We start from the raw sequence: 72,089 nt of genomic DNA, 5'->3' as shown, positions 1-72,089 counted from the left end.
ATGTTGATGGTAAATTATAAGTTACATCTTTGATCAATATACAGTAGATGTATTGCTAATCAAGAGAGACTGCCTCTACCCATGTTAGTTCTCCTTACTGACATATTGCAAGTCTCAGGCACTGGGAACACAAAATGACATTTATATTTTCTGGTACCCAATTTTCAATTTTTTCAACCATAAAAGGAAGATCATAATACAATCCCCATATTTTCCCACAAGGTTTAAAAAAGACTAAAAATGCAAGGCAGTGGCGGCAAAAAGAAAATTGAGGGATTTATAATAACAAGACAAACTGTCTAAGTCATGTTAAACACTCAGCTAATTTTTACAGTGTACACTAGTTTTAAGTCTGAGGATTTATTGGATGTCTTTGAATACGAGAGACAGATTCAACCTACACTAACTAAAGAAGGAAATCTACTGGCTTGTGAAATAGAATTTTTCATGCCAGTGTGAACTTCTTCAGGAAGGCTTGATCCTGGGACACTAACAATGTCAACAAATGCGCAATCCTTTAATGTCTCAGCTCTATTCGGTGTGTGTTAACCTCATTTCTGAAGGGGACTACTTTTTAATTATCCAAAAATTTTGTTTGTTTTGTTCATTTGTATCTCAAGCACCTGTGCTAAGCACATGGTAACTGTTGCATAAATATTTGAGTGAATAAATAAGTTAATGGATTAATGAAAGAGAGATAGCCATAGTAACTCCAGCTTCCCATCCTCCCATCTGTTTTTTTTATTTTTGTTATTTTCTTTTTATTTTTGGCCTTTGATCTCTTCCAAACTTTACTATATCAGAAAAAAGTTTGTCTATCTATATTATTAGTCCCAGTCAAAATCTAATTTATTTCTTTCACCCATCTTAGAATCAATAATGTGATATTCTGTTCAGGCAGAGGCAGAGGCCAATGCTAAAAGAGAACTGATCTACCTCATTTAAGGACTCAAGAACAAGTAGCAACCCAGATAAAAACTGAAATAAAGTTAAAAATTGTTACCTAAAGAATATGGTATAGTCATTAGGAACTCAAAAGGTGGCAGTCATGACTGTATATCTGTATTTTTAATATAAATATCCGAATAAATTCAGTCCTAATGTTTATTTTTTATTTTTTGGTCTTCTTTTTAATAAATACTTCATTTATTTATTTTAGAGAGGAGAAAGAGAGAAAAAGAAGGGAGGTGAAGCAGGAAGCATAAACTCCCATATGTGCCTTGACCAGTTAAGCTTAGGGTTTTGAACCAGCGACCTCAGCATTCCCGGTGAATGTTTTATCCACTGTGTCACCACAGGTCAGGCTCAGTTCTAATATTTGAATAATACCTATAGCATCAAGTATACCTCCCTCAATTAATAAAGGAAAGAATTGAGAACCAGCCCATAAAATCATTCAGGGTTAATGCTTTGCAAATGCTTTGGGTCTGGTTGATTGAGCCAAGAGATTTCACATTTGCAGTTGGCTGCCCAAAATGAATCAATAAATGCTTTTCTTCATGGAGGGGATCACACAGCACAGAGCATAAACCCAAAGCAAACTGAAAAAGTGATGACCTGTTAAGACATATTGGTTACCTTTGTATTAAAAAGTAACAACAAACTACAAAAATGACCCCACTCACTGAAGGTTTTTCTATTACAATTTCACCTCCAGTATTCTTCAATGGATTGGTAAAACGCTTTTTGAACTGGTTTCAAAGTACAAATCCATTGATTTACTCAGAGGCTTAGCTATCAATACAGAGTCTCCAGGATGTCTGATACACCAGTCACCTACAGGCAATGTTTTAAATGAAGAATATGTAAACTGTCTTTATATTTATTATAGACTTTCATCTATTAAGAATTATACTAAATAATGGCCTATGAAAATTGCCTCCTAATATTTCTATATAATATGCAGATGATGAGATTCAGTATGATATAAACAGTTCCATAATGTCTTTTCTAAATTGCTTTATAAACATTTTGTAGGTAGGCTCCTAAAACTTATCTTGAGGATAGCTCAAATAAACCATTTCCCCATTCTGTATGTATAGAAACTGAAATGTGAATGTTAATGATTCAACCTCTGAATACCAGAGCTATTTAGTTACATATAATACCTTCAATGTAGGTACTCAGTGAAGATCTCCTGCGTCTTCACTCTCCTGAAGGCAGTATGCATAGGGGCTAACACTTGTAAAGGGAACATGGCATATGGACTCTGGAACCAAACCCTCAGTTTACCACATACTAGCTATATGACCTTCATAAAGTTTTTAAACATCCTGTTTCAATCTCTCCCACTATAAGAGATAGATACGAACAGACCAACATACAAATTTTTAAGATACTAGCTGTGACTCGGTCCATGGTCCATATTTTTGTTTGAGATCCCAGCGAAATTCCGAGATAGGAGTCGTGATTCGGGAAGCTGCCACTAGTTGCCACATTGGCGCACGGGTCCAGTATTGGCAGTTTGATATACAAGTTGACTGACTTACGAGCTTGGTTACAGAATGAATTAAATTTGTATCTCAAGGTACCACTGTACTCTATAAATAATGGCTAGTATTATTACATAAGGTGTCATAACAACCCTTCATGACAGAGATTAATAGATGAACATACAAATTATCTGGACTACAAATGCCTGGCTCTTTTTCTGTTTAGCGTAGCTGTGTGAGGGATATCTGGCCTGTAATAACATTATTACGTCCCATGCCCATTCTTCCTTCTTGCTGGTTAGATATTAATGCCAATGTTAGCCTTGGGTGGTACTCGGGAGAAAATGGCAGAGTCTCTGATAGCCTGGGTTCCTGAATGTGTAGAGGACAGCTTCACAGCTAACCTGTCCACTTGCCCAGGACCCTTCCATGAGCCTAAAATCAATTCCTATGAAGTATAACCACTACTTTGGGGGTATTGTTTTACTATATCCTATGTTCTTCTAATTAATACAGGTGGCAAGAAAGAATAAAATCTTTAAGATACATTGTCTGGTTTAAGGAACTTTAAAATTTATGGAGAAGCAAAAAATACACACAAATTAAAAGCTCAATGTTGTGAAAAGTTTCTAAGGGAAAAGTATCTTGAATTATAGGAACTCAGGGATTTTCAGGAAGACCTGAGATAATGCTTGGTTATGAAACCTCTAAATGTTTTATGCAATTGTGCGTTTTGAACTGCAGCTTCAAAGAACAGTGAAATCATGACAAACACACATAGTTTCTCAGACATAGGGAACAGCATGAACAATGAAGCAAGGTGAGAAAATGCCAAATATTTTATAAGAACAGCAAAAACTAATTTTGCCTGGAGTGAAAGAATGAGGTAAGAAGGATAGAAAGGTAGGCTAGTATTAGAATTAAAACTAAAGTCTTTATTTCCATGTATAAATATTCAGGATTGATTTGATATGGAATTGAGAACACCTGAAGGTATTATAGTGATTATAGCTATAATTAAGGAAGATTTTATACCCTTTCATGATGTGACTCTTGATCCCTTTTCTGTTTTGTACTTCATATTCAAACCACTTGAACATTCCCAGCTTTCACTATTTCATATCTCTATACCCTTGTATACTCTGCTTCTTTAATTGCAGTCCCACATAGCTTGGATGTCATCTTCAGGAAAACTCACCTAACTTTCTCAAGTTTAAATATTTTATTTAGAGAATAGCATATAGTTATTGGGCACAGAATAGGTGCCCAATAACTATATGTTTAATAAATATATTTCAATAAATTGCCCCAGACTGTTTATCTATATTAGAACACAATTTATTCTTGGAATACTATTACAATCTCTCACCCAGATTTGTATAACTAGCATTTAGCATATTGTCTGGTACATGGTATACCCTTAATGATGTGTATTGAACTAAATTGATTGTGGTATGGCTCAATGTGTTGAGAAAACAGAATTTGGAAAACTTCAGAAATGTCACAAATTCTCACCCTTAAAGAAGCAACATAAGGTTTTTTAAACTCAGTGTTCTTGTTATTAGATCAACAAAAAAACAGCACATTACTGAATTAGAAGCTAAAACAATATAAATGAGTTTGGGATGCCACAGACTATTTCTTAAAGCATGATGTTCTTTGGAGTGATCCTTTTAAATAGTGGTGAGACTAAAGCTTAAGTTCTCAGCCAACTTAGTTGCATCACCTCAGGACAGAGATAACAAAAGTTTTATTATATAGGTAATTGTACACTAAATCTAAGGTTGATATAATTTTTAAATATAATATTACTATCAATTAAAATGACTGACTTAACGAAATTGTGCTACTGTAATGTTTTGAGGACTTAACAACCAGACTTAAAAGAAATTCTATGAGGAATGAAACCTAATTGATGGCCACTTAAATTTTAGCTATACATGGCAGTTTGGTCAGTTTTATTTTTAAGTATTTATGATAGTTTCTTTACTTTTTAAATTTTATTATTATTATTATTTAGTGAGAGAGAGAAATAGAGAGAGGGGAACAGATAGGTACAGACAGACAGGAAGGGAGAGAGATGAGAAGCATCATTTTTTCGTTGCGACACCTTAGTTGTTCATTGATTGCTTTCTCATATGTGCCTTGACTGAGGCGCTAAAGCAGAGTGAGTAACCCCTTCCTCAAGCCAGCAAGCTTGGGCTTAAGCCAGTGACCTTGGGCTTCAAGCCAGAGACCTTTGGGCTCAAGCCAGCAACCCTGCACTCAAGCTGGATGAGCCCATGCTTGGTCCTCAGCATCCCAAGTCCATGCTCTATCTACTGCAGCATGGCCTGGTCAGGCTTGTGTTAGTTTTTTACTTGATGAGTTGAAATTAATAAAATCATTAGAACTCAGTTGTATAAGTAATTGATTTTAATATTAATATACTAGCATATATAGAGAAACCACAGTATATACATGATGGAAAATCCTTTATTCTCAAGTGTTAGTGAAATTTAGATGCTCAAGCTATTAGGGAACTGTCAAACTCCTTTGCTACTTTGCTTAACTTGTGTTGATTATATCCTTATAATAGAAATGATGTGCCAATTTCAAAGACATCACAATTTATGTAATTAAAGAATACTCAGTCATTAAAATACTAAGACTTTATCATGTGTGCTTGTATGACTCTAACAATCTATGATACTATTGATCCTGCAGAGATTCCCTTAAATTCCATAGTTGTATATGATTTCCAGGGAATGGTTTCTATGTTGGGATCAAAGGGAATTTACAGATTTTTCTCAAAAGCTTCTACACAGAGTGTCATAGATGGTGTTTCTTCCATTTTTAAAGGTTATGCCATCTGTGATTACATCCTGCATTGAACTATTTAGTATTTCAAGTATCAATAAATAAAACTAAATAGAGGTGCTTACTTATTGTCTTACTTTTTCTGTTTTTATATTTTTTTTGTTTTATACACTCTTAATTTGGCTTAAATAAAAAATATAATAAAATGAAATAACTGATGTATATGCATAGACTCTATACCTTCTCTATCTTGAGAATCAGGTGAAGAGCATGAGCCCTGGAACCCACGGAACTGGCTGTAATCTCAGTTGTGTCATATGACCTTGAAAAAGTGACTAATCCTCTATGACTAGATTTCTTCATAGGCAAAATGAGAAAAATAGTAGTACTTGCTTCCTAGGATTGCCACAGAATTAAATGAGTAAATAATAAACAAAACTTTTAGAAAGAAATAACCATAAAAGTGTCAGCTTTTGGAATATACAGTGGTTTGTTTTTTTGTGTAAGACTACATTAGAATGAGTGGAAAGTTTGAATTAGAGAATAGTTTAATAAGAATATTTTCTTCCTCTCTCTCTTCTTTCTGTGAATAGAACCACCATCTATTTAGAAACCCAAACTTGGCCTTGTAGTTATCCTTAAAACTTTCTACTCCTCTCACATTAAAAATTTTTTAGGCCCTGGCCATTTGGCTCAGGAGTAGAGCATTACCCTGGCGTATGGAAGTCCCGGGTTTGATTCCCAGTCAGGGCACACAGGAGAAGCGCCTATCTACTTCTCCACCCTTCCCCCTCTCTTTTCTCTTTCTCTCTCTCTTCTCCTCCCACAGGGAAGGCTCCATTGAAGTAAAATTGGCCCGGGTACTGAGGATGGCTCCACAGCCTCCACCTCAGGCACTAGAATGGTTCCAATTGCAGCGGAGCAATGCCCCAGAGTGGCATGCTGGGTGATTCCAGTCTGGCACATGTGGAAGTCTGTCTGTCTGTTCTGCCTCCCCACTGCTTTTCACTTTGGAAAAAAAGAAAAAAAATGTTTTAAAAAACAAGTTATCTTCTTTGCTTTTGATCCATTCTTTCCAAAGTTCCTTAAACTTACACTAGCTTATCTACCATCATCCATGTTCGCATGTTTAAATAACTGCAACAGTCTTCTACCAGGATGCCCCACATCTAGATAAAGTATTACAACAAACAAACAAAACAAAAACACAACTAACATACTCCTCTCTGGGCAAGTGGTATGTTGAAAACAGCGCCTACTATTTCATGAGAACCAACAGTTAAATATTCAGGGAATTTTTTTAATAAACTGTCAAACCATAGGTAGCTTGAAACTGGCCACGGAACAAATATTTGTACTCTAGGAATTAACAAACACTTCAGTAGATTTAGGAACGCACAATAGGTCTCTACTAGGAAGCAAGAATAATACTTTTTGGTTGTTTCCATGTCCTGGCCACTGTGAACAATGCTGCAATAAACATGGGGCTGCATGTGTCTTTACGTATCAATGTTTCTGAGTTTTTGGGGTATATACCTAGTAGAGGACAATCTGACTTTGGGTGATGGGTATGCAACATAATTGAACGACAAGATAACCTGGACTTGTTATCTTTGAATATATGTAGCCTGATTTATTGATGTCACCCCATTAAAAAAATAAAATTTAAAAAAATAATAATACTTTTAATTCACAATTTTGATGTCACTCTCCTGCTTATAACTAATCAGTGGCCTTGCTCCTTTCCTGATCAACCCTGGTGATGTCAGTGGAGCAGCAGGACTTACTAACCAGCACACCTTTGCTGCTTTTCTACTTGGTAAACCCTCCTCCTTGTCAGCAGAAGTATTGCCCTTGTGCCTATCTCAGCTCAACAGAATTACCAACTTCAAAACCTTAGAAAGGCCTGTCACCTGCTTCCTTCCAGCACCCCAGGGGCCCCAGGGTGCTCTAGGGGAGTTCGAAAATTTGGCATCATATCTGTAGTTTAGTTCAATTACTTGGGACAAAGGAGCCATGGGCCATCATCTGTTATCAGGAACTAGGAAATAAAAATGCACCTCACATCCTGAAAAAAATGTAGGTTTTATTTCACAGAGTCATAAGCTAGCAATTGACTATTTGGAGTGTTTGGATATATGGAAGAAAATAAAGGAAGTCACAAGACAAAAGCTCTGGCAGCAGAATATAGCTCATTTTATTATCCTCACCATCACTACTAACAATAAAAATAATCAAATTATAAAAAATTACTGAAAGATATTTTTTAAAAGGCCTACACAGTATAATCTAAAAAGCGAAGAAAATTTAAGGTCATTCCACTCCCCATCAATGTTCTGGATAGGGATCTAATAATAGAAGTGAGATTTCTGCCAATGGCCTATCATTGACTCATTGGTGACTGGAAACAGACACATCAGCAGATGAACTGAAAATCACCACCAGCGCTTGACCATCTATATTAGGATCTTCGCATCAATGAAAAATATTCCTTGACTCTAACCCATTGTTGTCATGCATATGTTGACATCAACAAAGAGAATGGCAAGTATGGACTATATGGCCAGCCTACTAGCTCATGTGCACTGTTGCAGAGATAATGACTATTGAGAGTAGCAAACTTGACATTTGGTTCCTGTTCTTCACATGGAGCACCAATTGTTGTGGAGACAAAAACTATTCAGAGGCCAGACAAAATGCACAGAGGGGTCAAGAGGAGGCAACAGCCCCGGTCAGCAGGTTGAAGGACTGAAGCCCCACCCCCAGCCTTACTCAGATATCTATTAGCTCAAGGAAACAGCAAGAAGTTTTCAGGGGATGAAGTAAAGAACAGGGAACATGCTGATTCCTAATCTTTGTTCTGAGAACCTAAACATTTTCTGTTGCTAAATCTTATCCTGCAGTTTTGCTGTTTCCAGCACGCACTGTTTCCAGTAGGGGGTCAGAAAGGCCTATGCACTCTTGTTGGGCTCAGGGCTTTCACCCTAGGGCAACTCACTGTCTCTAATTGTTACTCTAACTCTTCCTGATTTCACAGCATATTCCCACAGTGCACAAGCTAAACTAAAACTCTCAAAAAGTTGATGCCCTGAAGTCAAATTACTTTTGACTACTTATTTGATGTACAGGCCATAAAGGGAAATGTGAGAGTTTGTAATGTCTTTTAAGTAATCACAGTTGAATAAATATCATATGCCGTAAAAAAGCATTAAAACATGGCCTACAACTGTTATTTGTGAATAAAACAAAACTATAAACTCCATAAGGGCAGAAACTTTGTTTTCGTAGCTACCAGTAGCCCCCAGGTTACAAATGAAATAGATTCTGTAGGTTCGTTCTTAAGATGAATTTGTATGTAAATTGGAATAGGTACATTTCTTTATTAAGTACAACTTAAATGTTTGTCTTAACACAGTATTTATTTTTACCTTTCAGTGCATATATGCATTTAAACATTTTTAAATACAACCTCAAAAAATCTTGGATGATGCAGAAGATGATGGACTTGTTGAAGAAGATGGGACTGGTTAGATTCTGCTGCTGGAGTCAATTTCTTGAACAGGGTATCAAGGGAGGTTTATATAGAACTTTCCTTTTTCTCATCATAAATGGCCCTGTAACATCTCAGGCCTTTGATAACTGTATGATAAACTTTGGTTAACCTCTCTGTATCAGGATCTTGCTCCTCTAATTTTTCCATTTCTGCTTCAATGAGACCAAGAGCACTGGATAACTCTTTTATAGAATTTTTTTTTCTTTCTGGAGTTTCTAGGTTTCTGCTTTCTTCCCTAAATGCTATACCTGCTGTTCTAGTTCCATAAGGTCTTCATTAGTTAGTTCTTTGCCATGAGAATCAACTCATTTTCACTGATATCCACTGCAGTTGATTACCAATAGCCCTATGGTACTCCATTCATAAGTACAAGTTATACATAAGTTAGAAGTTGTACTATATCCTCACCACCAAGAACAGTGCTTGGCATGTTCTATAGGCTCTATGTTTTAATAAATATTCAGCACTATTCATGTATTGTTAGAGGAGCACAGAGAAAGAAGTTAATAATTATATTCCAGAAGTGACAGACCCTGCTCTATCCCATGGGATACAAAGTAAATAAGCAGTTTTGCCTTCAAGCATTCTCTGTCTGGATGAGGCCCTAGAACACTGAGCAAGATCTTGGTTTTATTTTCTTCTGAACATGCAATGCAGAATTTGTCTATGTTTCGGATCAATGTTTCAACTAAAGAAAAAGATCAAACTGTATTCAAAGGCCATTGTTTGAAATAGAAAGATATAGACAGATGGTCTGGAATATATTTATAATCTAAAGAAATGTATCTTGGGTTTTAGAGGGATTTAGGCATTGAGTCACTATATCTCTAAGCCACAGACTAGAACTCTGGAGTCGAAGATGAAGTTCAGCATGAAACTCAATGCAGAAATGCAGAAATTGGAATCATTCTAACTTAATACATGATTTAGGCATCTTTGATGCCCATACAGACATAATTGGGAACATAAAAGATATATTGCTCCCTATACTTTTCCAGAAAAGTGGTTGGAAGAAGGTCAAGAGCAATATGGAGATAAAACATAATTGCATAAAATCTTATGGAAACATCATAGCCTATAGAAAGAGCCACCCCATAATAAAGCAACCAAACCAAACCCATTTTCCTGGTGATAACCCATTCTTTGAACCTGAGACTGTGACGTTGGAATGGGGAGGATGAAGCTTTTGAACACTGGCTCCACGTGCTGTTGGTTCTCTGGCCATGGGATCCTGTGTCCCCAGGCCATGTGAATTTAGGAGATAAGACTTCAACTTACAGCTCTATGTTAAATAAGTGATAAATGTTTTTTTATGTTGATTGTGCATATAATCTAGATCAATAATAAATATCATTTATTGAATCTGCCATTCTATTTTTTATGTTACCAGGTATGTAATAGTGAGTTAGACTCAGAGAGAATGGTTACTGAAGTAAAGCTCCTAACAGTGGAGCTTCATGTCATCTGCTGAAATGCCTGTCTCAACTGGCTCAATAAGACCTGCTAAACTTTGAGCTCCTGATCTCAGCCACTATGATTGACCATTTAATTTGCTCAAAATAATATAATGAATTATGTCAACATTTGCTATTGCAAAGATTGTAAAGCAAAATATTGGCTGAAAAATAAAGAAAAATGATTTAAAGGAAAAATTCTAAATAATTAGTAAATAATGAGCAAATTATAAGATAATTTATGAATAGTTGTAAATGAGCTTTATATATGCCAAAATCAATGTTAAAACACAAATTTTGTGATGAGAAATAATGATTTTTCCATCCAATTGTCAGTTTAGACATACTGTCAAGCTGACCAATATGTTTTTATTTTTTATCAACTATAGTTGAGATTTAATATTATTGGATATTAGTTTTAAGTGTGCAGCATAGTGGATAAGACCAACATACTTTTAAATGAATTATTTTTAGCCAAATCACCATGTACCAGTGAATGCAATTACAACATGTTAGGAATTACACCAAGAGCTGGGGAAGTGTAAGATGACACGGAAACACAAAACCTGATCTTCATGTATGAAAGCAGGCATCTCACAGTAAAACAAACAAACAAAACAAAACAAAACAGATAAGGTGGTACCAAGGACAAATAGGAGTCGACAAAGTAAAAATGAAGAAGATACTACACATGAAATACTCTAGAATAATAAAAGCAAGCACACTTATTTTTGTGCAGAGAGGACAAGAAATTCATTGTCTGGACACACCACAATACCTACCGTGTATTGGATAAGCTGTAAATTTATGTGAATTATTTTATTTTGCTTACCTGTATCTTGCATTATGAGTATGTGTTAATTCTTCACTGAAAGGAAAAAAAACATTCAAAGAAAATAATAATAATACTTAGTTTATAAATAATATTAGAGAACCCCTATTTACCAGTTTTTGCAAAACAGATAACTGATGTTGAACCAGATGATTCAGGCACATTTGTTAAATGCATTACATCTGACTCAGCCTATACTTTTCATTGCCCAGCAGACCATCAACATTTTGAGTAGAAGTGTCTAGTTCACCAGTATCTTATCAGCACCTAGCCCTACACCTGGGGCACACATTATATATTTGACAAATATCACTGAACTGAATAAACATATACTCTTTTTCTAACACATGTGCACTTAGTTTAGAATTCTGTTAATCTCCAAATCTATACATGTATCTCCTCTTCAATATTTCATGAGGATGTCTCACAGACACCTCAACACAAAATTTCAAAACATGTCCCTTTTCCATGCTCCATATATTATTAGTAAATGGCACCACCACAATTGATATTGTTAACTTTTTATTGCTGCAGATCTCTCCCTTCTCCATCTCTGACTCCCTTTGTTAATTACTAAGACCTATAGTTTCCCTTTCTAAATCCCTTGAAATCATTTCACCTCTACTATTTCTCATGCCATTCTCTAGGGGCTCATTCTTTATTAACAGGATTATAGCCATATCCTTCTAATTCCATGAACTTTCATCTATTGTTACTGCAGTGATCCTCGTACAATGTAAATTTAATTAGTTTTACCCTTTTTTATATCCTTTAATATCATTGGGATATCCTTTAGGATAAATTTTGGACTCTATTTTAAGGTACTCCTTCTAATATATATTTGAATTATGAATACCCAGCTTTATGGAGAATCTATGGCACCCAAAAGAATTTATAAATACTCCCAAACTTTTGCTATAAAATATGAGATATGTACTATATATACCATATATATATACACTACTAAAAATAAAATGTAGTGTAATTTTCTCATAATTATAACATTATTCACAGCTTTACTGCCTACTATAACGATTCGTAACAGCCATAAGATTTTCATACATTTTTTTCTCACCCTCTTTTTGTTGTCATTGTTTAATGCTGATTTTGACATTTCTAGACAGGCAGCATTTTGGCTAAGATAACATGACACTGACACCTCGTCATTCCGTGAAGCGCTATAAATTTTATATACTGAGGAAGGATTAATAATTCCTAGCATACATATTTTTTTTCCAGGTGTCTTGTCTCTTTTCTTTCACAAATTCTCAAAAAGTTTTTCTTCCTCATTAAGTATTTAAATTGCAGGGGAGAGTGAGTATTATTGCCTTGTTTGTTCTACATTTTACCTGCTCATATCTCTTAACTGCAAGCTCTCTGGGGCGGTAACCTGTTATTTGTCTAGGATTGGTCCATCATGTACATTTCCTGTCTGAAACAGTAACTAATAATAACTACCTTGTAGCTATAATGTAAAAAAGCAGCATGAACAGAGTTCCAAGGCAAATTATAATTTAGAATGTCATCTTGGGCACAGACACTTGCATCAAAGCAGTACAAGTTCCAATTGCCCTGTCCTCATCTAAAATAGTCAGCACCTCCATTTATTTCTTTACACTATAGTTTTTTTTTTCCCCTAGTACATACTAGAACCCTAGCTTCCACATGTGTAATTCACTGTTTGCTTACATGTATTTCATTACTGCCAGTTTATTTTCTAACAATAATCTTAAGTTTGTTTCTATCAATTCTCATTTATTAGTTTCATGTGATGTGGCTTCAATTTAGACAGAAATATAATTAACTTCTTTCAACTTCTGCTCACTTTCTTTCTTTGGATACTACATTATAGGGGCTTCTTTTTAATGCAATTAAAGTTTTCTATTGAGTGATCTTGTTTTCAAAGGCAACATTTTTATCTATCTTTTTTATATCATTATATTTATTCTTATGCTTTCTCTTGAACAATATAGAAACAGAGGGAAAATTCCATTGGAATGCATACAATTACAACCAAATGCCCTGTAAAATAAAGTTAATTCAGATCCCAGCTGATTATCCATAGAAACAAAATAAGTGAGGATTTTTACAAATAATTTTATCAGTAATTCTACAGAAGAGCTTTCCATATGTCTAACCATATACTTGCCGGTTGCAAAAAATAACCACAAATTTCTCTTTCCCCCTATGCATGTATTTTCACAATGTGACTTTGCCATTAACAGATGAGCTTTTCCATGTGTTGCGTCTGCATTCAGCCATATGACTCACTTTAACTAATTGCACATTAATAAGTGGGTATAGAATAGACTTGAAAATTACATTTACATTGTGGCTTGCTCCCTCTCACTGCTGGGAGACTTTCCATCACCATTTGAGAAGCCCAGACTAGATTAATGGAACACAAGGAAACACATGAAACAGAAATAAGCCCTACCAGTTTACCCTCATGTTGAGGAAACAAGTTTATAACATGCGTGTCTATGGAAGGCTGCGGTGCTAGCCCTCAGAGTGGCAGATTGTAAATTACGGATTGCCTGCCTCCATGGGGAGGGGAAATTGTTTGGTATTGTTTGCCAAAGAAGGGGAAATCCCCCACCCCAGCCTGTTTTGCTTGTGGGGGCCTGTGAATCTGGTGAAACCCAAGGGGGTTGGGGCTTGGGAGCCCTGAGGGAGTGAGAGGTGGTTTTCCCTGCCTGCTTGCTCATCTGCCATTGTGAGACTTGAATAAGTAGAATGGCCCACCATATTCTGGCTCCATAGTTCTTATACCATTTGCCCGAACTTAGAGAGAACCTACATAGCCATGACAATGGCCACTGGCCTGACACCTCCCTAGACTTGCCAACTGTGAATATGAAAGATAAAAATATTCTAGATCTGCCCTGGCCAGGTTGCTCAGTAAATAAATTGCTGACCCAGTGCTCCACAAGTTGTCAGTTTGATGCCCAGTCAGGGCACATAGGAGAAGCAATCAATAAGTACATAACTAAATGAAAAACTAAGTGAAAAAACTTGATACTTCTTTCTCTCTCTCTTCTTTCTTCTCTTCACTCCCCCCATCTCATCAATTAAAAAAAAGTTTAGTAGGTGACATCAGAGAAATGAGAGGTGCTCCTGATACCTCCTCTTGAAAATTCAACAAATTCAACAACAAAAGACAGAGAAAAAAATCTCAGGAGCACCTGAAATATTCACACACCAGACAAAGGTATGATTGGGTGAAAAGGTGGCTGAATATATACTCCACTCTGAAGGAAATAAGATGGAGAACAAGATTTTCCACTTTCCTCACTGATCTGAGGAAGGGTCACTTTTGTCTGAAGTTGAGCAAAGCAGAGGGTCTGGGGCAGAGGGAGGAAGATGGGTTACGGTGGATGATCAAGCAAAAGAAAAACCATGCTAGCTCTGCCTAAAATTGCGGACGCAGGGCGAGCACAGGTGGCAGGTTCCATCAAAGGTTTTTGGTACAGGGTGCCAGCGGGTTCCGGCATCAGCAGCTTTGTGTGCTCCCGGCTCCGCAATCACAGGCAGTGTGTGTGTGGCTCCATCTGGCACCACTAGTGTGAGCAGGCTGGAGGGCATAGCCCGAGATTATCAGTGATAGACATCTTCGTGGGCTATTGCCAGCATCTTTGTGCACTCCCAGCTCCACCACCAGCACAGGACATGCGCAAATGACGGGATCCCTGGGCCTAAGACTGAAAAGGTGGGGCACCTCCGTGGGCCTGCATTTCCAGCTTTGACTCAGATCACAGGCACTGTCTGTCTAAGTGGGTTGGTGCAAGCCTCTGTGTGCACAGCTGAAGTTGTGGGGGCTGGGCAGGCAAATGGCTTGCTGCAGGCTACCAAACAGCACAAGGAAGGAGCCTGTGGAGATTAGACGCACAGAGCACTGAGGCGAACTAGACATGCCTGGGGGCTTCTAGAAAGGCACTTGATCTGCAATCGGCTCCCAGCCTGAGACATGCTGAGACATGCTAGACCTGTCTGCCAGCCCTTAGAAAGGCACTAGATTGGCAATCAACTCCCAACCCTGCCTGCTTTCACTGGCATCTCTGGTTGGCATAGCCTTTCCAGGAACTGTATTTTGAGCAGTACTAGAGGAAGGTCCTGGCTGCTCTTAAAGCCACTTGCTCTGCAAGCATTGGCTGGGGTGAACCTCACAGCTAAGTCCCCAGGCTGCTAGCTCAGGTGGAAGAGACATAGGGAGAGGCACCTGGAAAACTGAATCTCCCATGGTCAGAGTCTCCAACAGCATACCTCTGCTCACGAACCCCACAGAGGAAAAAACTGTAGTACAGTGCCACCTGCTGAGAAAAAGGAAGAAGCCATGTCTCAAAACTAGGAAGAATTTTCATTTTTATAACTTTTTTTTCCATTTTGGTCAATATATCTTATTTCCTTTTTATTCTTTCCTTTTCCTGTTGAACTTCATTATACATAGTTGTTATATTTTTCATTCTTAATTTTAATGAAAATTTTATATCAAAATCCTTTACTTTTTTCTTTTCTTTTTCCTATATCTTTTTTCTCATTTGATCATCATTTACCAACAAATTCTTATTATTTTGGATTCATATTTTTCTTTGTGGCATTTTGTGTGTTTTTTAATTCATTTTTTATCTCTTTTGTCATTTTTACTCATTTCCTGCTCTTTGTTCTCTGTAGCTTTTGTTCCACTTATCATTAGAGAATTTTCATTTTTTCACTGTATCTTTTCTATTTTTATTTTAGTATTTAATTATATCTTATTAGTGTTATTAACAATACCACTCTTAAATGCCACTAAGGGAAAATAAATCAAATATTATGGATACAAAAGACAGAGATGTAGCTCAGATAGGTGAAAAACTTCTAAAAAAGAATACCAATTGCTTGGAAACCATTGAGTTAAATGACAGACAATTAGAATTTGAAGTCCTAAAAATACTCAGAAAAATACAAGAAAGTATTTAAAGGCAATTTAGAGAGCTTGAAAAACAATTTAATGAACACGAAGAATATTTCACCAAGGAAATGGAAACTATAAAAAGGAACAAAACATATATAAAAAAAAACTCAATATATGAACTGAAAAATGAGGTAACAAGCTTAGCTAATAGAAATGGGCCAGATACCAAAAAAAAAAAAAAATCACAAGTAAAAGCTTCAACAAGATCACAATAAAAAAAATTAATCTGTGACAACAAAAACAAAAGAAGGGGAGAGAACAAAGATTAATAGTAGCAAAAGAGGATGGAGTGCAGAAGCACTCATTAGATAACTTAGTACAATGAATATGATATATATCCTTTTTACTACTTGATGATAACAACCCCTGAAAAAATCACTACAGACACAAATGGTTAAAAAACAGAAGAAACAGAGAAAAGTATAGAATACAACCAAACAAAAACAAATGACAGAAAAACAAAAGAGAAGAACCAAACAAGATACAGAGCTATCATAAACCAATATATAAAATGGCAATAGGAAACCCTCAAGTGTCAATAATTACATTACATGTAAATGCTTTGAAATCACCAATAAAAAGATACAGTTGCAGAGTGGATCGAAGAAAAAAATCCAACTGTATGCTGCCTTCAAGAAACACATCTAAACTACAAGTCTAAAAACAAATTCAAAGTAAAAAATTGGAAAACGATTCTCCAAGCAAATAATATCCAAAGAAAAGCAGGTGTAGCCATATTCATATCTAATAATGCTGACTACAAGACAGCAAAGGTAATCAGAAACAAAAACGATCATTTTATAATGATAAAGGGGATGTTGAATAAAAATGACATAAAAATTCTTAATATATATGCACCAAACCAAGGAGCACCAATGTATATAAAACATCTAATAACTTATCTAAAAATAAAAACCAACAAAAATACAATTATACTTGGAGACCTCAATACACTGCTGATGGCAGTAGATCATTCACCTAAACAGACAATCAATAAAGAATATTGGCCTTAAACAAAACACTAGAAAAATTGATATGATAGACAACTACAGAACAATTCATCCCAAAATGCCAGATTATACATTTTTCTCCAGTATACATGAACATTCTCAAATTGACCATATGTTGGGCCACAGAACAAATATTAACAAATTCAGAAAGATTGAAATTATACCAATCATATTCTCTGACCACAAGGCTTTAAAACTAGAATTTAACTGCAAAAAAAAGGAGTAAACAAACCCACAAAAATGTGGAAATTAAACAACATACTTCTAACAAATGAGAGGGTCAAAGAAGAAATAAAAGCAGAGATCAAAAGATATATACAGCCTGACCAGGTGGTGGCGCAGTGGATGGAGCACCAAACTGGGATGTGGAGGAGTCAGGTTCAAGACACTGAGGTGGCCAGTTGGAGCATGGGCTCAACTGGTTTGAACAAAGCTCACCAGCTTGAACCCAAGGTCGCTGGCATAAGCAAGGGGTTACTTGGTCTGCTATAGCCCCCCAGTCAAGGCACATATGGGAAAGCAGTCAATGAACAACTAAGGTGTAGCAACAAAAACTAATGATTGATGCTTCTAATCTCTCTCCAATTGAAACAACTATCAAAAACCTCCCAAGAAATAAAAGTTCAGGGCCAGACAGCTTTACTAGTGAATTTCATCAAACATTCAAAGAAGATGTGGTTCCTATTCTACTCAAAGTCTTCCAAAAAATTAAAGAAGAAGCAATACTTCCAAATACATTTTATGAGTCTAACATAAGTCTTATACCAAAACATGGCAAGGACAACACAAAAAAAAGAAAACTACAGACCAATATCTCTAATAAACACAGATACTAGAATCCTAAACAAAATACAAGCAAATTGAATACAACACCACATTAAAAAAATAATTCATCATGATCAAGTAGGATTCATCCTGGAATCACAAGGATGGTTCAACATATATAAAATAATTAACATAACACACCATATCAAAAAACAAACAAACAAAGAAAACCTTATCAATATCTATAAACTTATCAATAGAGGCAGAAAAGGCATTTGATAAAACACAACATCATTTTATGTTTAAAACACTCAACAAAATTGGTATAAAAGGAAAATATTTCAACATAATGAAGGCCATTTATGACAAACCATCAGCTAAATGGCAAAAAACTGAAAACTTTTCCCTAAAGTCAGGAACAAGACAAGGTTGCCCACTATCTCCACTCTCATTCAATGTACTGCTGGAAGTTGTAGCCAGAGCAATCAGACAAGAGAAAAAAATAAAAGCCATCCATATTGGGAAAGCAGAAGTAAAGGTTTCACTTTTTGTAGATGATATAATCCTGTACATCGAAAACCTCAAAGACTCCACAGAAAGACTATTAAAAACCAAATAGACCAATACAGTAAGGTTACAGGATACAAAACTGATATACAGAAGTCTGTTGCCTTCTTATATGCCAAAAATGAAACTTCAGAAAATGAACTAAAAAAAAAATCCCTTTTATGGTTGCAGCAACCATAAAAAAGTAAAATTAAATACCTAGGAATATACATGACAAAAAATGTAAAGGACCTATATAATGAAAACTACATAGCATTGTTAAGAAAAATTGGAAAAGATTCAATGAAATGCAAAGATATTCCTTGTTCTTGGATAGGAAGAATAAATATAGTTAAAATGCTTATACTACCCAAAGCAATATAGAAACAATGCAATTCCCATCAAAATTCCAATGTCATTTTTTTAAAAAAATGGAACAAAAAATCATCAGGTTTATATGGACCTATAAAAAACCCCAAATAGCCAAAGTAATCCTAAGGAAAAAGAATAAAGCTTGTGGAATTACAATACCTGACTTCAAATTATATTATAGAGCCACGATAGTCAAAACAGCATGGTATAGGCAGAAAAAAAGAAACTCAGACATATGGAACAGAATAGAGCACTCAGAAATAAAACCACATATATATGGTCAAATCGTCTTTGATAAAAGAGACAAAAAACACACAATGGAGAAAAGAAAGCCTCGTCAATAAATGGTGCTGGGAAAACTGGATAGCCATGTGCAGAAGAATGAAACTCAAATACAGTTTGTATTCTTGTTCCAAAATTAATTCAGAATGGATCAAAGACCTAAATATAAGATCTGAAACAATAAATTACATAGAAGAACACATAGGTACTAAATTCATGGACCTTGGCCATAGAGAATATTTTATGAATTTGACTCCAAAGGTAAGGGAAGTGAAGGCAAAGATAAATAAATGGAACTACATCAGACTAAGAAGCTTTTGCACAGCAAAAGAACCTGACAACAAAACAAACACCCAACTAGCCCTGGCCGGTTGGCTCAGCGGTAGAGCGTCGGCCTAGCGTGCGGAGGACCCGGGTTCGATTCCCAGCCAGGACACATAGGAGAAGCGCCCATTTGCTTCTCAACCCCCCCCTCCTTCCTCTCTGTCTCTCTCTTCCCCTCCCGCAGCCAAGGCTCCATTGGAGCAAAGATGGCCCGGGCGCTGGGGATGGCTCTGTGGCCTCTGCCTCAGGTGCTAGAGTGGCTCTGGTCGCAATATGGCGACGCCCAGGATGGGCAGAGCATCGCCCCCTGGTGGGCAGAGCGTCGCCCCATGGTGGGCGTGCCGGGTGGATCCCGGTCGGGCGCATGCGGGAGTCTGTCTGACTGTCTCTCCCTGTTTCCAGCTTCAGAAAAATGAAAAAAAAAAAAAAAAAAAGAATAGGAACAAGGCAGGGGTGCCCCTTTTCACCACTCTTATTCAACATATTCTGGATGTCCTAGCTACTGCAATCAGACAAGGAGAAATAAAAGATATCCAAATTGGAAAAAAAAAGAAGTAAAACTCTTATTATTTGCTGATGATATGATACTGTACATAGAAAACCCTAAAGTCTCAGTCAAAAAACTACTGGAACTGATAAATGAATTCAGCAACGTGGTAGGATATAAAATAAATATTCAGAAATTAGTGGCATTTATATATATCAACAATGAACTGTGTGAAAGAGAAATTAAGGAAACAATTCCTTAATTATTGCAACAAAAAAATAAAGTACTTAGGAGTAAATTTAACCAAGGAGTTTAAAGACTAGTAATCAAAAAATTATAAAACATTGATAAAAGAAATTTAGAAAGACACAAACAAGTGAAAGCATATACCGTGTTCATGGATAGGAAGAATAAACATCATTAAAATGTCTGTACTATCCAAAGCAATCTATAAATTTAATGCAATTCCTATTACAATACGAATGGCATACTTCAAAGTTATAGAACAAATATTCCAAAAATTTATATGGAACCAAAAGAGAACACAAATAGCCTCAACAACCTTGAAAAAGAAAAATAAAGTGGGGGTTATCACACTTCCTGATACCAAGTTATACTACAATGCCATTGTACACAAAACAGCCTGGTACTGGTATAAGAACTAGAATACAGTTCAATGGAACAGAACAGAGAACACAGAAATAAACCCACAACTGTATGGCCAACTGATATTTGACAAAGGAGGTAAGAGCATAAAATGGAGTAAATAAAGTCTCTTTAACAAATGGTGCTGGGAAAATTGGACAAGTACATGCAAAAAAATGAAACTAGACCACCAATTTACACCATTCAGAAAAATAAACTCAAAATGGATAAAAGACTTGAATGTAAGTTGTAAAACCATGATCATCTTAGAAGAAAACATAGGCAGTAAGCACTCCAACATCTCTCACAGCAATATACAGTGTGTCCGTAAAGTCATGGTGCAGTTTTACTGGTCACAGGAAAGCAAAAAATGACGATAAAAATGTGAAATCTGCACCAAATAAAAGGAAAACTCTCTCAGTTTCATACCTATTCAGTGCAGTCCGATGAGGGCTCACGCACAGATTTTTTAGGGCTTCTTAGGTAGCTATCTCGTAAAGCCTCTACAGACTCGTCACTGACTGATGGCCTACTAGAACGGGGTTTCTCCACCAAACTGCCCGTTTCCTTCAACTGTTTATCCCACTGAGTAATGTTATTCCTATGTGGTGGAGCTTCATTATAAATGTGCCGATATTGACGTTGCACTTTGGTCATGGATTTGAATTTAGCAAGCCACAGAATACACTGAACTTTCCTCTGTACCATCCACATCTCAACTGGCATGGCTGTGGGCTGCTCCTCTGTATACACGGTGTTACGTCATCATATGCACATGCACACATGCTGCCACATCATCCTACAGAAACTGGGAGGGTTTTCCTTTTATTTGGTGCAGATTTCACATTTCTATTGTCTTTTGTTGCTTTCCAGTAACCGGTCAAAGTGCACCATAACTTTACAGACACGCTGTATTTGCTGATTTATCTTCACAGGCAAGTGAAATAAGAGACAGAATAAACAAATAGGACTATATCAAACTGAAAAGCTTTTGTACAGCAAAAGACAACATGAACAAAATAAAAAGATAACCCACACAATGGGAGAATATATTCACCAACACATCCGATAAGGGGTTAATAACCAAAATCTATAAAGAACTTGTAAAACTCAACACTAGTAAACAATCCAATCAAAAATTGGGCAAAAGAACTAAATAGACACTTTCCAAAAAGGACATGCAGATGGCTAATGGACATATAAAACAATGTTTCAACATTACTAATCATTAGAGAAATGCAAATTAAATCCACAATGAGATATCACCTCATGCCTGTCAGAACAGCGCTCATAAACAAAACAACACATAACAAGTGCTGGTGAAGATGTGGAGAAAAGGGAACCCTGCTGCACTGCTGGTGGGAATGCAGACTGGTACAGCCACTGTGGAAAACAGTATGGAGACTCCTCAAAAAATTAAAAATGGAACTGCCTTTTGACCCAGCTATACCACTTTTAGGAATATATTCTAAGAATAATAAATCACTAATTCAAAAGAAGAAATGCACCTCCATGTTTATTGCAGTGTTGTTTACAATAGACAACATATAGAAACAACGCAAGTGTACCTTTTGAGACAACATGGATGGACCTGGAGTCTATTATGCTAAGCGAAATAAGCCAGGCAGAGAAAGAAAAATACCATATGACCTCACTCATGTGAGGAATCCAATGAACAATGTGAACTGAGGAAAAGAAGAGAGGAAGAGAAGGGGTCAGAGAGTCCAGAGGGAAAGCAGTCAGAGGGGAATGGGATGAGAGGAGGGGATTAAAGAAAGAAAAGACATTAGTGAAAGTATATACACATAACACAGAGAGATAGAGGGCAGGATAGTAAATCATAGAGGGAAGAGGGAAAGGCGGTGGGGGAGGGGGCAAAGGGGGTATCAAGGAGAACATGTGGGGGAGAGAGGGAGATATATTCAGGGGAAAACTTATAACTACGTAAACACAACAAATTAAAATCAATAAAAAATACAATTGAATCTAAAAAAAACAAAATAAATGAACAAACCGAACAGGAACAAACTCATAGATACAGAGAACATGTTGATGGTTGCAGATGGGAGGAGAGTTAGGAGAATGGGTAAAAAGATGAAGAGATTAAGAAGTTCAAATTGGTTGTTACAGAATCATCATGGGGATGTAAAGTTCAGCATAGGTAATAGAGTTAATAGTATTCTAATAATTATGTATGGTATCAGATAGATTTGAGACATATCAAGATGATCATTTAGTATGTGTCTCCTCACTAGGTTATACACCTGAAAGTAATATAATACTGTATGACAACTATAACTGAAAAATTAAAAAATTATTAAAATAAAACAAAAAAAGGAACTGGTATCACAGAAAGTTTGGTATAAAAGAATTTAGAAGTATAAAAAGTTACATTCACAAGTCATTGTAACTTAAAACTATTTTAGCTTTTAGTAGTCTGATAAGTGTTGGAAAATAATGAGCTATAACAACTAATTTAAGAAAAACAGCCAAATCATTGTTAATTCTATTATATTTTTGTGCCAGGTAATGTTTTATAGACCCTTAGGACTTAGATCTCTGGTCAATAAATAATATCAATTATTATAAACAATATACACATGTCCTGGTATTTTTTATTATTATAATTTATTACAGTTGCAAGCACTAAGGTGTTCTAAAAAAAAAATTATCCAAAGCCCTACAGTGAATCTCAAAAATATCAAAATTACATCCTTATATAGTTCATTTTTTGCCACTCCACATATCCAATGCTAAGTATTTTAGATGTAAAATAAACTACAATAATCTTTAGTTGCAAGAAATATCTTTATCTAATATGTTTTTTCCCCTTGGAAAATAGAAAGGAACTTCAACCAAGCATAACTTCTCATTCTAAAGCTTCTTCTAACTTGGACCCAACCTTCGCATCTGTTTCTATGACATGACTATAACTAAGGCAAGCAGAGTATGCCCTGTCCCTGAAATACACCGAAATGTGGCACTATATTTTTAACTCCCTTCTCACAAAATATCTTCTGTCCATATTATATGACAAATAGGTCAACACATTTCTTCTCCTAAATTTAATAACATGAAAAAATATAATAGGACAATAAAAAGACCAGAGACCTGTACGAACCAACTGGGAGGGCAATGTATGTCTTTTGCTCTAAAGTTTTCTATCTGTTAAGCCTTGAATATTTGTTTTTCAGAATAACTTAAAAATTATGAAAGTTATATGGAAAATAAGCACATATAAGAACAGTAATTAACAATTTTTGTTTGTTTGTTTAGCAGCAAGTACCTGAGATATATTAGAAAATTTGTGCATGATCAAGACAATACAAAACTAAATCAGGAATGTGAAATAAACAACTTATTGCAAGTAAGATCTGCATTTAGCACCTGTTTTTCCTGGCAGCCAAGGCAATAAAAAATTACAGTAAATATAGATTTCATGCTTGGGCATATAGGAGCATCCAAGTGCATGATGAAAGCAAACATATTCTTTGCACCAAAGTCTGCAGAAAGCAAATACATTCTTTGCACCAAAGTCTGCAGAACACACATACAGTGCTAAGCAAAATAAGGTTATCATAATTAATAAATGGTATTTTCAGATATGATTTTGAAAATGATCCAGAATCATCCTTCAAAAGACCATGGTTTTAATAAACCTTGGTATATAAAATCTAGGGCATGAAACTAAATAATAACACAAAAAAATCTTTTTATAAGCAACAAAAATGGTATTGTCTGGGTATTTTAATTTATTGTGCTTTAAATTAATACAAGGGATACATGCAGAAAACTGTTTTCTAAAGAGAAAGACACAATTGACCTGCTTTTAGACTCTCTCTTTTAGATAGTAGATGTTTGCCCGGAGATTTTGGCAAGTGCTGAATTACATATGATTCAAAGTTCAGGTTTCTATTTCTACAGAATTTTATCCTAGACAAATGGTTATAAGAGCCATATCCCATATTTTTATAGTCTTTAAATTTTACAGAACACCTTCTTTCATGCCATCTCATCTTAACCAAACAAACTCAACTTAAATTAGTCATTTTTATTTTTCATTATACAGATAAGAAAACTGAGGCCTTTATAGAAAAGTAGATTGCCCAGAATCAGTTTATTTGTTCAATTTACATTATAACCATGTATTCTCTGCCCCCCTTTTTATTTCCCCACTCTAGACACTGTGTTTGCAGCCAGGATGCACGGATGAATGATGATAACACAGCTGTGTTCTGTAAGTTAGTCCCTCCACACAAATCTCTTTCCTCTATCAAGTTATCCAAATTCCATCTGCAAGGCCCAGCACAACCTTCATCTATAGGTCATGCACAAACTTCTACAGACAGATCCAAGATACCACACCAAGGAACATTGACTGAAAGTTAATCTCTAATTTTTGCCCAATATCTACTAACTGTTTGATTTCTTTCCTTTTGTTTTATTGCTAAAGAGCAGTCCTATTTTTCAAATACTGTAACTTCTTTACATCATTGTGAATGTAAAGAGTAAAATCTCTGGAGGTAGATTCTTATGTTAAAATCTGAAGTCAGCCACTTTTACCAACTTCTAAAGTATGAGACTATTACTTTATATACCCAAGAATTAATGTCCTCAATTGCAAAACTTTGGTATATTTTTTAATATTTTATTTATTAATTTTAGAGAGGAGAGAGAGAAAGAGAGAGAGAAGGGGGGTGGAGCAGGAAGCATCAACTCCCTTATTTTCCTTGACCAGGCCAGCCCAAGGTTTTAAACTTTCAACCTCAGCATTCTAGGCAGACACTTTATCCACTGCACCACTACAGGTCAGGTGCAAAACATGGATATTAATAATACCTATCTGGAAGGATTTTCTTGAGCATCAGCTCAAATATACATAAAACACTTAAAGTATTAGGCACACAATACAAACTAATTAAAATGAAATGCTTAGTATTATAATACCCCCCACTCCAGTACCACAGCAGCACATGTGAATCTCAGCTCTCATTAGAACTTAATTTTCTCCAACTCAACTTAATATTCCAAATCTATTCTGCTCAGATGGCTAACCATTTAACCTCACCCCAAACCAGGTTATGCTAGAGGCCTAGAACCATCTGCAGTGGCAAGCTCTTGGTTAAGGAAGCTAGGGACATAAGGTCCTCTGTCATCTGTTGGCTCTGTTAACTGCTCTTCTGGGTTACACTTGCGACAGGGAAATCATGATTGTGGCAGTCCCAGACTCTCTACTGAGAAGCACCTGCTACCATCCCACTAAGATGGGCTTCTTCTTCTTATTTATTTATTTATTTATTTAGACATATGAACTTCGAAATTTAAAAATATTTACAATAAAATACATTATCACACAGCGCGGGAGAGGAATGGGGAATGGCCCAAGGGGAGTCAGGGTCCCTCTGGAATGTTGCGCCCTCGCTGCCTTCTCTTAGGAACCTATTGTGGCCGTGGCTCTGAGTGCCACTGAGCAGTGTGGTGTTAGTGTGACAGTGTGTGCGCAGGCACAGGACACAGGGACACGGTTGAAGGTTCGTGTTTCAGGCTCCCAGCTCCCGGGACCTCCAGCCTCAGCGAGTGTCCCAGACCATCACAGGGCAGGCTCTGACCTCAGCAGAGCAGCTTCTGTTTCAGAACCTACATATTTCCACGTGCTCTTCCTTCTATTTTACCACTTCCCAGACTGACTGATTTCTTCCTAGACAAGAATAATATCTTTTTCCTCCCATCACACTCGTTGCACTCTCTTTTCTTTTTGGGGTTTATTAGAGAAAAAGAAAAGCCCCCCCCAAAAAAAACCTCATTACTTTTCTCTCTTCTCCCATCCGTTTTCTAAATAAATAAATAAATAAGTCTATCACGCCCTGTGGATAGATTTCTGTCCTCCGTGTTCGCGCTCCACCCCCACTTAAAGATAGCAGGGTTCCCCAATCGTCTACTGCGTCCCCCTGCCTGCCCCACTCAGGAACCCAGTGCCCCTCATACCTCTGAAAAGGCTGGTTCCAAGGCCCAATCCTGTGTTGGGAGGATTTCTCAGGCCTGTCTACGGGTGATGACAGAGGCGTTAGCTGCAGTCCTGTGCGGGTAGCTGCCCTCCACAGAGAAACGGGCACAGCTACTTCACCACAGTCTCTGGAGCTGCAGCAAGGTCTCGGGTGCACTGCTCCCCACGTCCCTCTGCAAGGCTGCAGCCCTCGCTCAGGTGCTTCATTCAAAGGTCATCGGGCACCTTCAATTGAGCCCACCCCCACCCTCTGCTGAGACGTTTCTATGGGGAAGCCAGCCCTCTCCCCTTTTCAGACTCTTGTTTAGACTATTACAGTAAGTGATAAAACCTGTGACAGTTGCTTTCATTTTGCCTTAATCAAGGACTCTGACGCCGAGCAGCTTAGGTCTCTCCAGTTCAGCCTAGCTCTTGACAACCTCCCATTATTAGAACAGGTCTGAACCTCTGTCTATTGTTATACTCCCTACAACTATGTTCTTTCTCTCTCACTGAAGTCCCCTACCCCTGCTGCTGTTTCTATAGCTTCTTCTCTACTCCCTGTATATAAGTCTGAATTCAGGTCCCAGAATGGTCTGCCCTGCTCCTCTGCAGGTAACAGGGACCTCACCAGTGCTGCCAGATATTACAATACACGAGAGAAGAAGCATTTCTCTCTCAATCCCACCATTTCTCATCCATAAAATTCCTTTTATTTTTTAGAAACGTAGAAGCCAAATTACACAGGCCTATTATCTGCAGGTAATAACAGTTGTTTTATTCTAAGGAATTTCTCATGTAGTTTGTTGTACTAAATCGGAAAAATAATTTCACCCTTATCCCAGATCATGAAACTTGGTCAAAAGACAGACCCACTGCATGGAATTCATGAAATGCCAACTGATGTTTTAAAGAGTCTTATCAGCTAAGTCAATGTGATGATGTAGACTATGGTAGTCATTGTTAGGCAGAATCCCACCTAAAATTTTACTTGCATCCAACAATTTAATATACTTGTTAAAAAAATAACTTGCTAAGCATAATGATATTGTAATGGACATAGATTAAAATTAGTCTAGAATTTAATATCATATGTCATGTTACCTTTTTGTAGCCAACCTCACACCAGACCTTCCACATCAGGGACAAAATGGGTTTTCTGTAATTTCTGTAAATCACCAATCTCTGGATCATTCTTCCTTCTCATTTATTTATTTATTTATTTATTTATTTATTTATTTATTTATTTATTTATATTTTTCTGAAGCTGGAAACGGGGAGAGACAGTCAGACAGACTCCCGCATGCACCCGACTGGGACCCACCCGGCACGCCCACCAGGGGCGATGCTCTGCCCACCAGGGGGCATGCTCTGCCCCTCCGGCGCGTCGCTCTGCCGAGACCAGAGACACTCTAGCGCCTGGGGCAGAGGCCAAGGAGCCATTCCCAGAGCCCGGGTCATCTTTGCTCCAATGGAGCCTTGGCTGCGGGAGGGGAAGAGAGAGACAGAGAGGAAGGAGGGGGGGTGGAGAAGCAAATGGGCGCTTCTCCTATGTGTCCTGGCGGGGAATCGCACCTGGGTCCCCCACATGCCAGGCCGACGCTCTATCGCTGAGCCAACGGGCCAGGGCCTCTTCCTTCTCACTTTTATTTTTCCAGGTATAGGCACAGTAGGAGCTTCCTGTAATTAATAAAACCTAAGTAAAACCACATTTTCCTTTTTTGCTTCTCATACCCTTCTAACACTTTTATCACTGATTTTTTTGCAGTAAATTCTTCTCTGTTTGAATATGTACAGTAGTTTCTGTTTTTTGTCTGGACAATAACAGATGCACTGTGGTAGTCTGGGGGTATAGCTAGCATTGTGTCATCTATATTGACCACAGGAGAATTCCATAGAGTTAAGAATAATGCTTGTTGATGTGAAATTGAAGGAACTGAATCTTATTGGTTTATAGGGTAATCCTCCCAACATGATTCTACTTGAATCATACAGTGCTTAAAAAATAGGGTAATAAGTAATATTTACAAACATATAAATTTATATGTATGATCCTTAAGATGTTAATTGATCTGCTTAGGATCATAAATCTAATCTATTTATGAAATAACTATGGCATCAAGCAAGGTCCTCAGCTGTAAGCAAATAAAACAGACTCTGGTTTTTTTAATCATAAAAATAGTATATGAAAAGAATATTGGGTAACTCATAGAATTACTGGAAGATTCTGTTACCAGACTGTTACCAGACTTAAAAAATAGGCAGGAGCAAAGAGATGCTGGATGTCATATTGACCAAACACTCAGATATTGAAGCCGTGCTACCTGGAATTGAATCTTTGTCACTTAACATCAGGTAAATTGCATATTTTTCCTGTTTTTTATTTCTTCATCTGTGAAATGAAGATTAAAATAGCGCCTACTTCAGATAATATTTATAGAGAATAAATGAGTTTAACCAAGACAAAGAGTCTCTAGAAGTGTCGGGGCCACAGTGAGATCTAATAAGTTAAAATGAATAAATGAAAATCTTGCCAGCTGGGACAGCAACCACTGTATCTCTTCTGCATTGGTTTCTACACTTCCCACCATCAGGCATTGGAAGCTGATCCTGGACCACAGCACATCTGCACCTGGAAACACCTGGCTTTCCCTCCATGACCAAGTGGAAGGCTTCATTTTTCCAGCCCCTATCTCCAAGCCCTGATTGCTGATAATACACACATACATGCTTCAGCTGTCTTAAAGCTTAAAAGCTCTTGCTCAGGTTCTATAAGTGCAGGTAGGCCCTTTCCAACCAAGGCCTATAGAGTAGAAAATTCTCCAAACATAAGAAGGTAGTTTATAGTTATATGCTGAGAAGACAAAACAAAAAAAGGAGAAAGGAAAAAAATACCCTGTCTTCTAATGTTCTCTATTGGGCTTTTTATCTAAGGCTGAGAAGATAAGTAACACATTATTACTACATGTTAACAGCAAGTATTGGGGTGGGGATGGTGGAAATGGTAGCTTACTCATCTTTTACATTACCAAAAAAATGTAATTCTAAGACCAGCTTATATTTAGGGATTTATGTACAAATTCAGTTATTCTGTATGTGAGTAAACTTTGAACTGATTAAACTTCATTATTCTTCTTCCCTGTTTCTTAGCATCTAACTCTATTCAGTTTCCCCATGTTTTAGGACACTAATAAAAAAAAAGAGCTGATAGACATAGTGGGTCAAAAAAGAGACCTTTAATTTTTGTCATGTGATAACCAGCAAATTCAGTACATCAGGTATAATTGTTGGATCATATATTATTCTTGCCTATTCTTCATCTCCAAGTTTTCACACCAGTTGAGTTTTACTGCATATAAATAGGGCTTATCACCTTTCTTTAATTGTATTCTCTTTTCCTTCTCTTCATCAAATATAGGAAATTGATAAGGAGTATCTTGCATTCATAGTACATGTACATAACGTATGATTCCATAAGAATAAGTATGATTTATTTACAAACACAGTGGGACTTAAATGTACAAAATGTGCTAACAGTCATACCCTGTAAAGTCTATATGCTGTTTGTGTTCTTGCATTCTGGAAATCCTCATTTAAAAATTTCCGTCTCAATCAGTTTAGAGCTTACAAAAATTATTTCCTTTTTTCTAAATTACAATGCTTATTAATCAAATAAAAATAAAACCAACAATATAACATTATATTATATCGTTTTTTAGACTTGGTTGTGAATAACTTTTGCAAAAAAAATACAATAAAACCTGTATTATAAAAATGATTTTTCCAATAAAAAGGATTTTAAAAATAATACTCTTGCCTCCTGACCAGGCAATGGTGCAGTGGAGGGAGCATAGAACTTGGGACGCAGAGGACCCAGGGTTGTAAATTCCCAGGTCGCCAGCTTGAATGCAGGCTCATCTGGTTTGAGGAGGGCTCACCAGCTTGAACCCAGGGTCACTGGCTTTACCAGGGAGTCACTCGGTCTGCTGTAGCCTCCAGTCAAGGCACATCTGAGAAAGCAGTCAATGAAAAACTAAGGTGCTGCAACGAAAAATTGATGCTTCTCATCTCTCTCCCTTTCCGTCTGTCTGTCCCTGTCTGTCCCTTTCTCTGTTTCTCTCTGTCTCTGTCACACAAAAATGTAAAAATAAAAATAAAAAATAGCCTTGCCTTTGGAATTAATTCCTAAGTAGATATATTGCTGTATGACTTTTTCAAACCAACCTCATTTGATTATACCAAATCTTGTGGTTGTATTATTCATAATATATAAACTGAATCTTATTACCTTAACACACATATAATCTGCAACTGATTTAAGGTCAGAGTGCATCCTTTCTATAAATTCTATTAGTCCTGATTTTATGTTATTTATTGTGCATACTTACCAATAAGAGAAAAATATAATACACGGCAAGAGAGAAAAGAAAGTGGAGCAAAGAAAATAAATGATATAGTTCTCTCATTATGTAAGCAGCTATTTAACCCCAGAACCTTTATGCCTCCTGGCTAGATTTCTTCGAGAGACAACATCTTGAAAACTAATTCTATTTCCTTAGAACTCTCTAAAAGCTTCAATTAAATTGTGTACATACACAGAAGCTGAAACAAAGGTCATCTACCCAAGCAAACGGGGAAAACACATAATTGTAAAACATTCAATAAATGTGCTTTAAACAACTGTAGAATGTGCCAGGTTAACTTCCAAATTATATAGTGTAGTAAGAACTAACCTAGTAAACAGGCACAAATTTGTTTTTTTCTCCTGAAACCTCTCTGTTTCTAATAGAGTCTACAATGTGTCTTAATCATTAAGAAAACCTCATTATTATTTAATGTGCTTCCTTAAATTCCAATGAATCATGTCCATTACCTTCATCTAGAAAGAACACTAGTTAATATAATTTTAATTGGCTCTAGACTCCTGAAACAAACAAACATAAAAGCAAAATATTAAATGCATCTGTAAGTACCTGGTGCTCTTTACTGTACTTGGGTCACTGATATGTGTACCATTTTATAATCAAACAAAACTCATTTCAACAAATTCAAGAGGGAAAATAAATGCATAGGTCAAAAAACAATAATCTCTTTTCACAGCAGTTGTTTCTACAATATTTGGAAGACCAGAGTGCTGGCACTTTCTCCAACTTTGGTTGCAATATTTCTGTTGCCAAGCCTATTTTGTCTACTTTATTTGTTAGTGAAGTATTTGTTTTTGCAAGGCCATGACAATAAAGACAAACAAAATATAATTATAATGCATCACTTTAGAGGCCTACTAATTCATCATCTCACAAGAGTGACAACGGAAATAGAGCTTATATTTTAGAAAATTAATCAATTTTTAAGGTACATAAATACAGACAGTTTTAGAAGCAAATATTGCAATTATTGTCCAATGATTAGGAAGAAATGCGAGAGCTCAGTTGGTTAAGAGCATCATCCCAAAGTGCAGAGGTTGCTGGTTCCATCCCTGGTCAGGGCACATACAGGAACAGATCGATGTTCCTGTCTCTACCTTTCTCTAAAATCAGTAAAATAAACATTTAACAAAAAAAAAAAGAAAGAAACGTGAGATAAAATGGGTTTTTTTGGGGGGGTTAAATAAGACTTTAAAAATAAAATTTAAATTTATATACGTGAAAATGAAAGTTATTTCATGAATTGATATTTCAACTTAAAATGTATTCTCTGAAAATTTGAAGGCCTGCGAATTTCTATATGTGGAGTAAAATATTACACAAAATAATAAAAGTGCATAAATTATTTTTTTTCCTTTTATGAAATCAATCCAGAGAAGCCATTGAAGCTAGAAAAGAACTTGGACTTGCACCAGGAATTAAAATTAACAACAATAAAAGAAACTCACCAACAATAGAAATGACAAGCCACTGGGGAGACAGACCACTTTCTTCAATGATGTACTAGAAGCAAGAAGAATGAGGATCAGTGTGCCTCCCGGGGTAAGGACAGAAATTGAAGGCAGGAAGAGGTTGGAGACAGAGGTTTATAATCTCTTCTTTCCTTTTACCAGCATAGACTTCAGAAAATCACACTGAAGCCTTTTACCAAAGCAATCAACATTTGCAGTCCAGATGTAAGCACTGAAGTCCATTTGAGAATTATCAGGTGAGCATAGGACCCTCTCTCCACTGAGATGACAAGTTGTAGGCACAGGAGAGCATTGACCAGAAACCACAAGAACTCACTCCTCTTCAAATACCCAGAACAGCTGAATGACAATCTGGAAACAGTGGCTCCCACAAATCTGCTTTTCTCTGAGGATTTCTAATGATAGTCAAGACAATCACTGGCATGTTGTGACTATGGAGTCATCCATCCTGGCATTCACTGTTTACTTCCCCATAAACCCTATGAGACTAACACAGACTTATGACTGGCTGGCTTTATCCTTTTCCAATACACAATCCAGACAGTATAGCTGACAGTCCTTCCTAGAAGAGCATAAAGTCACAGGTCAAAGTACACCAAAGGTAATACAACTACCTTAAATGTAAAATAACTTACTGGGAAACATATTTGAAATAGGGTTACTGAAATGAACAAAAATAACTTAAAATAATAATAACATGCAATTTATACTTAGGACATGGTAAAAAAAGGTAAGCAAGATTAATATCGGGTAAGTAGTAAGCTGGACTATGCTGATGGACAAATTTTAGGGAGTTAGAAGATCAGATGCATGAACTCTCCCAAAGGCAGCAGGAATGGATAAAGATATCAGATATAGAGAACATACTGAGAGAGATAGATATGCCAACATCAGATTATAGAAGTCCAAGAAAATAAAAAGTATAAAAATCAGACAGATAAAAGGTAAAAAATCTCAACTTTAAGTGATCTATACATTGACAGAGAGAACAGATAAGGTGAAATGTGAAAACAAAGGCAAAAGAAATTCTATAAGCCTACAGAAAGACATCACCAACTAAAGTACAAGGATCAAAGACAGTCAGATGTCAATGGATACAAGAAAAAAGTATAATATTCCTAAAATCATAAAAGAGAAGAACATTGAGCCAACCATTTGATATCTAGTTTAATTAAAACTTAAATGGATGGTAGAATAATAACAGTATAAATCCCAAACAATGCCTTAAAAATGTGAGATAGAGAACTGAATTAGAAATACTTTTGGAATAAAGACTCATTTAATAAGGAAACTCAAAAAACTTAAATATTTTACCCTAAGAACACCATAGAACTGTTCCAAAAGGAGAAATGCACCCCCATGTTTATGGCAGCATTGTTCACAATAGCGAAGATCTGGAAACAGCTCAAGTGTCCGTCAGTGGACAAGTGGATTAAAAAACTTTGGTACATATATACTATGGAATACTACTCAGCCATAAGAAATGATGACATGGATCATTTACAATAACATGGATGGACCTTGATAACATTATAGAGAGTGAAATAAGTAAATCAGAAAAAAAACTAAGAACGATATGAATACATACATAGATGGGACATAAAAATGAGACTCAGAGACATGGACAAGAATGTGATGGTAATGGGTGGGGGGTGAGGAAGGAGAGAGAGGGTGTGGGGGGAGGGGAGGAGCACAAAGAAAACCAGAGAGAAGGTGAGGGAAGACAATTTGACTTTGGGTGAGGGGTATGCAACATAATCAAATGTCAAAATAATCTGGAGATGTTTTCTCTGGACATATGTACCCTGATTTATCAATGTCACTGCATTAAAATTAATTTTAAAAAAACTTAAATATTTGAGCTATTTGAACCTCAGTAAATACGCTTATAAAGTCTTATTCTTTTCACTCCTACATACTAACTTTAAATGAACAGTAATATAATCTATATTTAATGTCTTTGTGTTTAAAGCATGTTTTTAAGAAGAAAAAACTATGACGGTTTTATGCACTTACTGAGAGTCATATTTAATTACTTAAAATTTAATTTACTTAAGTCACATGCTTTCTTTACATATTATGGTAATCAGAACATCTTTCCTTCTATTTATATGGTGATAACTGTATGATCACTGTATAAATAAATATGTCTGGAAGTGAACATAAAATATCCAAAATAGTTGGGGGAGCTAACTTTCCAATTGAATTGACTATAGCATTTGTGTAGCCCTTATCATGTATATGACATTGTGGTGGCATCTAATGTGAATGAGGGAAGTGATAGTTATAATAGCACAGTGATTAAAAAATGTAGTCATTTAAAATATCTCCCTGCCCCCCAAGTAAGTTATATTCATTCACTATCAAAATATATCCTAAATATAATTTGTACAGTGCCACTGACACCATCCTATTCCCTTACCACTGCTTCTATAGCAGCAGTCTTCTGACTCTTTTCCCTATATCTTCACAGTTCTTTCTTCTATATATTTTCTCAGTGTCAGCTAAAGTAATCTCTTTAACACTCTGGTCAAATGACAGCATTTTCCTGCTCAGTCTTCCTTCCCCAGTGGCTTCCAATACATTACAATGAGCACTTTCCATATGTACAGCACTGTTCTAATTGCTGACATGCACTAACTTACCTGTTTCTGAAGCAATATCTTCCTTCTGATAAATGAATTAAAACAGAAATATGATACATCTTGGCCATAATCACCTAAGCAGTAGGTAGCAGTCAATGGGAGGTTCATAGTCTTTCCCTCTGCTTCAGCTCTGTTCAAACTACCTGACTGATGAATGTATGTTCCTCCAATATCCTTCTCTGTTGCTTTCTTTTTTTTTTTTTTTTTTTTTTGTATTTTTTCTGAAGCTAGAAACGGGGAGGCAGTCAGATGGACTCCCGCATGCGCCGACCGCGATCCACCTGGCACGCCCACCAAGGGGCGATGCTCTGCCCATCCTGGGCGTCGCTCTGTTGTGACCAGAGCCAGTCTAGCGCCTGAGGCAGAGGCCAAGGAGCCATCCTCAGTGCCCTGGCCATCCTTGCTCCAATGGCGCCTTGGCTGTGGGAGAGGAAAAGAGAGACAGAGAGGAAGGAGAGGGGGAGGGGTGGAGAAGCAGGTGGGCGCTTCTCCTATGTGCCCTGGCCAGGAATGGAACCCGGGACTCCTGCATGCCAGGCCGGCGCTCTACCACTGAGCCAACCGGCCAGGGCCAAGTTGCTTTCTCAATATCAGACCTCCATCCTTATCTAAAGAATTGAAAGTACTTTTTAAACACACACACACACACACACACACACACACACACACACACACACACTTTCCAGCCTCTCTCGGGGCTAGTTGTGGCCATGTACATCGGTTAAAGCCAAAATGGTGTAAGAAGAATTGTTCTGAGGAAGCTAAAAGAGAAACCTCCTCACCGGATGTCTGGAGGACGCCTTTGGTCTTTCTTTTTCATCTCTTCATCCTTCCTGATTGTTGAGATGCAGATATGATGACAGCTGCATGAGCAGACATCTTGGAATTGACAGAAGAGACCTACATTTTAAGGATAGAAGGTAAGGTCAGAAAGGGCATGAGTCCTTGATTATATCAAGTCCTAGATATCTTACCTCCAGGCTTTGGAAAAAAATAAACTCTATCTGGTTTATACCCTGTCATTTGTGTTTTGTTTTTTGGCTTTTTGGTAGTTGTTTTTTATCACACTTGACAAAAAAACTAATCTTAACTAAAAAAAAAAATCAAGTGAAAATATTATTTAAGTTAGATAAAAGAGTTGAGGTCATTCATATTAGATATGAGTTATAAATATCTCCAGGCAATTCATAGATGCATAGATACTATTCAAAGACATGCAATGAATGAATATTTGGAATGCATACAAATATCGTTATCACATTTCTTAAATAAAACAATTGAGATAAATGCATGGATGAGGTTATTATGTATAGTGTATTATAATAAATCAGAATATTTACATGTTTCCAATGTCTGGGATTAGTATCAAAGCTAATAATAATAAAATATATGTTAAGAACTTAGTATGTGCTGAATACTGTTACACATATTACAGGGATTTATTTATTTGATATTTACATCGACCCTATGAGGTAGTAGTATGTTATCTTCATTTGAGAGAGGAAATTGAGGGTCAGAGTGGGGAATAGTTAACCAAAGATCAAAGCATCTGTGAACATCGGAAGCTGGAGTTGAACCCCAATCAACTGACAGTGGGTATAAACATATTTGGTGCCTCTGCCAAAGACTGCATAATTCTGTTTTATCATGATTACTTGTTTAGTGTTGTTTTTTTCTTAGTTTGTGATATTCTCTAGGCCAAGAAACAAGCCTATGCAACACGAACTTTAGAGCTAGTGAATGTCTGGCACTCAAGAGGCACTGAATAGATGTTTTTGAATGAATAATGGAATTAATTGAACTGAATATCCCAATTCCCAATTTCTTAAATACAGCCAAGGGAATAGGTTCTAAAGCCATTTCTATTCCTGACACTAAACATTTAAATTTTTAACATTTACATTATTATTTTTAGGCTGCAGTAAATCCATTTCTTGCATTTCAGTGAAATGAACTAACAAGTAACTCATGTAGCACCTTGTCTGACACAATCAAAAAAATCATCCTAAAATTTTCATTTAAGAATGCAAATCTGTAAACATTAAGCATTAAAATCTGATTTAAATAAAAACATGCAACCTGATTGCCAGATAATGTAAAGGGAATATTTGCATACATTTGGTTTTGGTTTTGTGAATTTGAATGACATTGGCTTACTTCCTTTTCTGAATCCGTTTTTTGTTTGTTTGTTTGTTTTGCTTCTTTCAGAGGCTACTTCTTTTACTCCAGCCCAGATCTGAAAGATGCTGGGATTTCTTGCTCATTGTTGCCCATTTGCTCAGCTTTATACCCACTACCATGCAGACATTCAGAGAGACACACAGCTAGATTTTTGGAGATGCCAGTAAATTTCACAGTCCCTCCCTGGTAAACAAGAGGCCACATACTGCCACTCATTACTTCCCTCTCTGCCTTTGTTCATGGATTTCACATGTGAAAGCAAAGACAATTGTTTTGTGTAGTCAAAAGTCAAATGCTTTCAAGCAGTTGCCCTGGCTCATTTCCTACCTCCCAGCAGATGTATGGATATTTTCCTAGCCCTCCATTACAAATCAAAACCTGCATACTGTCAAGCAGAGCCAACAAATTTCAGACCCAAATTATGGAAACTGCAGACTCATGAAATTGAATAAAACCAAAATAAGCTTCCCAGTGAGATGTTCTAACCCTTACCAAGTTTAACCTGACCCATATCAGGTAGAAGCATCAGTACCAGTGCCAGGGACTGGGAAACACACTGGCAGAAGTAGGATAAAAGGGCTTCCCATGACCCGTTCAGAAAACCCAAATAACATCCTCATGACTTCCTTTGCCAAAACATGAGCATGATGAGTATATATGATGCATTATATACAGTCAGACAGCGAAATTTCTAAATGTGAGACTAAATAAAAAGTAGCAGAAGGGTTTGCATGGCAAAATTTTTATTTTTTTCTTTCTATAATGAGTTGTTTAAAGTTTTGAGTACCTTAAAATCCCTAGATGAAAAACGTTTGAATTCCTTCAGGTCTGGATATTTTTATTTGTGTGTGTGTGTGTGTGTTTTTTTTTCCTCTTTTCTCAATTTGGACCTTGATTATTCACTGCCAAACCTCTCTAGTATCATCATACACATACTTCAGATTCCACAGCCAGATTCCTTTCTAAAGTTTTGTGAATGGATCTATACCCAACTTGTAGTAGCAGCAATACTTTTAGCACAAGCTTTCCCCCACTACTACCGCTTAGATGAAGTACTCATCATGATTCCACATTTTTCACCAAACTCTGAAAGATTAAAGCCATAAAGTGTAGAAGAATGAGTCCAGGATGCCTTTGGCAAAAGCAAAAACAAAGAAGAGGTGCTCTTATTTGAGGAGCCACTGAGCCATTTCACCCGCAGGTGTTGTAAAGTACCAAAGGCTACAGAATTAATATTAATATTTTAGGAGGCTTGGAGAACATTTTATTAATTTGGGTTAAGAGAAATTGTGAGAATAGTTTCTGTGCTGTGTGATTAGCGTAACTAGGATGGCTCTTGCCATTGTATTGTAAATGAAAAGGGAAGGAAGCATAGATTCCCTGACATTCCACCACACCTGTGGGGAAAGGAGTGAATGGCTAGCCAGGTGCAGGAAGGGAAAAGCCAAAATGAACCTTTTCTTATAGCAATGAGCCATTTGCGGGCATTTGTCCCCACAGAAACTACCTCTCTTATGTAAATGCATGTGGTTGATACATCTGACTCTGGACAGAGAGATGGCGGATGAACACTAGAAAATATAGGAAGGCCTTTTAATATGTAAAGAGATATCTTTCTACCATTGTGTTGACTTGTAAATTTTGTTTTCTCCAAAATGATGTATGGTTTGCAAATTGAACGTGGTCCTATCATGTTAAAGGACATATGACTATAACCAATAGCGGTAAGGGGCTCCTAATTGCAATTTTTGCTTCTGTACTTCCCACTTACAAAACTATAAAAACTAAGTAGAACAAAGGGCCAGCGCGCTCTCCGTCAGATTTCTGTCGGAGTTCCCGCCGCTTGGCCAAGCTAGACAATAAAACTTTAATGTGTAACCGATGGACCTTGCTTCTGTCTTCCATAATTCGGGTCCCTCCGAATTTGGATTAACAATTAAGCACCTGTAAAGCTCTAACTTCAGTCTAAGTATTTAACTTGTATTAATCAATCCTCTGAATAACCCCCTAATAAGGTTGTCATTATTATTGACATTTTTTTTTCAAATGAGGGAAGTGAGTCTCAGATATTTTAAGCTAACTGCCTAAAATGATAGCAAGTAAGAGTGTATTGGGATTCAAACCCAGGCAGTCTCACTCCAGACTGTTTTACATTAGGCCTGTTTTCTTAACTACTACACGATGCAACTTTTCATAAATAATGAGAGCTAAAATTATTTGAGCACTTCCTAGATCTTTTCTAAATGCCTATAGAAATGGTGTCATAAGTAGTTATCTCTTTTCAAGGTCTAAACAGACTAGGAAGGAATGTTCCTGGATATTTGAGCCATATTAAAGTAATGGAACCTCGTTGTAATTGTCAGTCCCTTTTTCCATGTTGAACTTTCGGAATGAAAAGGCAAAATATTGCACAGCTGTATAAGGGTGAGCCTTCGGTTCACATCTCTCATAACTTTGGTTAACTATGCCCTTCACAAAGCTAAGAGAAATAGTACGAGGTTAGTATTTGAATTCATTATGATTTAGCAATTTGTTAGTTCTCTTATACCACTTGGGAATCTGTTCTTGTATGCCCATTTTGATACTTACATAAAAGGGGCGACTGCATTAGGCCATTTGTAGGAAAATTTAATCTGAATACAATGTACTTTATGTTCACTCCTTTTTATATTGAGAGATTATTCAATAATTTAAATCACTGAGTTCAGCACTCTGATTCAAATTATAATTGGAATGAGGAAATGAATAAGGAATTTCAACAGATAGCAAAAAAAGAAGAATACAACTAGAGATATAGCAGGATCAAATATTACTTTTAAAGGAAAAAATATTATTGATGCTTTTATATATTAAACACTGAAGAAACTTGCTGAGTTCACAACATTATGAAAGTTGAGAATCTCTGAGTTCATCTGAACATGGATGAGAGGCAAAAGACACCGGAGATGAAATTTCTCTGCCTGAGATAGTAACAGTGATGTAGAGGTTTAGACTTTGGTAGCACAGTGGAAGTAGCTAAGGGTATCAGGTAAAAAAAGAATCCCAAGGAGATGGTGATAAGCTGAAGTCTGTATGAGACAATATAGTCAGCAAGAAATTTCCTTTGTCATAGAAGAAAAAATAAATGTTTACGACAGTGGTTTCTATTTAAATTTGAGTTTTTTTCTGCCTTGGGCTTTAATTACCCTTTGCTACCTTCACTAAATGTCTATAATATACAATAACTTTATGAGAGTGTTGCTTTAGGAAAACAAGGGAAGAATCAGCTGTCTGGGTCCGGTTTGATAACAGTTATAGGAATTTCAAGTGATGAGAATGAGCTTAAAATGATGAATTCAGTTGCAGTGTCTTCCTTGAAGAGTATTGTAAGATTCCTGAAAGTGGTGTGATATAGGGTAACTTCAGGAAGGTAGATTAATCTATCTATGAAGAGGCTCCCCTTCTAAAAAGAGAAAGAAAGGGTGAAGAATGGAGGAGAGAAAGAGGGAGAGAGGGAGAGAGAAAGAGCGAGAGAGGGAAAGAGATTATTTTCTTTAGAGAATTTTAGTTATTTTAACAAATATGCCACAAGAGATGATGCCCATGTCACTCCTCACCACAAATAACTATAAAAAGAGCTGAAATTTACATGTACACCTAGCAGAGATGATGATTCCCACAGCAGTCACTGCACCAAAACAGGGACCCAGTTCCCACACTAGAAACATGATTATCACATTATCATCTTTTCTCTAATACAAACAATGACCTCAATCCAGTCGTTTTATTCAAAACAGAGTTGGGAAAAATAAATAATACATTAGGCCTGTAATTGTTTAGTTTTGTCTGCCAATAACAAATAGTATCATGTACATGAAAGAAAAAAAACAAATATTAAATAGAGTTGACACTTCTAAAGTCTGGCTGTATGTCAGCTTTCATTTAGTGGTCAGGATGCCCACGAGCACATGCACAAATGGAATAACAAGAATACATTTTTTATCATCTATTTGAGAAGATGGATTAACTGAATCTATTGTGGTAATCATTTCACAATATATGTAAATCAAACCATCAATATCAATTATTTCTCAATAAAACTTAAAAAAAATACATATTTTGAGCTGATGGTGGAAACTTGGAGTTATATTACAATAAACAGTCATACAAAAACAGTTTTTATCTAGGAGATAAGAGAAAGTGTGAAGTACACAGTGTTATATAGGGTGTATATCTGTTTCTACCTTTGTCATATTTAGGACTGGTTATATACAACCACTTTGAAGAAAGGTTTGGTAGTTTTTTATAAGGTTAAACATACATCTACCCTATGACACAGCAAAGCTACATTAGGTACTTTTCCAAAAGAAATGAAAATAGGGTAGTCCCCAAAGACTTTATTCATAGTGATTATAATAGATGTGTCCAAAATTTCTAACAAACGTTAACAACCCAATGTTCTTGAATGCACTCATACAAAAAGGGTCAACAGATAACACAACAACATAATTAAATCTCACAGACATTATGCAGAACCAAAGAAGCCCTACCTAAATGATAACATACTATATGGATCCTGGTGCTTGTAATTGTTGAAATAACAACTGAAGTGTACCAAACAAGCTTAAAAGAGCGAATTATGATCCATGCTTGGGGTAGAGCCTTCTCTATTCCTCTTCCCTTGGACACAAACAAACAAACATTACCTTAGGTATTTCTAGCAACCATTTTAAAGAATATGATGGGAACCAATATCAGCTACATGTAGGGTGATGAAACAGAGAACTAGCGAAAACTTGGGTTGTTGGACACAGTCTGAACCATGAACTCAAACAACTCTGGAAACTGCCCTATACTCTATGTACTACTCACATTGGAACTTACATTTTTCTTAACTTTACAGCAGCCTGAGATATACTGCTATAGACAGCCAAAGCATATTAAATGAAATAGCTCCATTCTCCATTTGAGAATGGAATGCTAAATTATTTCACTAAAAATATTCTGGCACACGGGTTTTGCTCTTTTATCCTGCCCCATAGAATATCTCCTTGACTTCAAGAAATTTTTTACACCCCAAACTTTTAGATTATGTCCTGCCGCAACCAACCTCTAAACAAGAATAGCAGGAAATGTAATCTCTGTGACCCTGAACCAGGTTGTTTTGCAATTTTCCTCATCTATATAAATGGCATCTTCAGTCTTCCAGTTGCTCCTGCCAAAATCCTTGGGAACATCTTTGACTCTTCCTCTTACATTCCACAAACAATTGATCAGATACTACTTTCAGTTCTGCCTTCAAAATACTTTCATATTATTGTTATATAGCCAGCCTATCCTTAGGAGGTACACAATAAAATACTTTTGAATAACATGATTTTTCTAAGAGTTGGGAATAAAAAACAAATTGGATGTGTGTAAATGCATACATACATAATCAAATATATACTAAAACATTAGAAGTATATAAAGCAGACCTGGCCAGCTGGCTCAGTGGATAGAGCATCAGCCTAGTATTTGAATGTCTTGGGTTTGAGTCCCGATCATGGCAAACAGAAGAAGCAACCATCTGCTTCTCTTCCCCTCCCTCTCCCCCTTCTCTCCTTCTTCCGCTCCCACAACCCAAGGCTCTATCATTTTGAGTGTCAGCCCCAGGCACTAAGGATAGCTTGTTGGTTTGAGAGTTAGCCTCAGGTGCTAACTAAAAATAGCTTGGTTGATTTGAGCACTGGCCCAAATTGGGGGTTGCTGCATGGCTTCTGGTTGGGGTGCATACTGGAGTCTGTCTCTCTATTTCCCCTCCTCTCACTTTAAAAAAAAAGTAAATAAAACCAATATAGTAAAATAATAACAATTGGTGAATCTAGGTGAAAGATATATGTTTTTTTATCACTATTTCAACATTCTATAGTTTTAAAATATAAGAATATAAAGTATGGTGGACAATGTTAATTCTAAAATATACAATATTCCCTAGAATCTAACTACTTCTTACCACCTCCAGTAAACCCACTTTTTTTGTTCTCAATAACTGTGTACTCCTGCCTGGGCTACTGAAGCAACTTTGTAACTCCTCTCTGTTTCTGCTCATGTGCCTCTATAATAAACTAGTTGCAGCCAGAGTAATTCTCTTCAAAACTATATCACTTGGTTTCTATGCTTAAAAATATTCCAATAGCTTATTATCTCATTCTCCCATGTATGTAGCAAAGAGAGCTAGCTCTCCACCAAATGCTGTTTTCCTACTCTTTGACGTAGTTGTGGTGGCAAGTGATTGCCCAGACGTGGAACTACAGTTCCCGAGTCCCCTTGCATTTAAATGGACTATATGATCACATAATGCTCAATGGAATGAGAAAGGAGGTAAAGTGAGGTCCACCATATTTATGCCTACCCCATAAAGTCTCCTGTGATACCTTTATATTTTCTTCCCTTAGCAGTCATCTAGGTATTGATGCTCAAGATAACATTGGAACTATACCTTAAAGATAATAGATCCCCCATTTGCCTGGGTCTCTGAATGACTTCAAAGAGCATTGTATCCCACTGTCACCACCAATGTCTCTTTTTGAATTAATATATGAGGAAGAAACTTCAATATGGATAAGCCACTGAGATTTCAATGTTTTCCTGTTACAAAAGCTATTGTAAACTACAAATTATATACCATCCTATATACAATAAAAATCCCCTGATCTTTCTTTTAATATACTACGTGTTTATTCTTTGTCTATTTTCCTTAGTAGATCATAAATTGTATGATGTTGGACACTTATTTTGCTTTTTATTTTGTTTGTCCTTGTATCACCATTACTTTGAGCAACTGTTTACATCGACCCTGCCCTCTACAGTTCTTATCACAGTCCAACGCACCTCAGTAAATGGCAATTCCTTTCTTTTGGTTACTTGCTATTATGCTTCTCATATTTCTTTCAAACCACACTTTCTGTCCATCATTAGAGCAATTGGTTCTACCTTCAAATAATATCCAGAGCACCACTACTTCTTACTGTTTCCACTGCCACCACCGTCACCTCCTGCTGGATTACTGCAAGAGCTTCCTAACTAATGGTTACACTACTGTCATGCCCCACTTCATTCTGTTCTTAACAAGGTCACTTGAGAGATACAGTTAAAGCCCAAGTTCAATTACATTAACTCTACCGTCTAGGAGTAACAAAGTTCAGGCTTACAATGATCTCCAAAGCCCTACATAACCCAAACCCAGCTTTTCTTCCTACTTGACCTCTGAATACCCTTCTCTCAGTCACTGCTCTAGGTTTGGTGTCTTGCTCTGTGATCCTGCATCAAGCTTGTTAGACTCCCAACTGAGAAATTTTTCATTTGCTATACCTCCTCCTCAAGAGCTCCTCCGTCAGATCACTGCAGAGTTTGCTCCATCACATTTTTTCAGGCTTAAGTCAGACACCAGTTTTTGAAAGAGGACTTCCCTGGCCACCCTACAATTTATCTCCTTTCTTTATTTTATTTTCCCATGGAATTTATCACTAACTAAAATATAACATAGTTTATTTTAAACCTTTTATATTGTCATTTCTGTGCTAGAATTTAAGCTCCACAAGGACATGTATTTCTGCATGTTTTTATTTACTATACCTCTGAGTTTAGAGAATTATGTTATATGTAGGTGTTTAATAAACATATACTGAGCCTTACTAGGTGGCAGTGCAGTGGATAGGGCTTTGGACAGGATGCAGAGGTCCCAGGTTCGAAACCCCGAGGTCACTGACTTGAGCATGGGATCAGAGACATGACTCCATGGTCGCTGGCTTGAGCCCAAAGGTCGCCGGCTTGAGCCCAAGGTTGCTGGCTTGAGCTAGGGGTCTCTCAGTCTGCTGTGGCCCCCTGGTCAGGGTACATATGAGAGGGCAATGAATGAACCACTAAGGTGCCGCAATGAAGAATTAATGCTTCTCATCTCTCTACTTTCCTGTCTGTCCCTATCTGTCCCTCTCTCCGATTCTCTCAGTTTCTGTCAAAAGATAAATAAATAAACATATACTGAATAAAATAGTTATTATAATCTATGAAGAAATACAAATCAGCTAAACAGATAGAGAGATGTGTAGTATACCTTAGACAGGATGGTCATAGAAGACCTCTCTAAAAAAATAACATGCTCAGACTCGAATAAAGCAATGGGTTAAATCTTTCAGATATCTATAGTATGAGAGACCCAGAGAGAGAACAGAAATGCAAAAACAATGAGGCAGGCATGTGTTTGGTGTTTTCTAGGAATAATGAAGAAGATAATATATACGATTAAAGTTTCAAGGAAAGGACAAAGTAATAGGACACATTGCCAAAACTTTTGCCAGGTAAAATTATATTAGCCTTTTAGGCCATGATAAGGAATTTGGATATTAGTTTTATGAATCGACTAGTTTCAGGAGCTTTGGTAGACAAGAGAATTATGATAATGACCAAAATTTCTCAGTCTCTTACCTATTGACAATCTGGTAAGGGAAACACATGTTAATGAACAAATCACATGAAGACATGTAAATTGAAGCTATGTGAAGAGTTCGGTATAGTACAAATCATTTTCTCTAATGATTACCTCCACTAATGGAGTAGCTTAGAGTGGTAAAGATAAAAAGCTCTACTATAGGTCTTCTAATTAACTGACCCTTTGACTCTGAAAGAATTAATTAACCTTTTGTTATCCCTGTTTCTTTCTAGTAATTTCAGGATAATATTTTCACAGTGAGAAAATGTGAAATAAAATGATGAATTATATCTAGGAATTAAAAGGAAACCTAAATAAGGGCTATTTTCATACCATGCCATGTGTAAAAAAAAGTGCTTATTTGTTTTTTGTTTTTCACTTACATGAACTCCTCTTTCCTTCCACTGTCTCTCTCCTGATGACCTGATTTCTCCCTCTAATTCTCTCCTTTTTTAACCGAATTGCTCCTTGTAATCCAGATATCACCTGAAGCACACTCCTTCCCACTTCAGATGGACTGTATTGTCAGTTATTGTCCTCTCAGAAAGTTGGGAAAGAATAATTCATTGCTTTATACATATTTTTAAAAAATGTTTTAATTATATTTGTATTTTATTTTTATATAAACACAAAAGAACAATATATAAGTTTACTAATGCTAAAAGGTTGAATAAAAACACTACATTATATAAGTGGAAAATAAACACACATATATTAGGGATGATTGCTTTAAGAAATAAATAACAAATAAACCAAAACAGAAACTTATAATAGTATGAGTAATTTAAAGAATAAGAAGACCACTTTTACATCTGTAGGCATAAACAGAATGTTCATTTCTACTGTTTCTTCCATGTGGAATATTCTTTTAACATTACGAATCCTAACTTTTATTCATGACTTCAATTTGATTACTATTAATTATCGTTAGAAATGCTTTTTCAAAAATAAAAATAATCACATTAGCTTTTACATTAAATCTTTCAAACAAGCCCAAATCTATTTACTTTTATCTCTAATTTATAAAAAAAAAAGCTAGATTAAGAAAATCAAGCCCTGGCCGGTTGGCTCAGTGGTAGAGTGTCGGCCTGGTGTGCAGAAGTCCCGGGTTCAATTCCTTGCCATGGCACACAGGAGAAGCACCCATCTGCCTCACCACCCCTCCCCCTCTCCTTCCTCTCTGTCTCTCTCTTCCCCTCCCGCAGCCAAGGCTCCATTGGAGCAAAGATGGCCCGGGCGCTGGGGATGGCTCCTTGGCCTCTGCCCCAGGTGTTAAAGTGGCTCTGGTCGGGGCAGAGCGACGCCCCGGAGAGGCAGAGCATCGCCCCCTGGTGGGCAGAGCATAGCCCCCTGGTGGGCGTGCCGGGTGCATCCCAGTCGGGCGCATGCGGGAGTCTGTCTGACTGTCTCTCCTCGTTTCTAGCTTCAGAAAAATACAAAAAAAAAGAAAGAAAGAAAGAAAGAAAGAAAGAATATCAAGATTAAATAGCCATGATAGGAAGTATTTGGGGATTGACGTCACAGTGATGGCGCGGTAGGAAGCGATACCGAAAATCTCCCCATAAACTCAACAAGTTCTTCAACCAGAAACAGAAAAACCTATCCTTGGAGTCTTCAGATGCTTCACAACACACCCGAAGGTAGGATCGAGTGAAAGATTGGCTAAATATATGGTCAAACTCTGGGGGAAATAAGGAGTAAGAAATGATCAGCCTTCTTCTCTAATCCAAACAGGATGGCTTTCACTGAGAACTGAGAATATAGAAACTAAGGCGGGCATAGGGAGTGAATAGTTCCAGGCTGCGGTACAAACAGCCAAACCAGGCTGTGGCACGGAGATCCAAGCCGTGGAAAAACCTGGGCAATTCAAGCTAACACGCACGCGCCAAACCCAGACAAAGAAAGACAAGCGGGGCAGCCATTTTCCACATCTCCTGGTTGGCGTGGTTAGAGGGCAAGAGATTCCTACGAACATTTCAGGGGTGGGCGCTGCCCGTGCTAACCCACAGAGAAGCAAAGTCAGAGGCCTCTGTGTGGGCAAAAAGCAGCATCTCCTAGGAGCCCCAGCACCCTGAGGGGACCGGGCATGGGGAGGGAGCTGGAGCCAACTCCAACGGTGGAACTTTTCTGTGCGGGAGGAGGGCTTTCACGGAGCGACAGGCGTCCCGCCTGAGCCTCATAATCTGGTCAGTGCCCACGCACGCAGAGTGGGCAGGAAATTCCTCCGAACTCCTCAGGGATGGGCGCCCGTGTTTTCCCTCAGAGGAGCAGAGTCAGAGGCCTGTGAGCGGGCCAGGAGCGGAAGCCCCAGCGCCCTGGGAAAGCCGCACGCACGGGGACTGAGTGAAAGCCAATTCCAACCCAGTAACTTTTCCGTGTGGGCAGAGGGCTTTCTCGGAGTGAGAGGCGTCCCGCCTGAGCCTCATAATCTGGTCAGTGCGCATGCAGGAAGAGTGGACAGGAGATTCCTCCGAACTCCTCAGAGGTGGGCACCCGTGTTTTTCCCACAGAGGAGCAGGTCTGTGAGCGGGCCAGGAGCGGAATCTCAGGCAGCCCTAGCCCCTTGGGAAAGCCGCACGAGGATAGAGCAAAGCCAATTCCAAAGCTCGATCTTTTCCGTGTGGGTAGGGATTTCACTCGAAGTGTGACCTGTCTGGCCTGACATCCTGGTGGGTGCGCACGGAGAGTGGGCTAGAGATTCCTCCGAACGCCTCAGGAGTGGGCACTCGAGTTATCCCACAGAGGGGCAGAGCCAGAGGTCTTTGAGTGAGAGGAAGCCACGCCTGATTATGCTGGCAGGTCTGACTGACTGAGCCTTACTCAGAGCCCTGTGCTGAGTGGGAATAGAGTGGGGAGTTGCCAGCTCTTTGAGACTCTTACTATCCAGGCAGAGGCTGCAGCAACCCCATAGCTGGATTATCAGGCTTCTAATTGTGGAAGGAAAGACTAGGAGAGAGGCTCCAGGAACACTCTCACAGTGAGAGATCCTCTCACTGTTGGAGCCTATAAACACTAATGAACCTCGACTGCCAACGAGACTGAAGCCCAATACATGACATTGCCATAGAGAATTATCAACTGCAAACCTCTTCCAGAGCGTGCCACAGGGGCAGAACCCGGGGTACAAAGTCACCGACCAGAAAGACAGAAAAGAAAAAGCAAGACGACAACCTCTCAAAATCAAGAATAATCTGCAGATTTTATAACCTATCCCATTTTATTATATTTGTTCGTCTGTATCTCTTTTCTTTATTCTTGATTTTTTTTTTCTACTCCAATTTGGTCATTTAATTCTCTCTCAGTCTTACTCTCGCCTCTCTTTGAACTACACTACCCATAAGTGTTACATCTCCCATTATCTTTTCTTTCCTCCTCCTTTCTCTCTTTGAGGGTTGCAATCCAAAACCCCTAACTCTCTCTTTCTCTCTCCTCCTTTTTCTTTTTTCTTCTTTAAGTGGTTCCATCTTTTCTCTCTCTCTCTCTCTCTCTTTTCTACCTCTATATTAGTCTCTTCCTCTCTCCTTTATGTCTTCTCTCATTTAAACTTCAATAACGAACAAATTATCTTATCTGGGACTCAAACTTAAGTTTGTGGCATTTTGGAGGGTTTTTACTTCACCTTTTTAACACATTAGCAGTGCTCCCATCCCTGGCTCTCCATTTTATCTAGTTCTTGTTCCACTAAATACAATAGTAATTTTTTAATTTTCCACCCCTTTTTCCTGTTTCCCTCTTATTCCTCTCATCATAACTCTGAGTCAGCCAACACCTAAAAGCAAAACATTTTATTCTTGACCCAAATTTTTTCCTAATTTGCTTTCTGTGGGTCTATACTGCCCCCCCCTTTTTATATATAAATATTTTTTTCTTTTATTTTTTTTTCTTTTTTTTCTTTTTCCTTTACCCCTATATTACTTCTCCCCAACTCAGGCCCTCCACTACAGGTATTGTTTGTTCTATTTAGTACAATATAATTCACAGTTTATCACAAGATTTTCTCAAAAAAGAGGGGAGAGGAGAGGAGAGGAAAAAAGGAGGGGAAGGAATTATTCCCTTTTTTTCCTCAAATTTTTATCTTATTTTATTTTTCTTTATTTAATGATTAATTTAAAAAAAAACACGCAATTTTTTATTTTTATTTTTATTTTTTTATCCTTTTATTCCTTATAAAATCTCATTAATACTATCAAGAAAACCACCCTCAGATGCCATTAAAGAAGAGAAAATCGAATATCATGGATACAAAAGATAGAGAGGTAACACAGAGAGATGAGGAAAAATCTATGGAGAAAAAATTTAAGATATTGGAAACCTTGGAGTTAAACGACAGAGAATTTAAAATAGAAATCCTAAAAATCCTCCGAGATATACAAGAAAACACAGAAAGGCAATTTAGGGAGCTCAGAAAACAACTCGATGAACACAAAGAGTATATCTCCAAGGAAATTGAAACTATAAAAACAAATCAAATAGAGATGAAAAACTCAATTCATGAGCTGAAAAATGAGGTAACAAGCTTAGCTAATAGAACAGGCCAGATAGAAGAGAGGATCAGCGAAATAGAAGACAAGCAACTTGAGGCTCAACAAAAAGAAGAAGAAAGAGATTCAAAAATTAAAAAAAATGAAATAGCCCTACAGGAATTATCTGACTCCATCAAAAAGAATACCATAAGAATAATAGGTATATCAGAGGGAGAAGAGAGAGAAAATGGAATGGAGAACATACTCAAACAAATAATAGATGAGAACTTCCCAAGCCTCTGGAAAGAACTAAAACCTCAAATTCTAGAAGCAAACAGAACTCCAAGTTTTCTTAACCCCAACAAACCTACTTTAAGGCACATCATAATAAAATTGGCACAAACCAACTGCAAAGAAAAAATTCTCAAGGCAGCCAGGGAAAAGAAGAATACAACATATAAAGGAAGGCCCATTAGATTATCATCAGATTTCTCAACAGAAACTCTACAAGCTAGAAGAGAGTGGACCCCAATATTTAAAGTCTTGAAAGAGAGGAACTTTCAGCCACGAATACTATACCCATCAAAGCTAACCTTCAAATATGAAGGAGAAATAAAAACATTCACAGATACAGAAAAGATGAGAGAATTTATCACCAGAAAACCCCCACTCCAGGAAATACTAAAGGGGGTTCTCCAATCAGATACAAAGAATAAAAAAACAACAACAACAAAGCCACAAGTAAAAGCTCCAAGAAGAACATAACAAAACCAACTTTAAACTGTGACAACAATAAGAAAGGGGGGGAGAGGATGAAGATTAACAGTAGCAAAGGGCGATGGAGGGCAAAAGTACTCACAAAATAGTGCACTACAATGAACAGGGTAGAAACCCTTTTCATTACTTAATGGTAACCACCATTGAAAAAACCACCACAGAAGCACATGATTTAAAAAAGATAGCAACAGAGGAAAGATGTATGGAACACAACCAAATAAAAACAAAAGATAAAAAAACGAAAGAGAAGAATCAAACAAGGCACAAAACTAACAGAAAGCAAGATATAAAATGGCAATAGGGAACTCACAAGTGTCAATAATTACACTAAATGTAAACGGATTAAACTCACCAATAAAAAGGCACAGAGTAGCCGAATAGATCAAAAAAGAAAATCCAACTGTATGCTGCCTACAAGAAACTCATCTAAGTAACAAGGATAAAAACAAATTCAAAGTGAAAGGCTGGAAAACAATACTCCAAGCAAATAACATCCAAAAAAAAGCAGGTGTAGCAATACTCATATCGGATAATGCTGACTACAAGACAGGAAAAGTACTCAGAGACAAAAATGGCCATTTCATAATGGCTAAGGGGACACTGAATCAAAAAGACATAACTATTCTTAATATATATGCACCAAACCAAGGAGCACCAAAATATATAAGACAGCTACTTATTGACCTTAAAACAAAAACTAACAAAAATACAATCATACTTGGAGACCTCAATACACCGCTGACGGCTCTAGATCGGTCATCCAAACAGAAAATCAACAAAGACATAGTAGCCTTAAACAAAACACTAGAGCACCTGGATATAATAGACATCTACAGGACATTTCATCCCAAAGTGACTGAGTATACATTTTTCTCCAGTGTACATGGATCATTCTCAAGAATTGACCATATGCTGGGCCACAAAAACAACATCAGCAAATTCAGAAAAATTGAAGTTGTACCAAGCATATTTTCTGATCATAAAGCCTTGAAACTAGAATTCAACAGCAAAAAAGAGGGATAGGAAGTATTTGTGCTTCTCTTTTTTTCTTTCTTTTTCTATTCTCAGCCTTCACTAAGTATGCAACAGGTCACTAATAAATATTTTTTGACTAAATGACCATCCTTAGATTTAACTACTATTTTTTAGACATCAAAATATCCACTTTTTTTTTTAGTACGTGCTAGAATACTTAGGTCTTATTTTGTAAAAATAGGGGAATATCTTAAATAAATTTGAAGTGGGGTGGGAGTAGTGTTCAATAATTTTATAGCTAGACATGGCATCTGAATAATGTGGTAAGCAGTAATAGGACACATTAATATTGATGCTAAGAATGATGCTGTCTAATAGAGTAACTATTCATTAAGGTAATATCATTTATATTACCATCTGTAATGCCATTTTATTCCTTCTCACATTCCTTAGACATAAGTATTATTTAGTAAATTCTTTGTATCCAACAGACATTAAATGGCTATGCCAAGACTTATGACCTGGTATGTCTGACTTTGAGGCCATTATGCTAAATACTTGAGAGTGCTTTTCTGTTAAAGTGAGATATGATGAGCCTAAGGATTAAAGTATAGAAATGTGTATGGAAAGGAGAGGATTGGTTAAAATGGTAAATTGGTGACATCACAGGCATATTTTGAAGAATAATTAGATACAGAAATAAAAGACACATTAATGTTAAAGATGGTCTTGTTTTTAACCAGGGTAAATATAAAATCATTGGCATAAATTACAAGAAGGGAAGAATTAAGAGAACGAAAGTGAGGTGGACAATGATTTAAAACATGTTTCTCAAAATGTTCATTTCTGACAAAGTAAAATATAATTTACAGTATGGCAGCTGGAGAGAAAAGGCAAAATTGAAGAAACGGAAGAGACTAGCCTGGATACATTAATAGGTTATATAAAGATGAAAGAGATATAAAATATAAAATTGCTCAGATAATGTACTTGTGCTTATGTGAAGAGAAAAACCATAAATCCTTTTGCTGAAAGATAGTTTATAAGATGTACTACCTGACAAGTAGCATGAATAGAGTAAATGATCTATATGATATTTGTGGTTGATAATGATACTCTTTTGGAAGAAATATCTATATCCAATATTTTCTTCTAAAAACATCCTGGGAACAAAGTTTTACATTTTTTTTCTCCCAAAAGCCCTGAATTCTAGCATTAATTTCTGGTAAAATAATTCTTTAGTGATTAGAGGTATATGTTTTGTATTTACAAAGTTAATTCATTGCTCAGCTAGAGTGATAGGTCATATCCCCTCAGCCACAGGGAGCAGGATTGTACACCAAATGCTATTTCCACACACTGGTGTCAATGTGCCCTTCTTAGTCAAACACGACATACATTCTGGCTCTTGAGCTGGCTTGCCCAGGTCCATCTGCCATGATGGCAGTGTGCCCATTCACAAGACACTCTTCCAGGTTTAGCTGGATGGAGGTACAAAGAGAGGTTAGAAGGATCATTTGTTAAAATGCAAATGGACATATTAAAGTAAGAAAATATGTCTGTGCCCGATCCTTGAAGATATCACATCTGAACTGTGAACACTGAAAGCATTTGATCAGTATAAGCAACGGCCTTCAAAAGACATGAACATCCAGTTTGTTCCCCAATGTGTTGATCACAGGTCTCTTTCATTAAAAATGAAGAAACTAACTGATGACTCTTCAGCACATCAGTTTAGACTTTTAAGACCAGTAAGTCTTTGTAAAAGAAAATTTTTTGTGATAAAAAATAAATTAATCTATAAAAGTATAGTGCCGGCCCTGGCTGGTTGGCTCAGTGGTAGAGCGTTGGGCTGGTGTGTGGAAGTCCCGGGTTCAAGTCCTGGCCAGGGCACATGGGAGAAGCATCCATCTGCTTCTCCACCCTTCTCCCTCTCCTTTCTCTCTATCTCTCTTTTCCCCTCCCATAGCCAAGGCTCCATTGGAGCAAAGTTGGCCCGGGCTCAGAGGATAGCCCCATGGCCACTGCGTCAGGCACTAGAATGCCTCCGATTGCTGCAGAGCAATGCCCCAGAGGGGCCGAGTATCACCCCCTGGTGGGCATGCTGGGTGGATCCCGGTGGGGCACATGCTAGAGTCTGTCTGTCTGACTCTACCCAACCACCCTCACTTCGGAAAAATACCAAAAAAAAAAGGTATTAGTGCCATAGACGAAAACTAAGTAATTACAGTATTTTTGATGGCAGGTAAATGACAGTATTCAAACACTTGGTCATTCTGCATTTTTCAGCTTGTTTTGCTCTTTATAATTAGTCCCTAGCCTGTTTTTCTATTATATGAGATCACAGGAATTCAACACCAGAGATATGTCACACAATTTTTAGTGAAAGTATAACATCATCTTGAGTAATATTTTACTGGAGACTGGTTGTCTGAGAGATAACCTATCCCCTTTTCTTTAAAAAAAAAATGATGGTATACTGTTATCAGAAAAAAGTCATTGCTGGTTTTGCTATGTCATCAGAGTTACATTTCACTAACTAAAAATCCATCAATTTCTGCCAATAGGTTTTATTTAACTACTTTTATTTTACAAGTGACTATAAAATTAATCAGAATTTCTTAGTGCATCAAACACATTTTTCACCTTAATACCTACAGAAATACAATTCCCAAACTCTTACAAGCTTACTTCCTTTTATTCTTCAGAAATTGTTTCTGATTTAGTAGCCTTCTTTTATTATATCACTTCATCTCACTAATTTTATTTTTAGCAATAATTAGTATTTGAACATATTTGTTTATTGACTTGTTAATTATGTCTCCTCCAATATATTTTAACTTCCCTATTCAGGGTGAAAGTCTGTTTTGACACCCAGTTAATGTGCAGCATCTAACCCAATGTCTTATGCTCAATAAATATTTTGAATAGATATATATATAAATAAAAATTATTTTATATTAAGAAACTATAATAAAGCTCCCTTTTTTCAATGTGTAAAATTGATATACTACTTCAGGATCCTTAGTGGTAGATAACAGAGCCTACTTTAGTTTATTTAAGCAGATGAGCCCTTATTAAAGGTTATTGGTAACTCACAGAACTTTGGGAAAGTCCAGGGAACTAAACTTGAAGCTCAACAGACAAAATGACCCAACCATAAGACATACCCAATGCTACCAGCAGAAATATCACTGATGTTACCACCTGCCATTCAAAGGCCATGAAAAGCAAAAGTTCATACATTTATACATCAGATGTTATAAGAATAAAAAGCCTCCGACACTATATTCAGGAAAGTAAACAGCTAGCCTTTGTTCACCAACCTTGACTTTTGCGTTCCTAGTATATCTTATGTGTCTTTACTTGGTGGAAGAATGTCTCATTGAAATCCTGAAACACTAAAATCTAAGAAATTTAGTCTTTAGCTTTTTTAGCCTGTAGTGTAAAGACAGATATATGTTATCAGACAGATAACTGAGGTTGAATGAAATAATCTGCAATATTTTCCACCATCTCTGTGGCTGAAGAGGGTGTAATGCAATCAAAGAATGGAAAGAAGTCAGGAAGCCAGTGTGGCTGAAGCTCAATGAGAATGAGTGTGCCCTCTATACACATCTTGTCACTCTAGTCTCACCACAAGCATCTAAACCAGACAATCAACTATTCAAACGTATCTATTTGACTACAGAAGTGAGAATCTAAATTTTTTTCTGTATTTCTTCTCCTGTTATTACAAAATATTAAACAGCATAAATATTTAGCAAATGCTTTCATAGCATACAGGGTGGCAAAGTAGGTTTACAGTTGTGAGTACACAAAACACAGTTTATTCTTGTATTATATATTTTTCCATATGAACAACTTTGACCTACATTTTTTTCACCCCTGTATATAATACAGAGGCAAATTTTTTTATAATTTAAAAAATTCCCATAATGTTAGAACTTATTACTAGTCTCTTAGTTACCCTTTAGGAGCTAAATTCTAAAATCCCAATTATGCCCATTTGTAAAGCCTTAAGTAGTCCCACATGATTCTAGAAAATGAGCTGTCAATGTTAGTTCATATTGTGGGAAGCAGTCTAAAAGTATGCTGTTAGCCTACTTAAACTCAGTCATGCATAATTTACTGGGTAATCTCTAGTGTCCTAATCAATACCTCTATCTACCTACTCGCTAATCCAGTTCAAGAACTATGTGATTTACATGCAACAGACTCAGAACTTGCCCTAGGCAAAATTAAAATCAGTCTTCTGTATCTCCACTTCTCTGTTTACCAAATATCCTTCCCCAAACTCAGACTGTGTTCTCATTAAATTTAAACAAAAATGATTTTAGAGTGTCCTCCCCTCCCACATCCTCTTTCTCAATGTGAGAAAATCAAGGGTTATATAAAGAATAAGTGACTGACCAAAGGTCATTAAACAATGACAAGGTCAAAGCTAACAACCTATATGTAAGTTATGCTGATTCCACAGTCTATAAAACTGCCCATTGTCCTTCTCTAAAATGTTTCTAGGACTGTGATTCTTGGTCAGGTCTATAACACAGATCACTAGCTTAAAAGAGAAAAAATGATGATAATAATAATAATAACTTGCCAGTGTTTGATGGGTAAGTAAGTCTCTATCCATTCCATTTAAGGTACTCTTCCCTCTTAGTAAGCTATTTTTTTAAAGCTTTCAGTTTTTTTTTAATTTATTTATTCATTTTTTTAGAGAGGAGAGAGAGAGAAAGACAGAGAGAGCAAGGAGAGAGAGACAGAGAGAGAGAAGGGGGGAGAGCTGGAAGCATCAACTCCCGTATGTGCCTTGACCAGGCAAGCCCAGGGTTTTGAACCGGAGACCTCTCAGTATTCCAGGTCGACGCTTTATCCACTGCGCCACCACAGGTCAGGCCGTCTATCCATTCCATTTAATTAAAGCTGAAAAAAAAACCACACTTTCTTTAAAGCAACCTTGAATGTAAAAAAGAATAAATAAATAAATAATCAATGAGTGTCTAGTCTAGCTCAGGCACTAACTAGTTCTTTCTTTGGGCAAGTTATTTTATGTCTCTGGGCTTTAAGAAAAAATTATTTCTATAACAACAATTAAGATTGATGGTCTCTGAATTTTTTTCTAGCTTGAAGAATTCATTAAGTAGTAGTACTGCTGCTATGCCCACTAAAAGGAAGACCTCAGGCAAATGATGGCAAATTTGCAACATTTTATGTGTGGCAACCATCTGTCCCAGTTTGACCAGGATAGTGTTAGTTTACACCTGTTGTCCTCATGTAATTATACACTGTCACTCTCAAAATTATTCTGGTTTTAAAGATAAATTGTAAGAACAAACTTATACATGTAGGAGAGGTTAAAGTGGGATAAAGCTGATATTTTTAAAAAGTAAGTAGAGTACTGATAATGTTAACAATTTCTACATTTACAAAAGCAGAAAAAATGTGCTTAGACAGTTTCTTCTACATTATCCCACTCCGGAAATGCTTTGTTGTCGCTAAGAGAATGATCTCTTGAGTCAGATTGTTGGATTTAAACTTATCTATACATCTCAGTTATTTTCAGAAACAGAACATACTTATGGAATAAGCATTATCATATCAGAACATTACCACATTCAAGAAGCTCTTTTTGTGTCCTCTCTGGTCACATGTCCCCCATATTGGCAACCACTGTCTTGACTTCTGCCACTACAGTATAGTGTTACCTGGTTTTGAACATTATGTAAATTGATTTGTACTGCACACATTCTTTTGTGTCTGGCTTCTTTTGTTTGACATTAGGTTGGTGAGATTCATCAGCATTGTTTCAACCTCTGGATATTATCTCAGAAGTGGATAATCCTTCATGTCCACAAGTACAAACAATTCTTGTTATTTGTACTATGTTCATTTTACAAAGTTGTGGGGAAAAAACAGAATTCATAAATATAAATCAGTAGCTCTAAAGGAAATACAGTTAGGTTCCTGTGAGCTTCAGATCTTTTTCTTTTTTTACCCAATCAATACATAAGCTCATTTTATTTGTGTTTCAATTTTAACAAACCTTGTTTTATTTGTATTTCAGTTTAAAGACACCTTACTTAATATATTTGTTGATTTATTTACATTGAACTCAACAGCAGCAGTATTATAACTCATACCTGAATGAATACATATCTAACATGCATTTTCTCTTAAGATATACCATAGCTTTCTTCCACTTAGATACAATAGACAGCATTTCAACACTGCACTGAAAAATTATTTCAAGCAACAAAAATCACTCCCCAAAAAGGCACAAAAGTATGCAAAACATGGTACTGAAAAGACTAGGTAGCCTGACCTGTGGTGGCAGAGTGGATAAAGCGTCGACCTGGAAATGCTGAGGTCGCCGGTTCGAAACCCTGGGTTTGCCTGGTCAAGGCACATATGTGAGTTGATGCTTCCAGCCCCTCCCCCTTCTCTCTTTCTGTCTCTCCTCTCTCTCTCTCTCTCTCTCTCTCTCTCTCTCTGTCTCTCCCTCTCCTTTCTAAAATGAAGAAATAAAAAATTAAAAAAAAAAAAACTAGGTGAAGGACACTTTTTTACATTATGAGACTGAAACAAAAAGGCAGAATGTTGCTTTGTTTGACTTTAGCTGATAATATTCACATTGGGCAACTGAATATTTTGTTGTTGTTGTTATGCATATGTGCACATCCCTGAATGACTATGAAAGGACCATAAATATTAATTTCAGGATTACTAAGTACATTTTAGTGACTAGGCAAATCCACAAACACAGAATCCACAAATGAGGACAATGTCTTTTTTAAAAACCTCCACCCTTTTATCACGTGAGGTTATAGCAGGAAGACAGCTGTCTATAAACCTGAAAGCAAGCTCCTATCAATCATTGATTCTGCCAGTGCATGGGTTTTGGACTTCCTAGCATGCAGAACTGTGAGAAATAAACTGTTGTTTAAGCCACAGACTCTCTGGTAGATTTGTTATAGTAGCCCAAATAAACAAAGTCAGAATACAAGTTTCTCACAGAGATACAACTCAATGTATCACTCCAAAGTTACCATATTTCCCCATGTATAAGATTCACCCTTTTTGGAAAATTTTCAGGTTTAAAAACTGGGTGTGTCTTATACAGTGGTTGTCAACTCATTTAAGAAGTGTGGCATTTCAAATGCCATAGATGGAACTGAGGATGAGGCAATATATAAAGCCAGTGCTTCGTCATTAGATACATATGAGGACAAACTAATGGATGGGAGATTTGACAGTGATGAGGAGTTGTATAAATTTTATGATGAATAAAACTTGAGTTCAATACCTTTATGTAATACATATTTTTCAAAGTTTGGGCCCCAAAATTAAGGTGCATCTTATACATGGGAGCATCTTATACATGGGGAAATATGACATGTCTTCATTTGCATCTAAGACCACCCAAGACAGGGATTTGGGAATTCCTGGATGTCTTCCCCTTTCTCAGCCAGTTAGTTTTATCTGTAACCTAGTGCTATTGATAAATACGCTGATCTTTTTTTTCTAGTCTTCCTTTTCTTCATCTAAACTTTTACCACTAGCTCAGCTTCCATTATTTCTCACCTAAATTCTCGCTAAGGTCTTTTAATTGCTTCTTCATTTCCCAGGGATTGTGACTTATTTTCTCCTTACTGTTCCTAAAGTTTCAGATGTTCAGAAAGCTTAAGAGCTAATGAAAGTGCACAGATGTCATATCTAAGACCCTTAGATTCTCTTGGTTGGAAATAAAATTGGCTAGCATCTCTCTGTGTTCATGTCTCAGTGTCACGCCTCCCCAAACATTCTTTTAGATTCTAATGCAATTAACTTTGAAAAGTATTATTTTACTTTTGAATTTGTCCTTTGAGAATACAATAGAATTTATTGGGGGCTAACCTATTTATTCCAGAAGTAGTTTATCACTACCATTTCCACATCATAGCATGTGTTATAGAGTATGTTAAATCCTTTTCTTTAAAAAAAATGTTTTTGTCTTTATCATTACTGTGTGATTTTCTTAAAAACAATAAAGTATTTCCATTTTTACTTCTGTGGCCTAATTGATTATCATCAATCAATAAATAAAACAATAATTTGACAAGGAAGAAAATTACCAATTTAAGGGTACAATTTTCTTTCTAGATTACTCCCACACACATCAAATTATAAACCAAAAGCAAAAGTCAACTTCCAAGGATATCTTGTACATAGATTTTTCTTTGTACAAAATTCCTGGAGATTATATGTCTATATATCTGTACTGGCCAAACCTAAGTACATATTATACCAGAGAAGTAAAATTTAAGTTTTAAGGAGAAAAGTCTTTATTACTTTAGTTGCTAGTTCACTAATTATTTCTGAGAAACTTTATACAAAGGAATAAACCTTTGTTCTATTAGAAATTTGTTTTAATCCATTAAACCTAAATTTCTATTTACCTGCTTTTCTCATTGTTCCAAGTCGTTTTAATCCCTTAGTGTCTCTGTTTTTAAATTAAAAGTTTATAATGGACCACTAGGTTTAAATTCTTTCCATTCAGCATTTTCTTAGTTCTGAAAGTTGATTTAAATTAGTAGAAATCAGCAATGTTCCCAGACAAGGTAAATGATTAGGGACAATAGCCAGTTGTTCTCTCATATAAGATGAAAGAATAAGAGAAAAACTGCAGAGGGAGAAAATTATTACTGAGAGTTGTATGACAAACAGATTTTTATAAGCAATTAATGCTATAGCCTGGAGTCACAGTTCTGGAGATATTTGGGGCACTGAGAGACCAAATTCTGTTAATCCTAAGAATTCCTTCCTTGGGAACTTCCATCTCCTAAAAAGTCTTGGGAGATTTTTGTTGCCTCTATTTTTTCACCTCTACCCAAAGGAATTTTAAACTCTTTCCATTTCAATTCTTATATAATAAAGTTAATCTGGTAATGGTCAGCACTTATTTCTCATATTACACAAAATCTCTGCTACCTCTGGCATTTTTATCCTTTCTTCCTTTAGAAATTATCTTTTTTTAGTTGTCCATGACACCAAATTCTGCCCTTTTTGATTCTCTTCTTAATCACTATTCCTGGTATGCTTATACTTATCACTTAAATTGCTTTATTTTCCTTACCATATCCATAATTATTTGTATTAACTAATATACCATCCTCAATTACTGTTCTTTCTTTATTTTAAGTTTTCTCATTGTAAAATGTCATCTACTTTTGCATATTTAACTATCACAGATATGCTTCAGGCTCTTTTTTCAAAAAACCACATAGCTATATTTAAACTGTCTACTAATTTTCAGCTGAATGACTCACAGACATCTCCAATTCAACACGCCCAAAATTGAATTTTCTGTCTTGTCTTTTGGGAGGCATTTGTGGTGGTGATTGATTAAAAGCTTGATTCTGAAGCTAGACTCTGTCCACGCTTCTCTACCAGCCCTTGTTTATTATCACCTTGAGCAATTTTTTAACTTGCTAGGCCTCAGTTACTGCATCTGCAAAGTACAGAATGAATAGTACTAACTTCATAAAGTAGGTATGATGTTTGAATAGGTTAATACACATCAGTTGCTTAGCAGAGTACATGTTAAGTGACTGATAAAAGAGATCTTGTTTTCATTTGCATCATTTGTATGGTTAACTTGACTTTCTCAGTGAAGACCATCAATATTTGCCCGTATACTCAAACTGAGACCTTGAAGTAATTCTACCAAATTCCTCCTCACTACTCAAATATTCAGCTGCTTCCTAAATACTCTCTCTTCTACTTTCAAACATCTCTTGTGGCAGTCAACTCTTCTCCATCCTATTGTTAATGCCATAATTTTATCACTTATTTCCAGAACACTCTTTTTTAAAGTGCATAATCATGTTCTCTGTATCTAGTCCCTCTTCTTCTATGTGTGTGCTATTTCTCAAAAATGAGCTAATCCTATTGCTTTTTCAAAACTAGTGCTCATTGATTACTATAGGATAAATTTTAAACTTCATAGCATAGTACATGGGTCACAATCTGATTCTGTCCTAGCCAGTAGCCCTTGTTGCTATGTCCCAGTCTTGTTCACTTAAACCATGCCTTTGTAAGTCCTTCATGCCTAAGCACTGTCTAAAGTGCTTTCTCTGCCTGGTAAAGTCCTAGTCATTCTTTAGCACCCATTCCAAAAATAAGTCCTCTCTATATAGTTTTATGACTCTTGACTACCAACCCGTCTCTCGCTCAGAAAAGTTACTTGCTTATCTGCATTTTTCATCCTATCATAATGATTGTCACATATATCATCATTATTTATTTTTCTGTTTATTTTATTCTAAGACTTTGGTCTTCATAAAGGAAAGAATGACTTCTTCAGTATAATTTAGTAACTAGTAGGGCATTTGATATTATATTATTGTATTAGTAACTAGTTGATGGTTTGGGTAAATTATAACAGATAGTCTCAAATTTAAATAATGACTCAAACACAATAGAAGTTTGTTTCTTGCTCGCAAAGAATTTTCATGTCAGCAGGGAGGCTCTGCTCCACACATTGATTTAGGGACATGGACTTATATTGTCTGGAATCTTTAACTCATGGCTATAAAATTGGTCATAGAAAAAGCATCTAACTAACAAAATAGAAAGAGCATAAAAACCTTAAGAAAAGACCGTTTTTGTTAAAATCACAAATCACTTCTGCTCACACCATATTATCTAGAACTCAGCCACATGACTGCACTGAATGTAAAGGAGGCAAAGAAACGCAATTGTTTGTCAAAAACAATAATTCTGGTGTGTAGGTGCTAGAATTTATTGCCACAGACATATGGTAAGCACAGACACACACAAAAACAGTTAACTGAGTGGCAAACTAGTCTTTCAAATCAGAATTCTCCATGGAGTTCTTTTAGAATACAAATGCTTATGCTACTATCTGAAACATTCTATACATATATATCAAGTTATGGAGTTAAGGAATTTGTATTTTGTAATTTTTTTCTGGTTTCCCAGGTGATTTTACTGTTTAGACAGGGTAATGATTCTACAGGTACTAACTAACTAGTCTACTGAATAGCCATTATAACATATAGAAATAGAAGTAGTCATTACAGCACAGATTAAATCAAGGTTTTTCAAAATAGCTTAATTTCTAAATAGAACATATTAGTTGATCTCTCTTCTTAAATACTTGATAAAGTGAATGTTATACTCAACACTGCAGAAACTTTACATTGTTTTGTACATTTTCACAAATGTCCTCTTGTAATAAGTACATACTACACATAATCAACTGAAGTATACACTCTCTGAGAGGACTTATTATTTTATTTTATTTTCTCTTCCAATAGCACCTTCAACAATAATTGGTATTTACTTGGGATCAATAAATATCAAAGGATCAAGTTCTGTCATTTTCCCTTTGCTTTGCAATAGGTTAGACTACAAAAATTAGTGAATGACTTAAGAAAAAGGATAAGAGGCTTTACTTAAATGATAATAATATCCCCTTTGGTTACATTATCCATATGCAAATAAGCCTTCATATTTTGTTTCAGCTTTAATCTGTGTTCCTCAATCACTTAAGGGCCACCTAATTAGTTTATAGCCTGTAATCAATTTAGCCTTTCATTACTCAATGTGAAAATATTTATTCACAAGTGGTAATAATTAGTAAAGACATAGAGACCACAACACTCGCCTATTCTGTGTTCACCAAGTTCTCTGGCCTTCTGTCCATTAACAGGAATAAATTTCAAATTTATACAAGTATGAGCACACAAAAATATAATTTTTTAATAATAACTAATCAAGCATAAATTGATATGTACAATTTAAATAATATTATTTACTATGCTAGAAACTATAAATCAGTAACAGGTTTATTTGCAATAGCAAAAGTGAGGTATTCAAATTTCCAAAATGATTATTCTATTTTTTAATTATGCACTTCTTTAAAAGTCTTCAACAGCATTTCTTGACATAGGAACATTTTACTTGGATCTATACTGCTATTTGGATTTGTCCCATAGTTACATAAAGATGGGATAGATCAGGTCTTTTGTGAAAACATTGTCAAGATACACTTGTTTCATAGAGGTATAATATTGATTTGTCATTGAAGCTTGAAGGCTTACATGGCAATGGATTTCTACTTTTTAGTATAGATGGTACTAAAGCAGAAACTATAGAGACCTTTTATAAAAGGCTAGATGTTAACAATAATGAAAAAGCTAAAAGAATTGTAAAACAATTACTGTAATAGAAGAGAAGAGAATCACATTTATAGTACATCTATGTACCAGGCTTTAAAATAGTGTTTTGTTTTGTTTTGTTTGGTTTGTAAATGGTTGCAGGTATAATGAAATTGATATTGGTGCTGAAGGAAAATGAGCCAAAAATTATATCTAGGGAAACTAAATAACACTCTTGAAACTTGAGGAAGTAGAAGGACTTTGGTCAGTTTCCTCATTTAAGGATCCAATCTTTAGCTTTGCAGTTCCAGACTCTTTGGACCAAGGAATTGATCAAGTTCACAAATTATTCATGAAAGACAAGTGTAAATGGCAGCTGAATAAAAAATAGAATCACATTATTTTTTGGGTGGTTAAAGGCACAGAAATACAAGGCAATTAAGAGGATTAAAAATATTTTTCCAGAATATCATATGGGATGTATATGTATACATTATTATTCATATATTATTGGTGTAACTACTAATAAAAAACTTACTGTCTATTAAAACTGATCATACATATACTCAACCAGTCAGGAATTCCACTGTTAGCTATGTACCCAACAATAATGTATGGATATGATCAACAACAACAAAATATAGAAGAATGCTCAGAGCAGCATTATATGTAAGAGTCAAAAAAAAATCCAAATGCCCATCAACATCAGAATTGATTAATAAATTGCAGTGCATTCATTCAAAAGAATAATCAGAAATCATATGAGCAAACAATTTACTATATGAAACACCATGGTTAAATTTGTAAACATATGGTGAACAAAAGAACTAAGACATAAAAGAAGACATTATATGATTCCATCATGCAAATTTAACCAAAGGCAAAATTCACACATGGTATTATATGTAAGGGTGGAGATTCCTCTGAGAACACACAGGGTCTGGGGAGCTGGTATTATTTAAGTTTTTGATTGAGATTCTGATTATACATACATACAGTGAAACATACAGTGAAATGTTTTCACTTTGTGAAAATTTATTGAGCTATGTACTTTTGATTTGTAGACACTTCTGTATACATCAATAAAATGCTTTAAAAAGGTTAGTAATTTGGAATATGGAGATGTAAGAAGGAATACAGATAAAACAAAATCAACTATGAGTTGATAACTACCGACAAAGGGTGATGAATACACAGTAGTACATCACACTACGTTCCCTTCTTTTTTTGACTTATTTAGCATGCATAATTTTTAAAAAAATTAAATACCTAAAAAAAGGAGTAATTTTTGTGAACTTCATCAGACATTTATCTAAGCTATGTACAATATCAAAAACACAATTCATTAAAAATAATAAATTAGACTTTATAAATTAAAAACTTCTGCTCTTTGAAAGATTCTGCTAAGAGAATAAAAATGAGAAGGAACCACTAGGAGTATTTCTTAACCACATATTTGATATAAGACATTTATCCAGAATGTACTGATAATTCTCAAAATTGAATAATAAAATTTTAAACAACACAATTTAAGAAATGGGCAAAAAATTTGAACAGATATTTCAGCATAGATGACATAGAGATATCACATAAGCTCCTCAAAAGATGCTCAACACTATTAGACATTAGGGAAATGCAAATTAAAACCACAAGATGCCACTACACATCTATTGACATATAAAATTAAAAATATTGAACCTACCAAATGATGAGGAGGGGGCAACAGTTACACCCCAACATTGTTGCTCAGAAGGTAAAATGCTACAACTGCTTTGGAAAGCATTTTGAAATTAGGTTAAAATATTACATCTATAGCTACCTTTTGCCTCAGTATTTTCACTCTTAGGCATTGAATCCAAAAAGAAAAAAACAAAGTGAAAGCATGCAAGCATACAAATACTAGTACATAAGTCTTATAATGGCTTTATTGGTAACAATCAAAAACTAGAACCAACACAAACATCTATCAACAGGCAGATGGTAGCAACAGTGTGGTAAATCTGTAAAGGGAATATTACTGCAGTACAAAATATTACTGAACTACTTATACATACAACATAGATAATCTCAAAATAATTGTACATTTTATAAGAACCAGGGAAAATGAATAAATTCTGTATGATCAATTATATATGTATATGTTGTTCTTAGTACTGTGTGTCAATTTACTTCAATATAGCTCTTAAGAATAATATACTGCCCAGTATATTATTTGTATCTCCAGTGTAAACTTAATATTCATTACTTAATTTATAATAAAATAAAATAACTTTGAAAAACCTAGTTATTTTATTTAGGTGACAATGATACCTGGATATCTAGCTCTACTATTTAACAATATGCATGTATTCACAATGCTCAGAATATTCAAATCAATGTTTATAGACTATACTGAAAAAATAAAAGAAGCTAAATTCTTCTTCTTTCAATAGTTCTAATTAGTCTGTGAATGCTTTCCTTCATGTCAGCTTTTTTTTTGTTTTATACACAAGGGCTACAATCTAGAGAGTCTATAACTTGATTTGAACTTGAATCTTCTAGTATATTTCAGCCACCATAAAATAATTATTATAAAGGCATTTTTTGTCTGATAAATCTTACTTATATGTGGCTTGCTCATAATTCTTTTCTCCCAATGTAACTTTATTCTTACTTTTAATGAATAGCATATAATGCCCTTATGCATTGTCAAAATATGTATAATCTTCACAAATTCTGAAGTAGTTATAACAAACTTTTGTTGATAAGGTCAGATTAAAAGAATTAAAGTAACTTGCCTAACATTACACACATGTCAAGTTAGCACTTAAACACAGATATGATTTTTTATTATATCATGCCACTTTCCAACATGTAAGTTATGGTACTTCTAAAATATTTAAATGTTTAAATCTATTCCTTCTTTTATATAACTTTTTCTCAGAATAGAAATAATTTAGAAAGGCCCAAATCTAAGGACACTTATATACTGCCACATAATCTTCTGCAGTAGGAAATCCAGTCACTGACAAAGGTATATTATAAAAGGAAAAAAAATAAGATTTCATCCTGGCTGTGTAGCTCACTGGATAAAGCATCAACCCGGAGTGTCAGAGATCGCAGGTTTGACACCCCTCTCTCCCCACCTTTGTCAGGGCCCATATGAGAAGCAATCAATGGAACAACTAAGTGAAACAACTACTTGAAGCTTCTTTCTTTCTTTCCTGCCTTCCTCTCTCCCAAATGAATAAAAAAAAATATTTTTAAATGAGACTTTCAAATTAGAAATATACAAGTTCAAATCTAGATTTAGTCAACAACATGGATGGGTTTTAAAAAGGTATCCCAACCCTCTAGGTATCTATTTTCACATTCTATAAAATGGAAATATAATATATACTTACCTTGCTGACTACAGTCCAGTTTCAAGGCAATGTATATACATTGCAAACATATACACACTGATGAGCAAAGACTCTACTCGAGAAGGCAGTCATTTTGTAGTGCAACCACTTTGTAACAATCATTTGCATTTTTGAAGACACATTTCTGAAAAATACATTACAAAAACACCTGAAAAGGATAAAAAAAACCTAAGCTCTGTATATATATATACATATATATATTATATATACCTAATATATACATATATTAGGTAAGAAGTAAAAAAGATCAGCTATATGAAGATCATTTTTCCAGAACCTCTCTACCAGCTTTAGCTGCTTTGTATGGCTTTGGGCAATTTATAGCCAAGTTTCCACCTATTAAAATCTGAGACAATGGAAGATGTTCTCTAAATTACATTAAAACAAAAATTTTCTCCTGACTATATTACATTTTCTAATTAAATAATGTAAAATTAGCACCACTTTTTGTGGGATAAAATATCCCTATGTAGCATAGTAAATAAATCTATGCCAACAATATTCATTCACAGTACCTACTATTATAGAAATGTAGTGAATTGCATTGGTTGGCTTTTTCAGGTTAGCTGTTACAGGATTAAGACTGTGCTGGGTAATTTTGAGTTCTGTTTTATATTTGCAATGAACAAGCTCAAAATTATCACTTCAGCCAAAAGAAAACAAATCCCTGGGATTAGATGTGCTCTATAAAATTTAAACTCGGCAATGATTCTCTCTTTTCTACAGCAGCAGTTTTTCTTATGAGAGCATTGCTGGTGGCATGCAAACAATCTTGAATAAAATAAACCTTCTCTGGACCCCATGACCTCCTGTAACTACTCTATTTCCCTCCTCATCGGTTCTAGTATTCCTTTCCAAATTGATATTATTTGGCACTCAGTAAAAATTAACGCTGCTGGCTATCCTTTCTTTCCTGTCATTTCTTTTTTCCGCAAGTCCAGGCTTTCCCAGCCTTTCTCCTCCTTTATTGGCTACTCCCTCTCAATCTCCTATGCTGGCTTTGCTTCTCATAAATCTCTCACTGTTCATGGATATGAACCAGAACCCATCCTTTTCTCCATATCTTTCTTGACAATGTCATTTACCTCATGGCTTTAAATGCAGTGGTATATCTTTGACCTTCAAATGAACACATTCAGACTTAAGGTCTTACTTGCACCTGCAGACTTATATACCTGGCTGTCTGTTTGATACATCTGTTTGGGTTTTTAATAGAAATGTTCTCACCCTATCCTAACCCCACTTTGCAGCAGTTCTGATGAACTTAACCTCTCACCATCTTTGTACTTCTCACCCAAGCCAACATCTTCCACCTAGATTTATTGCGAGGACTTTCTAATCTCTCTGCTTCCACTCTTGTTCCTTTCCATCTACTCTCAATAGAGCAACCAGAAGGATTTTTTTCAAAATACAAACCAGATTGTATTGTTTATTTGATTAAAATCAAGACCTCCCCTTTATACTTAGAATAGAGTATACAAACATATAGGAGACTGCAATCTACTGTCCAGGTCTATTAGCACTCTGTTCCTTGCTCACTGTACTCTAACTATACTGACATTATTCCTGTTTTTCAAATATATAAATATCATTCAATCTTACAGCCTTATCCTGGGATATTTGAATGACTGACTACTCAGAATTCTGGAATCAGTTTAAATGTCATCTATTCCAGGAAGCCTTTTCTATCTACTTATTTTTAGCACATCATCCTGTTTTATATCCAACATGTCTTATTCATTATTTTGTATATAGCTATTTGTTTATTGTCTGCCTTCCCCACTAAATATAATTGAGGCATAACCTTGTCTGTCTTAGTCCATTTTTTTATTTTTTATTTTTATTTTTTTTTATTTTTTTCATTTTTCCGAAGCTGGAAATGGGGAGGCAGTCAGACAGACTCCCGCATGCGCCCGACAGGGATCCAACCAGCATGCCCACCAGGGGACGATGTTCTGCCCCTCTGGGGCGTCACTCTGTTGCATCCACAGCCATTCTAGCGCCTGAGGCAGAGGCCACAGAGCCATCCCCAGTGCCAGGGCCATCTTTGCTCCAATGGAGCCTCGGCTGCGGGAGGGGAAGAGAGAGACAGAGAGGAAGGAGAGGGGGAGGGGTGGAGAAGCAGATTGGTGCTTCTCCTGTGTGCCCTGGCCGGGAATTGAAACCAGGACTCCTGCATGCCAGGCTGATGCTCTACCACTGAGCCAACCAGCCAGGGCATTTTTTTATATCTAATGTCTAAATCAGTGTTTCTTTCATAGGAAGAGATTTTTAATACATGTGGAAAAAACTAAGCGTAAATATGTGAAGGATTAGCTATTCATAATAGGCATGTAACAGCATAAGAGAGTTGAATAGGGCTTAGATACTCTTTTCAGAAAATTAATAAAATGGCCTCTTGGCTTAGGCTAAGAGAAATGATATATATAATTTGACAATAAACAGAACTCAATAATTTTTATTACCTGTGAACAGCACAGGACTTAGGAACTCTGTGTCTTTAGAACTTGTATGTATTTTCTGACCAGTATGTCTTTTCCACAGCAAAGCAACTCTAATAAGGAAGCAGACACTGAAAACAATAGGCATTAGGGAAAGTAGTGTCTGGAGATCGATAACTGCCAGCCTGTAAATGTAGGCGCAGAACTGTGACTTCTTAGTCAGGTAAACCTGTGGTTCTAATTTAATTTGAACAGGAAGAACTAAGACAAGTTGGTGCTCCCATTTCCATACAGATTGGACTGATAAGCTCAATTTTGGAGAGCTCCAGGAACAGGCCTGACAGTTCCACTATTTCAGAGGTCATTATACAGGGATATAACACAAATTCTGGGATTTGGGATTAGGCTATGATTTCTAGTCCAATAGTTCATTCTTCTATTTTTTTTGAAATATTTAGAATTGACTCTAATAATTTATGTCATTACAGGCATATAATTAAGGATTGTTGAGATTATCAAACACTATTTTCTTGGAAATATTGGGAAAAGTTACCACCTGGCCTCAGGTATTAAAACCTATATGTTATCAACCCTGAATGTCAAGAAGCACAGACAAACCCCTTCCTTGCTGTGTAACACATAGACACACTTACACACTTTGCAAAGAAAAACATGAGCAGAGAAAGGTTAGTCTTCATTGATCTGCATCTTCCAAGTACTTGCTTGAATGACAGTCATCAGACAGAAACGGCATCCCTGAGGGTTTCAGGACATTTGCTTAATTATAGATACTCGTTCCTGTGGATGGCTCCCTGTTTGACAACCATTTCATTAAGTGTAATATGGTATGGACCACCTATTTTTTATTTTCACAGAGAAATTCTCTTTTCTCCTTATTCTTTTTCTCACCAGCAAAATAAGCCTGCTAATGACACAGTTCTTTAGCAAGTCTACCCTCATTTATCATTACCTGTGATCTCATTTGGTTTCTTTAATTATTCTCCATTTTGTTAATTGTGATTATCCAAAGTACCACAATTTATCATATTTCTCTACTTCTTAAAAGACTCATTTACAGTTCTTGTTCTTTCATGGATTCTTATTAACATTTTTAATTGCAGCTGCTTTAGGGGAACTTTCATGCTTTCCTCTCTTTTCAAAGCCTAGTCATATTTATTTTTAATGCCCCTAATCATTTTTTTTCTGATTTATGCTATCCTATGTTGCTTTTGTAAGTGTATTTTTTGTTTGTTTGTTTGCTTGTATTTTTCTGAAGTGAGAAACAGAGAGGCAGAAAGACAGACTCTTGCATGCACCCAATTGAGATCCACCCGGCATGCCCACTAGGGGGCAATGCTTTGCCCATCTGGGGCATTGTTCCATTGCAACTTTGAGCCATTCTAGCTCCTGAGGTGGAGGCCATGGAGCCATCCTCAGCATCAGGGACAACTTTTCTCCAGTGGAGCTTTGGCTGCAGGAGGAGAAGAGAGAAATAGAGAGAAAGGAGAGAAGGAAGGGTGGAGAAGCAGAAGGGCCCTTCTCCTATGTGCCCTGGCCAGGACTTGAACCCCAGACTTCCACACACCAAGCCAACACTCTACCACTGAGCCAGCCAGCACAGGCTTCAATGTATTTTCTTAATCTGGGTTTTTTACAAAAGAAATGTAAGTATGCCATTAATTTCTCTGTTATGACAGTAATGGTATAAACGTCACCTTGTAGGCAAGTTAAAGCAGATAACTTGAATGTTTTATTTAGTAACTGATAAATGCACTGGACTCAATTTAATGTCTTAAATTAAAAATAACATGTAAGTTCTACAAAAGAAACGTGTTTTATAGAACTTAGCATGTAGTATTTCTAACTTAACATTTCTGACTTCCACCCATATTTATATTCAAGAAACATATATTGTTCATTAACAAGATTTAGAATGCTATGATAAGTGGTGTGAAAAAGAAAAGATGTGTTCTTATATAAAATATATATCAACTTATCGATATATTGAGATATGTAGAATAATATTGAAATAGCCAACATGCTGTAAGAAGTCAGTAAAAAGTTTCTTCTCACTAGGAAAATCATGAAAGATTTTGGAAAAGAAGTAACATTTGACCTCCAATAAGATTTAATATATTTGACATTTTAGAGAGAAGCATAATTACCTATATAATAAGAAAACTAATTTTATAGTAAAAACACCCGTTATAAAACTTTTACAATAGACTAAGTTAAGCTTAAACCAAAGTGGCAGGA

Source organism: Saccopteryx bilineata, chromosome 5 (genome assembly GCF_036850765.1).
Source record: "Saccopteryx bilineata isolate mSacBil1 chromosome 5, mSacBil1_pri_phased_curated, whole genome shotgun sequence".
NCBI lineage: Eukaryota > Metazoa > Chordata > Mammalia > Chiroptera > Emballonuridae > Saccopteryx > Saccopteryx bilineata.
The sequence above is the reverse complement of the archived record's forward strand: the minus strand, read 5'-3'. Positions refer to the sequence as shown.